The 72,089-nt window shown below is 42.5% G+C and overlaps 1 protein-coding gene and 3 pseudogenes across 1 annotated transcript; 2 read left to right on the top strand and 2 right to left on the bottom strand.

The window, feature by feature from the left end:
* The first annotated feature begins 12,656 nt into the window (after positions 1 to 12,656).
* Positions 12,657 to 13,874, top strand: LOC140729923 (T-cell-specific guanine nucleotide triphosphate-binding protein 2-like). The gene has a single exon (XM_073050090.1). It carries the CDS (start codon positions 12,657 to 12,659, stop codon positions 13,872 to 13,874), a length of 1,218 nt encoding a protein of 405 aa, XP_072906191.1.
* Positions 13,875 to 25,714: 11,840 nt separating this feature from the next.
* Positions 25,715 to 30,960, bottom strand: LOC140729922 (interferon-gamma-inducible GTPase 10-like; annotated as a pseudogene).
* Positions 30,961 to 46,989: 16,029 nt separating this feature from the next.
* Positions 46,990 to 48,207, top strand: LOC140729921 (T-cell-specific guanine nucleotide triphosphate-binding protein 2-like; annotated as a pseudogene).
* An 8,526-nt stretch (positions 48,208 to 56,733) lies between these two features.
* On the bottom strand, positions 56,734 to 58,082 carry LOC140729931 (interferon-inducible GTPase 5-like; annotated as a pseudogene).
* Positions 58,083 to 72,089: the final 14,007 nt, after the last annotated feature.

Here is a 72,089-nt window from a genome sequence, read left to right as displayed (position 1 = left end):
CAAAAGTGACACAGCAGGAAACTCCTCCCAGATAAATTGTTTATATCTGCACCAGTTTCAGAACACTTGACCGAGTCATCTCAAAATTTGTCCAAGGCTTCAAACTGCCATGTTATATCTGACCGAGCCCGTGCACCATCTCATTCAGATGGATCTACTCTTAAGGACTGCTTAACCAAGGCCTTGAGCTTTCTGATAGCCCCATCGGTATGTTCCCTTGTTGGACCTACACTTGTTCCCTCCCACATCTTCTTCTGCTCCCCCAGTGGCCCGGACTTCTTTCGATGTTGCAATGATGACCTAGATTCACAGTTCAGTGACGGATCTTGCACAGTCTTCATTCCCAATTCAAAAAACAATGTTGTGATTTCCTGAGAGATCGGGGAACCCCATCTAGAAACTGGGATGTCGCCATATCAAAACCCAAATTCTCGAAAGTAAGCCTATGTAGTGGTTTTGGAAAAAAAAATTCTCCCAAGGGGGTTCACGGACTTTAGAAAGGGGACCCATGAGCATCTCTCTCCCTGTATAGCATCTCCACTGTGCAGCTCTCCCAGTGCCAGAAGCTCTCCTGTCTGGTCTGTTCATTTCCCTCTTTATTCTGACCTCTGAGTTAATTTTACTTTGCACAGTGTAGCAGCGGCCTGCCTCCTTCTGTTGGGCGGAGCCCCGAGCTGAGATCTGTTTCAAATTAGACGAGGCAGTGCGTGAATGGTCATTCCCAAGTCTGGGAACATGCTGTGTAACGAAGGAATTGCCGTTTGTTGGAATACACCTGAGACTAACGGTTAGGTGGTCGGTCTGTGTGGATGAATTTGAGGGTATTTCAGTTGCAGTGTGACAGCGCCCATCACGCAGTGGTGTGTTTTGGAGTAATTCAACCGTTATTCGGACAGAGTGTAGAATTAGTTTCGTTTTGGATTAAGATCACTGTGCAACAATTCAACACATGCCACCTTCTGTTTGTACTAGACTTTGACCAACTTTCTGACAAGCGCTAAATGTTGTCTGATATTTTCAAGCTGACGAGCTATCTGCGACCGATTCTGTGGACCTCTAATTGCCCTGTGTCCTCCACTACAGACCCCTGTCAAAGGCTGGAGATCCATCACTCCCCATTCTTCCCAGTTTGGGAGATCTTTGCAGCTTCTGTCCTTCTTCCCCGACATTCCTCACCCCTTGGATTGGTGAAATCATGAACGTTCGTCTCGCCGTGCCACCCATCTGGCATGGTCTGCGCTGCCAGTAAATGTGTTGAGGCTACTGGGGCACACGATCAGGTGACTCGTCTGGGTGTTGCGTTTGAGAGGAGGGGGCTACGTGAGTCACAGCGCCCAGCAATCGGGGGCGTGACATGAGATAATTTCTCTCTTATCACTCATTTGCAGTATTGTGTTCAGTTTCGGTCGCCTCATTATCGGATGAATGTGTAAGGTTTTGAGAGGGTGTGGGATAAATATACCAGGATGCCCCCTGGACATGACCTGACAGAAAAGTTTGAGCAAGATAGGGTTGTGTTTCTCTGGAGCAAGGGAGGATAAGAGGAGATTTGACAGAGTTGCGTAACATGAAAAATTATATGGAAGGAGCGGACAGTTGACATTGTTTGCCCGGTGTAGCAATGGCTAATCGGAGAAGGAATAGTTTTAAAGTCATTGGAGAAAAGTATTGGCTTGGGGGAGGGGTATGTACATTGACTTTTACACAGAGTGATGGGTACATGGGACGCACTTCCGGGGTGCTGGCTGAGACAGATATTTTAGGGACACGTAAGATACTCTAGATGAGGATATGGATGATGACAATATAGTGCGCCATCTCGGGGAAGGGTTAGATTCGTCTTAGTTTCGGTGTTACTTAGGCTAAGGTATCGGCGCGGCAACGTGAGTCAAGAGTCTGCAATGTTTTTTGTTCTATGTTTACCAGAGGGTGCCCAGAATTAATTTCGTTCTGGATTGGGAGCGCTAAGTGACATTCTAAGCCATTCCATAAACAAGCGTGATACAGCAGGGAAATACAACTCTATACAGGTAAAATGTTTATATTTTTACGAGTTTCCGAGCACGTTACTGAGTATTTCCAATCTTTGTCTGGGTTTGAAACTGACGAGATTTCTGCGAACAGCCCTAAAGACTGTTAAAGATTGTTGCAACAGTGAAACTGAACATTACCCAGTTAAGTTGTACATATTGGCGATAGTTGCGTGGCGATTGACTGAATATTCTCAAATTTGGTCCTAGGAGTCGAACTGACTGATCACTACCTCGAACAACCCCGTAGACCTCCACCCCCCCCTCCCCACCCCCACCACAACCCCCGGTAGTAGCAATGCAATCAAAGAGATAGAGATTAAAAAGCGAACAGATTAATGGAGTGGGCAACGTAGTAGGAAGGCTTTGACGAGCAGATGCCTAGATCGAACTTGTCCCAGACAGGTGAGGACGGGTTAGCTCCTTTAATTAATCTAATTAGTTTAGGAGTAGGTAATGGAGGCCACAGTTAGGGCAGTCCAGTGCTCCGTTTGCAGTATGTGGAAAGTCAGGGCGAGCACAATTGTCCCTGATGACTGCACCTGCATAAGGTGCATCCAGCTGCAGCTCCTGACAAACTGAGTCAGGGAATTGGAGCTGGAGCTGGATGAACTTCGGATCATTCGCGAGGCAGAGGTAGAAATAGACAGGAGTTTCTGGGAGACAGTCACCCCTAACAGTCAGGAGACAGGTAGCTGGGTGACTGTCAGGAGAGGGAAGGGGAATAGACAGGAAAAGCAGAGCACCCCTGTTGCCGTTCCCATTAACAATAAGTATATCATTCTGGATACTGTTGGTGGGGACGGCCGACCAGGGACACGTTGCAGTGGTCACGTCTCTGGCACCGAGACTGGACTCTCAGCTCAGGAAGGAAGGAGGGAAAGGAGGAGAGCAGTAGTGATAGGGGATTCGATAGTTAGGGGGACAGATAAGTGGTCTAGTGGAAGAGATCAAGAATCATGGATGGTCTGTTGCCTCCCTGGTACAGGGAGATATCTCAGATCGAGTTCTCAGTATCCTCAAGAGGAAGAGTGAGCAGCCAGATATCGTGGTCCATGTAGGAACCAATGATGTGGATAGGAAGAAGGAGGAGGTCCTGCAAAGAGAGTTTAGGGAGTTAGGTAAAAAATTGAGGGATAGGACCTCCAGTGTTGCAATCTCAGGATTGTTACCTGTGCCACGTGCTAGTGAGGCTAAAAATAGGCAGATAATGCACCTAAATACGTGGCTAAGGAGATGGTGCAGGAGGGAGGGCTTCATGTTTCTGGACAATTAGGCCTTGCTCCAGGGAAGGTGGGAACTGTTCCGAAGGGACGGATTGCACCTGAACTGGAGGGAAACTAACAACCTTGCGGCAAGGTTGGCTCGTGCTGCTCCGGGAGGTTTAAACTAGATTTGCAGAGGGAGGGGAACCAGAGTGTTAGAGCAGATAGTGAGGTGGAGGAGGATAAATGTAATCTGAAAACCGCAAATATAGTGCATAAAGAGGCTTTGAGGAAAGAGAAGTAGAATAAAGTATAAAGTAGTAAGGTAGAAGGGCTAAAGTGTGTGTACTTCAATGCAAGAAACATCAGGAACAAAGGAGATGAACTGAGAGTTTGGATACATATATGGAATTATGATGTAGTGGCCATTTCCGAGACTTGGCTGGCACCAGGACAGGAAAGGATTATCAATATTCCTGGATTTCAGTGTTTTAGAGAGGGGGGCGGAAGGGGAAGAGGGGTGGCATTACTGGTCAGGGATATTATTACAGCTACAGAAAGGTTGGGTAATGTAGCAGGATCCTCTTTTTAGTCAGTATGGATAGAAGTCAGGAACAGGAAACGAGCAGTTACTCTATTGGGAGTATTCTATAGGCCCCCTGGTAGCAGCGGAGATACTGAGGAGCAGATTGGGAGGCAGATTTTGAAAAGGTGCAAAAATAACAGGGTTGTTATCATGGGTGACTTTAACTTCCCTAATATTGATTGGCACCTGATTAGTTCCAATGGTTTAGATGGGGCAGAGTTTGTTAAGAGTGTCCAGGACGGATTCCTGTCACAATATGTTGACAGGCCGACTAGGGGGCATGCCATACTGGATCCAGCATTAGGTAACAAACCGGGTCAGGCCACAGATCTCTCAGTGGGAGAGCATCTGGGGGACAGTGACCACCACTCGCTGGCCTTTATCATTATCATAGAAAAGGATAGAATCAGAGAGGACAGGAAAAAATTTTAATTGGCGAAGGGCAAATTATGAGGCTATAAGGCTAGAAATTGCGGGTGTGAACTGGGATGATGTTTTTGCAGGGAAATGTACTATGGAAATGTGTTCAAAGTTTAGGGATCTCTTGCAGGATGTTAGGGATAAGTTTGTCCGCGTAAGGAAGATTAAGAATGGTAGGGTGAAGGAACCATGGGTGACAAGTGAAGTGGAAAATCTAGTCAGGTGGAAGAAAGCGGGATACATGAGGTTTAGGAAGCAAGGATCAGATGGGTCTATTGAGAAATATAGGGTAGCAAGAAAGGAGCTTAAGAAAGGGCTGAGGAGAGCAAGAAGGGGGCATAAGAAGGCCCTGGCGAGTAGGGCAAAAGAAAATCCCAAGGCATTCTTCAATTGTGTGAAGAACAAAAGGATGACAGGAGTGAAGGTAGGACTGATTAGAGATAAAGGTGGGAAGATGTGCCTGGAGGCTGTGGAAGTGTGCAAGGTCCTCAATGAATACTTCTTTTCGGTATTCACCACTGAGAGGGAACTTGATGACTGTGAGGACAATATGAGTGAGGTTGAAGTTGAGATTGAGGTGAGGTTGAGGTGTTGGTGTTGTTAAAATACTTTAGGACGGATAATTCCCCAAGCTGCTCCATGAGGCAAGGGAAGAGATTGCTGAGCCTCTGGCTCGGATCAGTATGTCCTCGTTGTCCGTGGGAATGGTACCAGTGCATTAGAGAGAGGCGAATGTTGTCCCCTTGTTCAAAAAAGGTAGTAGGGATAGTCCGGCTAATTATAAACCTGTGAGCCTTATGTCTGTGGTGGAAGAGCTGTTGGAAAAGATTCTTAGAGATAGGATCTATGGGCATTTAGAGAAACATGGTCTGATCATGGACAGTCAGCATGGCTTTGTGAAGGGCAGATCGTGCCTAACAAGTCTGATAGAGTTCTTTGAGGAGGTGACCAGGCATATAGATGAGGGTAGTGCAGTGGATGTGATCTACATGGATTTTAGTAAGGCATTTGACAAGGTTTCACACTGTAGGCTTATTCAGATAGTCAGAAGGCATGGGATCCAGGGATGATGGCCAGATGGATTCAGAGTTGGCTTGCCTGCAGAAGGTAGAGGGTCGTGATGGAGGGAGTACATTCGGATTGGATGGTTGTGACTAGTGGTGTCCCACAAGGATTTGTACAGGGACCCCTACTTTTCATGATTTTTTTAACGACGTGGATGTGGGGGTTGAAGGGTGTGTTGGCAAGTTTGCAGATGACACAAAGGTTTGTGGTGTTGTAGATAGTGTAGAGCATTGTGAATGATTGCAGAGAGACACTGATATGATGCAGGAATGCACTGAGAAGTGCAGATGGAGTTCAACCCGGAGAAGTGTGAGGTGGTACACTTGAAAGGATAAACTCAAGGCAGAGTACAAAGTAAATGGCAGGATACTTGGTAGTGTGGAGGAGCAAATGGATCTGGGGTACATGTCCACAGATTCCTGAAAGTTGCTTCACAGGTAGATAGGGTAGTTAAGAAAGCTTATGGGGTGTTAGCTTTCATAGGTCGAGGGATAGAGTTTAAGAGTCGTGACGTAATGATGCAGCTCTATAAAACTCTGGTTAAGCCACAATCGGAGTACTGTGTCCAGTTCTGGTTGCCTCACTATAGGAAGGATGTGTAAGCATTGGAGATGGTACAGAGGAGTTTTACCAGGTTGCTGCCTGGTTTAGACAGTATGCATTATGATCAGAGATTAAGGGAGCTAGGGTTTTAATCTCTGGAGAGAAAGAAGATGAGAGGAGACATGATAGAGTTGTACAAGTTATTAAGAGACATAAATAGAGTGGACAGCCAACACCTCTTCCCCAGGGCACCACTGCTCAATACAAGAGGACATGGCTTTAGGGTGAGGGGTGGGAAGTTCAAGGGGGCTATCAGAGGAAGGTTTTTTACTCAGTGAGTGGCTGGTGTGTGGAATGCACTGCCTGAATCAGTGGTGGAGGCAGATACACTAGTGAAGTTTAAGAGACTACTAGACAGGTATATGGAGAAATTTAAGGTGGGGGGATATATGCGAGGCAGAGTTTAAGGGTGGGCACAACATTGTGGGCTAAAGAGCCTGTACTCTGCTGTAATGTTCTATGTTCTATAAAATGCTGGAAGGACTCAGAAAATTAGGCTGCATCTACGGAGGGAAATGAGCAGTTGACTTTTCGGGGAAAGGCCCTTCATCAGCAGTGGAAAGGACTGAGGCAGAAGCCAACATAACATGTTGGAGGAGGGTGAGGAGTACAAGTTGGCAGCTGATAGTTGAGTCCAGCTGAAGGAAAGGTGGTTGGGAGGGAAAGGTGATAAGACGTAATCATGTTAGAAGCATGGGGCTGATAGATTGAAAGGGGAAGGTATCTGTTAGGAGAGGATGGTGAATCATTTAATAAAGGGAAAGACGTGGTGAACATGAGGAGCGCGATGATCTGGTTGTGAGGGTGGGAAACGGAGTGAGAAGGATTAAGAGGATTTTGACATTGAGTGAGATAAAGGGGGAGGACACAGTGACTGAGGTGAACTTAGAGAAATCGATGTCCATGACAGCAGCTCGGGGACTAATAAGATGGAATGTGACTTTGCTCCATCAACCAGCATTTGGCTCAACATGGTAGTAGAGGAAGCAATGGATAGGTATAGTAGCGTGGAAGTGGAACTTGGAATTGAAATGCTATGCCACTGCGAGATCTTATCTTGTTTGTTGCAGCAGACAAGAGTGTAGGTGTTCTCAGAGCAAATCCCAGTCAGTGTCACTAACAGCCCATCACCTCATGTGACTAATAGTGTGTTGCCGGGGATCCTGCTGTGCTCTTTCTTGCTCTTTGGTGATCTAGACGGTAATGTGGTAACCAGTTCAGCAGATTTGCGGATGACACCAAGATTGGGAGCATAGCGGACGTGCAGGAAAGATATCAAAGTTTGCAGTGAGATCTCAACCAGCTGGAAAAAATTGGGCAGGAAGTTGAAAGATGGAAGCTGAAGCAGACAAGTGTGAGGTGTTAATACTGGGAGGACAAACTAGAGTAGGAATGGAACGTCAATGGCATCCATAATACTTTGAAAGTGGCATCACACGTAGATAGTCCGAAAGAGAACTTTTCACACATTGGTCTCCATTCATCAAAGTAATGAGTACAGAGATTAGGATGTTGTTTTGACATTGAAGTTTAGAAGCCTAATTTAGAGTATTTTGTCCAGTTTCTGGCCATCTTCCTACAGGAAGGATATCAATAAGATCAAAAGAGTGCAGAGAAATTTTACAAGGATTTTGATGGGATTTCAGGACCTGTTTGCAGACAAAATTGAAACGGTTCGGAGTTTATTGCCTGGAGCACAGCAGATTTAGGGATGAATCAACAGGCTGGGTGAGACTAGAATTAGAGGTCATTGGTTCAGATGAAATGCGATATACTTCAAGGGAATCTGAGGAGAAAATTCTTCACTCACAGTGGGGAGAGTGTGGAAAGAACTGCCAAAGGAAGAGTAGAATCCGGGATCAAGTGGTAATACTTAACAGAAGTTTGAATAAGTACACGGATAGGAGGGGCTTGGCTGCATATGATCCGGTTGTGGGGACTAAGCAGGTTGTGTCATCATAGACCAGATGAGCTGAAGGGTCTATGATCACAGTACGTGTTCAATTGGAAATTTAACAGGGAAATGTAAAGTCTGATGTAGCAGTATTTCAGTGGAATAAGGAAAATTACAGCTGTATAAGGGAGGAGCCAGCCAAAGTAAATTGGAAGGAGCTGCTGGCAGGGATCTCAGCAGAGTCAGCAATCGTGTGCATTTCTGGAAAAAAATGAGGAAGGTGCAGGACATGTGCATTCAAAAAATGAAGAAATACTCTAATGGTAAAATAGTACAAGCATTGCTGACAAGCGAAGTCAAAGCTATTGTAAAAACAAAAGAAAGGGCACACAACAAATCAAAAACTAAGCAGTGGATCAGCTGTTCTCTCTCTGCTGGTTCCATCTTTGTGTGCTCGAGTCTTCCTGTCACCAGGTTTGGATATGGCTCAAGTGCGGAATGAGAGACACTGAAGCAGGTCAGTAAATTCTACCACAATGAAAGAATAATTAGCTGACATGTGCATATTCACAAGTGCAGTTGCTGTATCCACTGTGCTGCTGAATCCGTGGTTCTGACAAGTACAAAGTCAGCATGGTTTCCTTCAGGGAAAATCCTTCCTGAGTATCCTGTTAGAATTCTTTGAGGAGATGACAAGTAGGATAGATAACGGGGATGTAGTTGTATATTTGGACATTCGGAAGTCCTTTGATAAGGTGCCACACATGAGGCTGCTTACCAAGTTAAGAGGCCATTATATTACAGGAAAGTTACTAACTTGGTTAGAGCATTAGCTGATTGGTAGGAGACAGTGTGTGGGAATAAAAGGATCCTTTACTGGTTGGCTGCCAGTGACTACTGGTGTTAGGCAGGGGTCGGTGTTGGGACAACTTCTTTTTATGCTGTATATACATTATTTAGACGATGGAATAGATGGCTTTGTTGCCAAGTTTGCAGATGATATGAAGATTGGTGAAGGGGCAGGTAGTGTTGAGAAAACAGATAGGATGCAGGCGGATTTATACAAATTAGAAGAATGGGCAAGAAAGTGGCAAATTAAATATAATGTTCAGAAATGCATGGTCACTCACATTGGTTAGCAGAAATAAATGTGCAGACTGCCTTCTAAGCAGGGAGAAAATCCAGGGAACTGATATGCGGAGGGACTTAGGAGTCTTTGAGCAGATCACCCTAAGGATTAGCTTGCAGGTTGAGTCAGTGGTGATTAAATGTTAATACTCAAAAGCAAAAGAGAGGGCATACAAGGAAGCCAGAGCTAGTGGGAAGAAGAGGATTGGGGAGCTTTTAAAAACTTGCAGAAGGAAACTAAGATAGTCATTCAGAAGGAAAAGATGAATTGCGAGAGGACGCTGGCGACTAATATCAAAGCAGATTCAGAAAGCATTTTTATGTATATAAAGGGTAAAAGAGAGTTGACGATAGATATAGGACCAATACTAAGTGATGTTGGTGATATTGTAATGAAAGAAGCAGAGATGGTGTGGGAAGTGAATGCGTATTCTGTATCAGTCTTCACAGTGGAAGAAGTCTGCAGTATACCGGACATTCAAGAGTATCAGGGAAGTGGGGTTTGTGCAGTAAAAATTACGACTGAGAAGGTGCTCAGAAAGCTTAATGGTCTGAGGTTGGATAAATCTCCTAGACCTGATGGAATGCACCTTTGGGTTCTGAAGGAAGTAGCTGGAGAGATTGTGGAGGTGTCAACGATGTTCTTTGAAGAATCAATAGATTCTGGCATTGTACCAGATGACTTGGAAATTGCAATTTTCTTCTATTTAAGAAAGGTGAGAGGCAGCAGCAACTATAGACCTGATGGCCTGACATCAGTGGTCGGGAATTGATTGTTAGGGATGAGATTATGGCATACCTGGAGGCACATGACAAAATAGGACAAAGTCAGCATGGTTTCCTGAAAGGAAGATCCTTCCTGACAAATCTACTGCAATTCTTTGAGGAAATGACAAGCAGGGTAGACAATGGAGATGCAGTAGACGTGGTGTACTTGGTTTTTCAGAAGGCCTTTGACAAGATGCCGCAGATGAGGCTGCTTAGCAAGATAAAAGCCCATGGAATTACAATGGAGTTACTAGCATGGGTGGAGCATTGGCTGGTAGACAGAAAACAGAGAGCAGGAATACAAGGTTCCTATTTTGTCTGTCTGCCGGTTACCAGTGAAGTTCCAAAGGGGTGGATGTTGGGACCATTACTTTTTACTATCTATGTCAATGATTTGGACTATGGTGATAAGGGATTTGCAGCTAAATTTGCAGATGATACAAAGATAGGTGGAGGAGTGTGCAGTGTTGATGAAACAGCGAACCTGTAGCTACTCTTAGATAGTTTAGGGGAATGGACAAAGAAATGGCAAATGAAATACAATGTTGGAAAGTGTATGGTCAAGCACTTTGGGGGAAGAAATAAATGGGCAGACTATTATTTAGATGAATTATTTAGAGAATTCAAAATGCAGAGATGCAAAGAGACTTGGGAGTCCTTGTGCAAGATACCCTAAAGTTTAACCTGTAGGTTGAGTCGGTTGTGAAGAAGGTGAATGCAACGTTGACATTCATTTCTAGAAGTATAGAATATAAAAGCAGGGATGTGATGTTAAGGCTCTATATGGCACTCGTGAGACCACACTTGGAGTATTGTGTGCAGTTTTGGGCTCTTTATTTTAGAAAGGATATACTGACACTGGAGAGGGTTCAGAGAAGTTTCATGAGTATGATTTCAGGAATAAGAGGGTAATCATATGAGGAACCTCTCGCAGCTCTTGCGCTGTATTCCCTGGAATCGAAGAGAATGAGTAGGGATATCTTAGAAACATTCCAAATGTTAAAAGGCCTGAACAGATTAGATATGGCAAAGTTATTTCCCATGGTAGGGGAATATAGGACAAGAGGGCACGACTTCAAGATTAAAGGACGTCCTTTTAGAACTGAGATGCAGAGAAATTACTTTAGTCGGAAGGTAGTAAATCTGTGGAATTTGTTGTCACGAGCAACTGTGGAGGCCAAGTTATTGGGTCTTTTTAAGGCAGAGATAGATAGGTTCTTGATTAGTCAGGGCATCAAAGGGTATGGGGTTAATGCAGGGGAGTGGGGATGAAGTGGATCAGCCCATGATTGAATGGTGGAGCAGACTTGATGGGCCGAATGGCCTACTTCTGCTACTAAGTCATATGGACTAATTTCAAAGGTCTAGAATACAAGAGCAAGTATGTGACGCACTAGTGAAGCCTCACCTTGAGTAATGTGAACAGTTTTGGGCCCCTCATCTTAGAAAAGATGTGCTGACATTGGAATGGATCCAGAGGAAGTTCACAAGGATGAAAGTTCACAGGAATGAAAGGGTTATCATCCGAGTAGCAGTCGGCTAAAGGAATTACTCCGCATCTCTGTTTTGAAAGTGTACCCCTCTATACTGAGGCTGTCCTCTTGAAATGATTGCTAACATTGCATTTGTCTTCCTCACCACAGACTCAATCTGCATGTTAACCTTTAGGCAATCCTACACAAGGACTCCCAAGTGCCTTTGTGACTCAGTTCTTTCATTTTCTCTGCATTTTTCCTCTAACAAAGTGCATGACCAAACACTTCCCAACATTGTATCCCATCTGTGACTTCCTTGTTCATTCTCCTAATCCGTTTAAGTCCTTCTGTAGATGCTCTACTTCCTGAAAACTAACTGCCACTCTGCCCATCTTCATATTGTCTGCAAACTTACCAACAAAACAATCAATTCTATCATCTACATCATTGACATATAATGTGAAAAGTATCAGTGCCAACACAGACTCCTGTGGAACACTACAGGCCACCGGCAGCCAGACAGAAAAGGCTCCCTTTATTCCCACTCTTAGCCACCTGCCATTCAATGCTAGAATCTTTCTTGTAATATCATGGACACATAGCTTGTTGAGCAGCCTCATGTGTAGAACCTTGTCAAAGACCTTCTGAAAATCCAGGTACACAACATCAACCGATTTTCCTTTGTCGATCCTGCTTGTTATTTCTTCAAAGAATTCCAACAGATTCGTCTGACAAGATATTTCCTCGAGAAAATCATGCTGACTATGGCCTATTTTATCATGTGCGTCCAAGTACCCTGAGACCCCATGCTTAATAATCAAATCAAACATCTTCCCAACCACTGAGATTGTCATGGTCTGGCCTGTGAAGTCCGCATTCCAGTTCCAGTACCATCTTGTCCTTCTTCCTCTCTTCCGACCTTCTTACTCTGACTTCTCCTCTTGAAGGGACTCGGCCCGAAACATCAACTGTTTTATATTTTAGATAGATGCTGACTGGCCTGCTAATTTGCCCCAAAATTTTGTACGTGTTGCTTTAAATTTCTATGCCACTGCCCTGTCTACCTGTGACACTATTTTCAGGGAACTGTTGATACTGTATTTTCCCTGCACTTCGTGTATTTCTGAAATTATTCACTTTGCAAACGTCCGTTAAATTCCATCTGTGGCTCCTTGGCCAAACTTCCCAAGTGATCTGGATCTTGTCGTAATCTCAGACAACCTTCTCCAAAGTCTGCTATACCAACAACATTGTTATCATGGCACTTATATTCTTATGCAAATCATTAATACAATAACAAGAAGCAGGAGACCTTATAAACACCAGTGATTGCCGCCCTCTAATTAGAATAGCAACCGCCTTCTTACATATACCATCAAGCTGATTTTATATTCATATGGCTCGTTCGCAATGGATCTTTTGAGATCTCCTGACGACAACCTTCTCCAACATAATAAACATGTTTTCCTCTTTCAGTGAGCAATGGCTGGTGTTCTATCCAACCTGTATTACAGCGCCAAGGACGTGAAGGATCTGGCGGCTGCCTATCAAAGAAAGGGAGAGAAGGGTTTTCAATTGGCCATCAAGAGAAAATTCAAGCAGTTTGAAAATGTACAGATCCGGATTGCGGTGATGGGTGAGTCAGGGTCGGGCAAATCGACCCTGATCAATGCCCTGCTTGAGTTGGATGAGAATAAGAAAGGGGCTGCCGGAACTGGCAGCACAGAGACCACCAAAGAAATAACAGCTTACACCCACCCCACCCTTCCTAACGTTCAGTACTATGACTTCCCCGGGTTGAACACACCAAGCTTTCGGAGGAAAAAATTCATGAAGAAAACCACCTTTTCCCAGTATGATTTGGGCATCATTGTCACTGCTGCTCGGTTCACGGAGAATGACAAGTTACTGGCTGAAGCACTGAAGAAGGCGGGCAAACCTTTCTACCTGGTGCGCTCTAAGATCGACGACACTATCAGAGCAGAAAGCCGCAAGAACGGTTACAACCAGATGGATATGTTCCAGAAAGTGAGGGCATATTGCGTCTCCTCACTGCAGGCAGCAGGGATAGAGAAACCTACCGTTTATCTCTATTCCGCATTTGACCTTGAGCAGTTTGATTTTCCTAAATTAAGGGAGGTTGTGGTATCCAATCTCTTGGAGACACAGAAGACTCTATTCATCACAGCACTCCCCAACACATCTGAAGCTGCTATAGAGTGGAAGCGTGTGTCTCTGCGGCCTTTCATCCAGATGTTGTCAGCCGTATCGGGGGGTATCGGTGCGGTTCCCATTCCGGGTTTGTCTCTTGCCTGTGATCTGGCGCTCATTGTCTCTGGTATCCTGTTCATACGGAAGAACCTTGGTCTGGATGAAGCATCCCTCCGCAATCTGGCCGAGAGAGTGGGGATCAGTGTAGCGGATCTGCAGAGAGGTAGCAATGATGTCTGGGTGTTCGGGGAGATCACACGTGAGCAGGTAGTGCTGTTGATGCAGAGAAGCATCGTGGCAATGACGCTGACAATCGCTGACCCCTTGCTCAAATTTGTCCCCATTTTGGGCTCTATCTTTGGGGCAACATCGTCCTTTGCGGTGACACTCATGATGCTGAACAGTTCACTGGATACAATGGTGGAGACAGCTAAAATTGTCCTGCAAAATGCCAAGACAGCCACTTCCTCTAAAGGCATTGGTAATTGAGGACTTTTATCAGTGTGCCCCTCTTCCTCTTTCACAGTGGGATTGTCACACCATCCTGATACCTATCACCCGAAGTCAAGTTTTATGGCAACCCATCCCCATTTGATCAAGAGGTTCTGCCGATACTGGAAATCATGTGCAACACACAGCAGGAATTCAGCAGGTCAGGCAGCATCAATGGAGGGGAATAAATAATTCATCAGGACTCCTGTTAATCCTCACTCTGCTTGAGTCCAAGTGTTTCCTTTTACCCCTATAAGGAGGGCTATCCCTGTTACCATCATTTCCGGGAGCTGTTTCTCCATAGTCACTGCCTGACCCAATGAACCACCCACCTCTTGCAAGTTTATTTCAGATTACCAGCATCTGCAGCATTTTGCATCAGAATGCCTCACAATTTAATGAGTTTCAGTCATCCTGGTGTAGATGTTTAAAGTCACAAATACAAGAAATTCTGCACATGCTGAAAATCCAAAGCAACACAGACAAAATGCTGGAGGAACTCAACACGTCAGGCAGCATCTACGGAAAAGAATAAACAGTTGAAGTTTCGGGCAATGACTCTTCATCAGAAGTGGAGGGACCGGTGGTCCACCTACCAATGTCCAGTTCCAGTGACAGCAGGTTGGCAATGATTATATCCTTCCCCCTATTCAGTGCTGGGCCCAGTGAGGTATGGATTTGTGTCACTGTTCCCAGCTTCAATGTCGAATCGTTCAGCTCAATGAATTTAATTTCCTCAGCATTGCTGGAATTTAAACTCAATCTCCTGTGTTATTGAGTGCAAGTATCGATGCAGTAGCTAACTCTGACAAGCAGTGTGCACACACCCTTCATCATAGTCCAGCTTAATGTTTGTTTTCTTCCTCTGTAATATTTCAATGTACTTTTGAATTGTGATTAAAAGATTTGACAGAAGCACGCAACTGCCTCTCGGTCAGTGGTCATTCTTTGTGAACAGCGAAGAATTCCATTAACCTTCACAAATCCCGGTCTCCAGTGCAACCAGGTGACTCAGCGTATCGGGACAGAGGGCAGGGTTACAACACATATGTTTTACTGCACAGCAGGTGGTAGGATTACTGGCCCAAAATACAATACATAGTCATAGAATCATAGATGCAAAGAGTAGCACTGCATAAAGACAGTCTCTTCGGTCCATCTAGTTCTTCCTGAAATCTTTAACACCCAATCAACATCAGTGCACCCCCATACTGGGCTCAAACATGAGCTGCTGTGAAACACCATCTTGTAGACATTCTACAAATTCACCCTCTTGAGATCCAGAACCAACCTGATTTTCCTAACCTACTCCTCTTACGATCATAACATTGTACTTGTTGCATGCATTTCCTATTTCCCATTCTAATTTGTAGACAAGATCTTTACTACTATTTGGGGATTTGTACCAAACTCGCATCAGTGTCTTTTTATGCTTGTAGTTCCTTTGCACTACTGTTACGAATATGTTATGGCACCATCAACAATGAATATAGAATTGAAACAGGTTTTTTATAACAAATAAAACATTTTTTTAAAACACAGCTCAATAACAAATGAAAAGTAAACAAATGACTAAATTAACCGGAAGTTAACTGCTATATGACAAATTGAAAAGTTCTTAAAGCGATAATGTGAACACAGTTCTTAAATCAATAATGCAAAAAGTCCAAGCGATTTATACAGTCAGTTAGGAGAGACTTTCCCTGAAGCAACAAATTCTACGACGTGACGTTACTGCTGATCCCAGCCAAAATATGCCTTCCCCGAAGGATTTACAACGAAGGAATTAAAAATGGCTTAAATGAACTGACCTTTTCCTTTGACAAATAATTCACTGCTCCAGTCCTTTCTCCTCTTACAGCAGCGATTATCGTGGGTGCAGATTACCACCTTCTGAATAAAGATTCCATAAGGTTGAACCTGTATTACCACCGACGTCACCAACTTTACTCGATCCTTTGGCCTTCCGAACTTCAATCATTCTTCACTCTCCGACTGGACTTTAACTAGCAGCGATTTTCAGAACTGCCGGCACAACGATTCTTACAGTAGAAATTAAAACTGCACTTTAAAATGAAACTGCGTCATGAAACGAATACGCAGCAGAACGGAGTCACTGACGAATTAAGCAACAAACTGACCTGCGTCACACCAAGGCTGTCCCGTTTTATACCTGTTGAAACAGGACAACACATGACCTCAATCTGGCGGGAAGCAACATCACCCCACCATCTCAAGACCATTATATCATGCTCTCCAGATACTCCATTATGTCATGATCATAAGACAGTCACAAGATACCCACGGGGAATGTAACACCTCCCTCTAAAAAAAAGAAATTTTGGTCTGTCATGAGCAAATTTTTAACAATTAATTATTAACAAAAAAAACACAAATGTTTAATAATTACAACATACGCAATATACACAGTATTATCACACAGCTCCTTACAAATCACTTTACAGTATTGTTACAAATGTTAAAATATCACTCCATAAAAAATACATTGTGCATTTAACATCTCGATAGACATACAGCAAACACATTATCTGAGAGCGCCCTCATCTTTGTGGTGGCGTGTTGGGGAGGAAGCATTAAGAAGAGGGACGCCTCACGTCTTAATAAGCTGGTAAGGAAGGCGGGCTCTGTCGTGGGCAAAGTACTGGAGAGTTTAACATCGGTAGCTGAGCGAAGGGCGCTGAGTAGGCTACGGTCAATTATGGAAAACCCTGAACATCCTCTACATAGCACCATCCAGAAACAGAGAAGCAGTTTCAGCGACAGGTTACTATCGATGCAATGCTCCTCAGACAGGATGAAGAGGTCAATACTCCCCAATGCCATTAGGCTTTACAATTCAACTGCCAGGACTTAAGAACTTTTTTTTAAAAGCTATTATTAATGCTTTTTGAGTTAGTGATTTAGATGCATATCATATTATTACTGAGTTAAGTATTGTATGTAATTAGTTTTTGCTACAACAAGTGTATGGGACATTGGAAAAAAGGTTGAATTTCCCCATGGGGATGAATAAAGTATCTATCTATCTATCTATCTATCTATCTATCTATCTATCTATCTATCTATCTATCTATCTATCTATCTATCTATCTATCTATCTATCTATCTATCTATCTATCTATCATTATCTTTGCCTTTAATATGAGTTATCAGAATATTATACTCCTGTAAAATCAAACTCCAATTTAATAACCTTCTATTTTTGTTTACATCTTACAAACACTAACGGATTATGATCGGTGTAAACTATGAGTGGCTTTTGAGTTGTACCAATATACACATCAAAGTGTTCTAAGGCCAAAACAAGAGATAATAATTATTTTTCTGTAGTCGAATAGTTTCTTTGATGCTCACTAATTTTTTTAGAAATGTAAGCGACTAGATGATTGACCTCGTCACAATCATTCTTTTTCAGTAATACTGCTCCTGCAGCCTCATCACTCGCATCTACAACTAACGAAAAAGGCTTTTCAAAGTCAGGTGCCCTGAGCACAGGTTGATGACATCTCATAATTTTCAGTTTCTCAAATCCCCCTGACAAAGCGCTGTCCACACAAACGTTTCATTTTTCTTCAAGAGGTTAGTTAATGGAAGGGTAATATTAGCAAAATTCTTACAAAATTTCCGGTAATATCCTACCATGCCCAAGAATCTTCTGAGAGTTTTTTTCCCAGTTCGTGTAGGGACCTCTAAAATTGCCCGGACTTTTGCCTGAACAGGAGGTTCCTTACCTTGATCCACAACATAACCAAGGTAAGTCACAGTGGCATGACCAAATTCAATTTTAGCTAAGTTAAAAGTTAAGCTAGCTTTTGAAAGCTTTTCAAATAGTTTCTCCACCGCAGTAGTGTGTGAGTCCCAAGTATCATTCCCTGTAACTAAATCATCAACGTAGGCATCTGTATCTTTTAACCCATAAATCAGAGAATTAACCATCACCTGAAGCGTACCTGGGGCATCCTTCAATCCAAATGGAAGAACATTATATTCATATAACCCAGATGGGGTTACAAATGCGGAAATCTCTCTACCTCTACCGTCAATGGAACACACCAATACCCTTACAATAAATCAGTCGTTGAAAGGAACTTTGCTTTTCCAACTTTATCTACACGATCATCCACTCTAGGAATTGGATACGCATCTGTTTTCGTTACAGCGTTCACCTTCCTGTAGTCAGTACAAAACTGAATACTACCGTCTGACTTGGGCACCATATCACAAGGTGAACTTCAATTTGAGTTAGGAAGTCTAACAATATTATTGTCTAACATATACTTAATTTCATTCTCAGCAAGATCACATTTTTCCATGTTATTCCTATATGGATGTTGCTTTCTGGGTTTGGCATTCCAACATCTACATCATGTGAAGCTACTGTGGTTCTTCTAGGAACGTCTGGAAATAAATCCTTATATTTAAAAAATAATTGTTTCATCTGCTGCTTCTGCTCTGGCTGTAAATGGGCTAATTTATCATCAATATTTTCCAGAATTGTTGAATTTGGTAATCTGGTAGGAACAATGTTGGGTTTAGAATGAGTTTCAGATGAATCATCCACTAAGTTCCTAGTGAAATCAGACTCATTATGATTGACCACGACAGCCATAGTAGTAGACTGTTTCTCATAATATGGTTTTATCATTTTTATATGCCAAAGTTGTGTTGGCCTTCTGCAATCTGGAGTTTTTAATCGCATAATCCACATCATTAACTTTAGACTTAATTTCATAAGGACCATGAAATTTAGCTTGTAAAGGATTTGTTTGCACTGGGAGAAGAACCAATACCTTATCTCCAGGCTTAAATGACCTCATCCTAGCTTCTTTAACATACTAGTTTTTCATTTTCTCCTGAGCAAATTCTAAGTTTTCCCTGGACAAGCTACAAGCTTTATGTAATCTGTCCTTAAATTTTAAAACATAATCCAGCAAATTAGTGTGTAACTCCTTTTTAATCCATTGTTCTATTAATAAGGCTATAGGTCCTCTAACTCTGTGCCCGAATACAAGTTCAAATGGACTAAAACCTAATGATTCCTGTACTGACTCCCTTACTGCAAATAGAAGTAAGTGTATGACGTCATCCCAATAATTTTCATCTTCCACACAATATGTCCTAATCAGAGTCTTGAGGGTACAATGAAACCTCTCCAAGGCACCTTGCAATTCTGGATCGTATGCAGGCGAGGTAATCTGCATAGCTCCTAGTTTGTAAACTATCTGTTGAAAAAATCCAGACATAAAATTACTGCCTTGATCAGATTGTATTTCCTTTGGCATCCCAAAATAAGTAAAACATTTTATAAGAGCCTTTGTTACAGTTCTAGCCGTTATATTCCTGAGTGATAATGCCTCTGGAAACCTAGACGTAGAGCACATGATGGTCAACAAGTATTGATGGCCAGTTTCTGTTTTTGGTAATGGACCTACACAATCTACAATAATTTTGGAAAATGGTTCGCCGAATGCAAGAATAGCTTGCAGTGGGGCCACCGGAGTAACTTGATTAGGTTTACCCACAATTTGGCAAGTATGAAACATTCTGCAAAAAGCCGCCACATCTTTTCTTAAACCAGGCCAGTAAAAATGTTCAGAAATCTTGTTCACAGTTTTCTTCACCCCTTGATGTTGACCCAAGGGCACACAATGAGTCAAGGTTAAAACCCCATTTCGATAAACTTTAGGAACAACTACCTGGTGAATAACCTTACATTCATCACTTGCAGGAATTGTAGGCAGTCTCCACTTCCTCATTAATACTCCTTTCTCAAAATAATATCCTACTAGCACCTTATCAATTTTACTATCTGGAAGAACTTGTTCCTTTAATTTGATCATCTCAGGGTCTCTACTCTGCTCTGCTGCTATCTCTTTCCGAGACAGAGACAAATCTTCAAGGTTAGACTTACTCCAAGAATCTTGTTCAAACAATGGAGGGAAGAAAGTTTCTGACACATCCTCAAAATTTGAATCCTGAGTTGAACAGTCATGGGTAACAACCTCATCCTGCACATCAAACTTTTTAGCCATAGCTGGAGTTACAACACAGAAGGAATCTGTGTTAGAATTCATCCATGGTTCCTCTGACCAAATGCACTTCAGGAAACACTTGTCCATCTGCTAAGTCATTTCCTAACAATAAAGCAACATCATTTACAGGTAAGCTAAGTTGTAGTCCTACTTTAAAAAGTCCTGTAACTAACCCTGACCTTAAATTTACTCTATGTATATGTACAGGCATAAGGGCTCTCCCAGCACCTTGTATATAGTTTACCTCACCAGTGTCAGACTCATCATTAAACTTTAACACACTGTTTAATATCAGTGATTGAGAAGCTTCAGAATCTCTAAGAATTTTTTTGGCACTGAAGTGGATCCCTCTTTCAAGGAGACAAATCCTTCAGTTATAAAATGATCATATCCCCTCTTAACTTGGTCAGACTCTAACAAAACTTCATTTATGTTTATCGAACCATGTAGATTTACAGGTGTTTCAATATGTTGCACACAAGCATCTGGGACTGCTTCCTTCTCCTCCTTCTTCAATCGGAAACAGTTAGCTATTATGTAACTAGGTTTTTTACAGTAATTACAAATCGGGCCAATCTGTCTTTCCTTCACAGGTTTTCCTTCATCCTTACCTTTCTCATTAACTTCTGATTTAATTTCTGATTTACCTTGACTGCCTGTGCTATTTTTCCTTTTAAAAGTCCCACCCTGAGGAAATTTCTTCCTGTGGATTGAAGCATACTCAGCAGCTAATTTAGCACACCCCTGCAATGTAGCAGGGTCCCTTTCATTTAAGTATGTCCTTACTTCAACAGGGATGCTTCTTTTATATTCCTCCATTAAAATTAACACTTTCAGTTTATTATAGTACGCATTTACATTTTTAGAGGAAACCCATCTTTCAAAACACACAGCTTTATCGTAGGCAAATTCCACTTAAGTTTTTTTCCACATATTTCTTCAAATTTCTGAATCTTTCTCTATATGCTTCCAGAACCAGCTCATACACCTTTAATATATGCTGCTTCACAATATTATAGTCCAGTGCTTGCTCAGCAGTTAAAGCTGTATAAACGTGCTGTGCCTTGCTTTTAATTACATGTTGTAATATCACTGGTCATTTCTCCTTCGACCAGTCTGAAATCAGAGCAACAGTTTCAAAATGATGAATATATCTCTCCACTTCTGTTTCATTGATGGAGGAGCTAATATAACTTCTCGACTAGCAATAAATTGTTTCCTCAATCCAGAGGACTGATTTACAGACTTTAACTCCGCCATCACAAGTTCAAATTCCCTCTGTTTATTTTCAGATTCTAACCGACATAGTCCCAAGTTAGCTTCCAATTGCTTTTTACTATTTTCAGCATCTAATCGACTTAGTTCCAAGTTAGCTTTCAATTGCTTCTGTTTTAATCCAGCTTCTATTCTAAGATTTTCTAACGCAACCTGTTCCAGGTGTAACTGGAACGCTGTTTTACTTACAGGGAAACTATCTAGAACCGTTTCATCAAAAACATCTGGATCTACGTAGTGTTCCATGATTTTCCTCTGAATTACAGGCTTTGATGTAACATCCAAAATACCTTTAAGTACCAACCTGCTAGCAATCTCAGATACATCATCCTTTATTGCCTTCGCTAATAACTCCTGGTCTGGCGATGCCAGAAGGTCATCAATATTCAATGCTGCAGAATACCACTCACAAACCAATCAAACAAAAGAATCGGGTATTTCCCTTGCCAAATCAAATTGATAATTAAACAAGCATTTAAACTCAAAAACAGAACACATCCCTCGAGACCCCAATTGTTAGGAATTGTGATGGTTCGCCAACAATAAATATATAATTGAGACTTACTTTTTATAAACAAAGAAACATTTATTTAAAACAGAGCTCAATAACAAATGAAAAGTAAAAAAATGACTAAATTAACCGGACGTTAACTGCTATATGGCAACTCGAAAAGTTCCTAAAGCAATAATGCGAGCACAGTTCTTAAAGCGATAATCCGAAAAGTCCAAGTGATTTATACAGTCAGTTAGGAGAGACTTTCCCTGAAGTAACGAATTCTTCCACGACGTGATGTTACTGCTGATCCCAGCCAAAATATGCCTTCCCCGAAGGATTTACAACAAAGGAATTAATAACGGCTTAAATGAACTGACCTTTTCCTTTCGGCAAATAACTCACTGCCCCAGTCCTTTCTCCTCTTACAGCAGGGACTATCGTGGGTGCAGATTGCCACCTTCTGAATAAAGATTCCATAAGGTCGATCCTGTATTACCACCGACGACACCAAATTTACTTGATCCTTTGGCCTCCCGTACTTCAATAATTCTTCACTCTCCGACTGGACTTTAACTGGCAGTGATTTTCAGAACTGCCGGCACAACGATTCTTACAGGAAAAATTAAAACTGCACTTAAAAATGAAACTGCGTCATGAAACGAATACGCAGCAGAACGGAGTCACTGATGAATTAAGCAACGAACTGACCTGCGTCACACCAAGGCTGTCCCGTTTTATACCTGTTGAAACAGCTCAACACATGACCTCAAACTGGCGGGAAATTACATCACCGCACCATCACAAGACCGTTATATCATGCTCTCCAGATACTCCATTACATCATGATTGTAAGACAGTCATAAGATACCCAAGGTGTATGTAATACTACCAACAGTGATTCAACTCCTTATGACCATTTGTCACCTCTTTCTTATTACATGATTTCGTTTTTTACACCATCCCCTCTTGCCTCTTGTCTGTCCATTCAATACAATGTGTATCCTTGGACATAAAGCTCTCAGCTATATTTTTCATTCAGTCATGATTCCGTGATACCCACAACATCACATATGCCAATCTGTAATTCTGCTGCAAGTTCATCTAACTGATTCTGCATTTTGCACCAATTCAATATAACATGTTCAGTCCTCTATTCACCCTTCAAGAAAAAATCTGCAAATGCTGGAAATCCAAGCAACCCGCATAAAGTGCTGGAGGAATTTCCTCCGGCATTTTGAATGCGTTGCTCCTTTCACCCTTTTCAATTATGTCCGCCTTTGGTATTGCAACTCAGCATGTCGACTGCAATTTTGCCCCATTATCAGACTCATTTTGTTGGGAGAGTCATTACACATTGCCTCTGTTTGTGAACCAACTACCTCATCCTCAGCAATATCACTCTAGTTCCCACAGAACCCCCCACACCAATAAATTCTAGCAAACCCGCCTATAAGGATAATGGTCCCACTAGTGTTCAGTTTTAACCAGCTGCTTTTGTACAGGATGTACCTTCTCCAGAAGAACCATAAATCTGAACCCCTGGCACGTGTAACAGTTCCTTAGCCATACGTTCAGTGCCAAATCGTGCTCTAATTATTCTCGTGGCACGTGGTACAGGTGTTACACTACCGGTCACTACCGGTCTCTGATCCTCACTGAGGTGACTTAGATCTACAGGTAGGTCCCACTGTTCACTGGCACTACCTGTGGGTTTCATGCTGGTGTGGCTCACTGTAGCTGGTGTTGCAACTTTCTCAGAAACGGGGGCAGGCCGAACTGTCATAATAGTTTGTACTGTGCCAATTAAAGTGTGCCCTGGAAGAACAATGTCATGGCCAGTTGGGTTAGAATCATCAATTGTGATGACTGGGAGTACACCCTTCCTGACTCTGACTAGTGTGTCATAAAACTCAAGACCATCTGGCCACTGCGGGTTCAGGTCTGGCTGAAATAACATGGTCATGTCACCTTTAAAAGGCTGTGCAGCTACACGACAGTTAACTTGAATACTACTGTGTTTTGAAACTGCAACCTCTTTCTTCATTTTCACTGCATACTCATCTTCTTGCTCTGCACTAATGGCCTGGATAAAAGCTCTCACCTTGTTTCCTTTGAGGCCTGGGAAAGCTTTCCTCACAGTGCTATACTGTTTAGTCTTCTCTGTCTTAGTCAGGATGTGCTCAATAACATTGAAGCCAATGATGACATGAGACAGGTGCCAGCCTTCATTACAAGCACTGGAATGATCAGTTCTCCTGCTTGGTCAGTTTCAGAGGCTAGCCGGAAAATCGCTTCAATCCATCCCAAGTACGGCATTTCAGTTCAGTTTGCGGCAGTCAATGTCAAGTCATCACATGAGTCAAGGATCTCCGAGACATCACTCAGCCTTGTGGTTGGCAAGTATTCATCTTTCCATCTTTCATCGATTATTGACACCTGAGAGCCTGTGTCACATAAAAACAGAAAAATACAACTGCTGATGCTGTGAAACAAAGAATACATACACAACGCTGGAAGAACTCAGCAGGTCAGGCAGCATCCGTGAGAAAAGATTAGCAAACATTTCGGGCCGAGACCCTTCATCAGGATAGTGATGAACACTATCTGCCAACTAGCGAGGTGACTTTGTGGGGGTGGCCAACCCGAGCTGGGGGGGGCGGAGTGTTAACGTTTCTCTCTTCACAGGATGACCATTGTTTCCGTTTGCCAGGTAAGTCTATACTGCCACAATTTGCACGTTTCTGGGAATCTTTGCTAGTCACGGTTAACACCCATCCCTTGGTGGTAACCATTCCCTGTTTAACGGAGCCTCTCTCGACGGTCTGATTCCTCTAATTTTGCAGCCGGCTTGAAAATGTTCTTCACTTCCACATCGGTAGCAGTGCAAGCAGCGTCCATTTGCTCCTGCCTGCTGGCAGACAAAAGATCTCCGTGGAGCATGGACAGAGCGGCTGGTGTACTGACTAGGTCCATACTGAAGCTGCATTGGAGCAGGTGCTTGTGGCTGACTGTAGCTGTTGTAATACTGCTGTGGTAAAGCAGGTGGCTGAGGGTCTCTATCCGGCCTGACAGCAGGTGGGGCACAGGGCTGTTGCTGAAACCTCGTCTGTTGTAGTGTCTCTTTAATCTGAGCTACCTCCGCACTGAGACCTTTTAAAGAAGCTACACCTGTCTTAAGCTCTTGTATCTCTGTTAACAGTTCAGGGGAAACCTGTGTTTTGTCTTCCTTCACCCAGCACTTAGCAGGTGGCCGATCCTCTGACTGCACTACGCTTACACTTGTTGCTGACCGTGGAGTGTTAGACTTCTTTTTGTTTCTTCTTTCGACTCATTAGCACAGGCGATGTTTAACCTCTCTACCAGAAGCTCATCTGAGGTCTCAGTATCGAGGAGGAGAGGCTGCATGTCTATCCTGATACTGTCATTCTGGAGACCAGTAAGTATTGTGTGTAAGCACATGTGCTGGACTAAAGCTGGATCGGACCTATGCCCTGATTCTGACTCTTGGGAAGCAAACAGCACTTTCTGCCTCAAATCTAGAACACGCATGAGAAAACTCTGAAGGATTTCTTTGCTGTTCTGTGCTTCAGAAGCTAGCTGCTTGTAAAGCTCTGTGGCGCTCTGTTCTTGGAAGTAGGAGCAGGGGATGCGTCGGAGTGTGGGGAGAGTCAGGTCGGGTCTTCCTTCCAAATAGCTGCGTAACTGTGAGCCTGGAGAAATAGCTCTAACTACCGCATCTACTATTTCCATCTCAGGATAACCTCAATTCAGTCCATTCTCAATCTGCTGACAAAACCTGGAGAATGTCAGTTTATCCTTTTGGCCTGGTTCGCCTATTTGGCCAGAGATTTTGAAATCTTTGCGCCAGCATTGGCTTGGCTGCTGCGGCTCAGCACTGACTTGTGGGCTCACGGTAGTTCGAGACTGGTACTGAGACTCATGAACAGTAGCATTAACAGGGGTGAGCTGCTCAATTTCCCCTTCTTTATGTCGCTTCACAGTTCTTTGTACCTCTACTTCTCTCCGTAGCCCTGCCCTTTCCACACTTCCGCAGATGGTGCTGCTCCATCATCTGTACTCTTGGTCAAGTCTGCATTTTTCTCTTTCAGCCGCAACAATTCCAACCTGCTGTCATCGTCTAACTCTGCCACTTCTTCTCTTTCAAGAAATTTCATTACATGAGTCACTAGTGATATGCGGGACTTCCCTTCAACAGCTGTTCTTTGCTCGCCTGATATGTCAAGAAAATCACAAACTTTGAGCAAATTGTCTCTAGTCAGGGTACGTAACCCTCCTACTACTACTTCCTGTAGCTCTTCTCAGGCTGGCATGTTGACAGGACAGGAGAAACTTACTGTGCAGGAGTTGGCTCTGAACTGGACGGCCTTTAACGTCCCTGATCATCTCTGACTGGCCTCGGATGATGTGTACTCCACCACCAGCTTCCAGCTCTCCTCGAACAGCAGCGCCTTTCCTCATTACAGCATGCCTGAGTTGTATTGTGGGGATAATTTAGCTGCTGCAGAATTCGGCCACCAGGTTGTGGACACCGGACATCTGAAGCGCCATCTCAGTGGTGCCTCCATAATGTTACGCCCCTGAAAAACGGGGAGAGATAAGAACGATAAAGACGTGAGGTGGTTTCCTCATTGAGAATTTACTCAAGTGAAGAAAGTACCGTGATGTCCCCTGGGTATGTGGGTGGAGACAGAAACAATTGACCTCAGCGTAGCAGATCAATGCTACTCTGCAGATCACTGATAATACTATTAGGGCCTAACTTTACACAATAAAGAATGAAAGAAACAATTAAATGAATTAAATACCTGTTAGTATTTTAGCCCTTTTTAACATGTGTTTTCACTGTTTTTAAAACAGTTTTTGAACTTAACAGATCTTTAGTGTCTTATCCTTTAACTTGTCACACAGGCAGCAATTTAGGGTTTAATACTCTGGTGGGTCTGTTCTTCAGCTTTCTACATAGCTCCCTAAAATCTCTCTTCATTGTCTCCACACTCTTTCTACCTAGATTTTTGGTGCCAATGTGTATCAAGACTTCTGGCTGCTCACCGTTCCCCTTGCGAATGCCAAAAACCCAATCCAAGACATACCCGACTGACCCTGTCACCTGTGATGCAATATTCCATCTTGGTGTCTCTATCAGTCCCACACTATCCTGCCTCTGTTCCTTGAACTTTTTTAATTTCCTATTACCACTGTAGTCCTCTTCACCTCTCTGTTCTTCTGAACCACAGGCACCAGACTCAGAGCCAGAGACCCGTTTACTGTGGCATCCCGCCCACCACCATGGTCGTCTCTTCAACTTATTATGAAGGAAATTAGCCAGCGGTGTACTCTGCATTGGCTGTCCATTTCCCTTCCTTCTCCTGACAGTCACCCATTTACCTGTGTCCTGCAGCTTCGGGGTGACTAACTCCCAGCGACTCCTGTCTATCACCTTTTCATTCGTCCATACGAGCTGAAGATTATCGAGTTATAGCTCCAATTCCTTAATACATTCTCTGAGAAGCTGCAGCTCGGTGCACCTAGAGCTTATCTGGGAGACTGGATGTCTCCCTGAATTCCCATGTTTCACGCACAGTAGAAAACAGTGCCACTGGAGACATTCTCACTGCACCACCAATCCCTAAATGATGATGAATGAAGAATTAAGAAGAAAGATAGAAACTTTTCAGATACTTACCTCGACAAAGCCACTTCAACCATTGACTGACTCACAGCAATGGCTGCTCCAAGAAAGACTGCACTGCTTCCACTTGGGTGACTTTTATTCGTCCTTTCTAATTCAATTCAATTCAATTCAATTCAATTCATGTTTAATTGTATTTTAACCATACAGTATATGATACACAAGAATACAGCCAAATGGGACAGCATTCAAACCAGGTGACCTGTTCTGTACATAAAATTATGATTCAACCTTTGAGAAGATTGTGCTGCCAGCCTAAATTAAGATGTCTGTAATGCCACGGACTTCATCAGCAAGTGTGCTGAGGACTGAAGACAATCCATTGTTCCCTAACTGGAATGTATGGGTGCATTGGGAGATCCACTCATGACTGAATCTAGGACGACAGCATTCAAACCAGGTGACCTGTTCTGCACATAAAATTTTGATACAACTTTTGAAAAAGTATCAGTGATGCCAAGAGACAATCCACCCATTTGTGTGTCAGGACTTGCATGTTACAATGAGCTCCAGAATGAAGCCTAGCTGTTTCAGCGATAGCAGCACACATTTTATCAATGAGTTTAACACATCTCTTCATGTTTCGAACAGAAGGGAATGGGTGTGTAACTAACAGTCTCCACTACAACATAAGGATGCACTTCTGGAGACTGATGTCTGCTTAAGCATCAGTCAGAGATGGTCCTTAGATCCAATGCAGATCAACTGGCAGGCTATTATCAGATATTTTTAGCAGGACCCTGTTCTATCTATGGTTCACTATCATCACGGGATGTAAATAAACAAGGTAATGTACCTTAAAGACTACCACCAACTGCTCTGAGATCTGCCATCACAAAGTGCTTCCAGGGGTCACTCACAGCCCCCATCCTCATCACATCCTACAGAGGTTGTATTGAAAGCATCCTGAACAGCTGCATCACTGCCTGGTTCGGAAATTGCACCATCTCAGATCGCAAGACCCTGCAGCTGATAGTGAGGTCAGCTGAGAAGATCATCGGGATCTCTCTTCCCGCCATCACGGACATTTACACTACACGCTGCATCTGCAAAGGAAACGGCATTATGAAGGACCCCATGCACACCCCATACAATCTCTTCTCCCTCCTGCTGTCTGGGAAAAGGCTGCGAAGCATTCGGGCTCTCACGGTCAGACTATGTAACAGTTTCTTCCATCTAGCAAACTACTGTTTGTTGACTACAGCTCTGCAATACTTGAATTCTAAGCAGGTCACCAATCTGTAAGTTCTGGGACTGGATCCTTGACATCCTAGTGGACAAACGGTGACCAGTAATGAGGAGCAGCAACACTGCAGATACACTGAGTCACCTGGTTGCACTGGAGACCGGGATTCGTGAAGGTTAATGGAATTCATCGCTGTTCACAAAGAATGAACACCGACTGAGGGGCCGTTGCTTGCTTCTGTCAGATCTTTTAATCACAATTCAAAAGTACATCGAAATATTACAGACGAAGAAAACAAACATTAAGCTGGACTATAATGAAGGGTGTGTGCACACTACTTGTCAGATTTAGCTACTGCATCGATACTTGGACTCAATAACAGAGAAGACTGAGTTTAAGTTCCAGCAGGGCTGAGGAAATTAAATTCATTTTGCTGAACGATTCGACATTGAATCTGGGAACAGTGGCACGAATCCATACCTTACTGGACCCGGCACTGAATAGGGGTAGGATGTAGTCGTTGCCAACCTGTGGTCACTGAAACTGTTCGTTGCTAGGTGGAGCATCAGACCCTCCAGTTCTCATGAAGCGTCACTGTCCGAAACGTCGACTGTTTATTCTTTTCCGTAGATGCTGCCTGACGTGTTGAGTTCCTCCAGGATTTTGTGTGTGTTACTTTGGATGTTCAGCATATGCAGATTTTCTTGTGTTTGTGACTTTAAACATCTACAACAGGATGACTGAATCTCATTAAATTGTGAGGCATTCTGTTGCAAAATGCTGCAGATGCAGGAAATCTGAAATACACTCGAAAGAATTGGATGGTTCATTGGGTCAGGCACTGACTATGGAGAAACAGCTCCCGGAAAGGATGGTAACGGGGATCGCCCTCCTTATAGGTGTAACAGGAAACACTTGCACTCAAGCATTGTTAGGATTAACAGGAGCCCTGATGAATTATTTATTCCCTTCCATTAATGCTGCCTGATCTGCTGAGTTCCTGCTGTGTGTTGCTCATGATTTCCAGTATCTGCAGAATCCCTTTTCCAGATGGGGATGGGTGCCAGAAAGACATTGACTTTGGGTGATAGGTATCAGGATGGTGTGTCAATCCCTACGGGATAGAGTAAGAGGGGCACACTGATATCAGTCCTCAATTACCGATGCCTTCAGGGGAACCGGCTACCTTGGCATTTTGAAGGGAAATTTTAGCTGTCTCCACCATTGTATCCAGCGAATTATTCAGCATCATGAGAGTCACCCCAAAGGACGATGTTGCCCCAAAGATAGAGCCCAAAATGGGGACAAAGTCAAGGATGGGCTCGGCGATTGTCAGCGCCATGACAACTGTGCTTCTCTGCATCAGCAGCACTACCTGGTGACGTGTGATCTCCCTGAATACCCAGCCATGCTCGGTACCTCTCCGCAGATCCGTTACACTGATCCCCATTCTCTGGGCCAGTTTGCTGAGAGATGACTCATCCAGACCAGGGTTCTTCCGTATGAACAGGATATCGGAGATAATGAGTGTCAGGTCACAGGCAAGAGACAAACCCGGAATGGGAATTGCACCGATAGCCCCCGATATGGCGGACAGCATCTGGATGAAACGCTGCAGAGCCTGATGTTTTCTCTCTATAGCAGCTTCAGGTGTGTTGGGGAGTGCTGTGATGAATAGATTCTTCTCTGTCTCCGAGAGATTGGATAACACAACCTCCCTTAGTTCATCAAAATCAAACTGGTCAAAGTTAAAGACGGAATAGAGAAAAATGAAAGTATTTTGTACCACTGCTGACTCTAGTGAGGAGATGCAATATTCCCTCACTTTCCGGAACATGCCCTGTTGGTTTTAACCCTTCTTGCGGCTTTCTCCCCTGACAGTCTCGTCAATGTTAGATAGCACCAGATAGAATGGTTTCCCACCTTCTTCACAGCCCCAGCAAATAGCTTGTCATTCTCCGTGAACCGAACAGCATGACAATGATGCCCAAATCATACTGGGAAAAGTTGGTTTTCTTCATGAACTTTTTCCCCAGAGACATTGGTGTGTTCGACCCGGGGAAATCATAGTACTGAATGTTAGGAAGTGTGGGGTGGGCGTAAGGTGTTATTTCCATAGTGGTCTCTTTACCGAAGGTTGGGCAGCCCTTTTCTCATTCTCATCCAACCCAAACAGGGCATTGATCAGGGTCAAGGTGCCCGACACCGACTCGCCCATCACCGCAATCAGGTTCATTTTCAAACAGCTTGGATTTTCTCTCGATGGCTAATTGAAAATCCTTCTGTAATTCACATTGACAAGCATCCAGCAGATCCCTCACATTCTTGCTGCTGCAATACAGGTTGGATAGAACACCAGACATTTCCCACTGAAAGAGGAAAACATGTTTATTGTGTTGGAGAAGGAAGTCGTTAGGTAATCACAAGAAATCCTGTTTGAACGAGCCAAGTGAATTTAAATCAGCTTGTGGCTTTTGTGAGAGGGTGGTAATAGTGGTTTGTTTTTCTATTTGGAGGGTGCAAATCAGAGGTGATTAACAGGTCTCCTGTATTTTATCATTTATATTAATGACTTGCATGAGAATACTAGTTCCATGTTTAATCAATTTATGGAAAATAACAATGTTGGTGGTACAGCGGACTGTGGAGAAGGTTGACTGAGATTACAGCAAGATCCAGATCACCTGGGAAGTTTGGGCAAAGTGTGGCAGTTTGAATTTACCTCAGACGTGTGCAAAGTCAGTAATTTCAGAAACGTAAGTTGTGCAGGCCAAATACAGTATCGGTATAACAGGTAGACAGGGCAGTGACGCAGAGATTTGAAACAACACACACAAAATACTGGAGGAAATCAGAATGCCAAGCAGTATCTATAACAGTCAAGGTTTCAGGCCAAATCTCTTCATCTCAACTGGAAAGAAAGATGAAACATCAGACTAAGAAACTAAGAAGGTAGGGGAGAGAGGAAGAAGTACATGGTATTAGGTGATAAGTGAAACCAGAAGAGGGGCAGGGGATGACGTAAAGACAGACAGACATACCTTATCAATGGCGAGGTAAATTGGGTTTTGTTACAGCTGCACCAACCAAGAATAGTGAAGAAATATAGCAATAAAAAACCATAAATAATTAAATAATAATGTTAATCATGCCGTGGAAATAAGTCCAGGACCAGCCTATTGACTCAGGGTGTCTGACACTCCGAGGGAGGAGTTGTAAAGTTTGATGGCCACAGGCAGGAATGACTTCCTATGATGCTCAGTATTACATCGCAGTGGGATGAGTCTCTTGCTGAATGTACTCCTGTGCCTAGCCAGTACATTATGGAGTGGATGGGAGTCATTGTCCAAGATGGCATGCAACTTGGACAGCATCCTCTTTTCAGACTCCACCGTCAGAGAGTCCAGTTCCACCCCCACAACATCACTGGCCTTACGAATGAGTTTGTTGATTCTGTTGGTGTCTGCTACCCTCAGCTTGCTGCCCCAGCACACAACAGCAAACATGATAGCACTGGCCACCACAGCCTCGTAGAACATCCTGAGCATCGTCCAGCAGGTGTTAAAGGACCTCAGTCTCCTCAAGAAATAGAAACAGCTCTGATCCTTCTTGTAGACAGCCTCAGTGTTCTTTGACCAGTCCAGTTTATTGTCAATTCGTATCCTCAGGTATATGTAATCCTCCACCATGTCCACACTGACCCCTTGGATGGAAACAGGGGTCACCAGTGCCTTAGCCCTCCTCAGGTCCACCACTAGCTCCTTAATCTTTTTCACATTAAGCTGCAGATGATTCTGCTTGTACCATGTGACAAAGTTTCCCACCGTAGCCCTGTACTCAGCCTCATCTCCCTTGCTGATGCATCCAACTATGGCAGAGTCATCAGAAAACTTCTGAAGATGGCAGTAGTTGAAGTCCGAGGTGTAGATGGTGATGAGAAAGGGAGACAGAACAGTCCCCTGTGGAGCCCCAGTGCTGCTGACCACTCTGTCTGACACACAGTGTTGCAAGTGCACGTACTGTGGTCTGCCAGTCAGGTAATCAATAATCCATGACACCAGGGAAGCATCCACCTGCATCACTGTCAGCTTCTCACCCAGCAGAGCAGGGCAGATGGTGTTGAATGCACTGGAGAAGTCAAAAAACATGACCCTCACAGTGCTCGCCGGCTTGTCCACATGGGCGTAGACACAGTTCAGCAGGTAGACAATGGCATCCTCAACTCCTAGTCGGGGCTGATAGGCAAACTGGAGGGGGTCTAAATGTGGCCTAACCATAGGCCGGGGCTGCTCTAGAACAAGTCTCTCCAGGGTCCTGGATAGTTGATTAGTGAAAAAGATAAAGGGGTGGTGTAGAGAGAATATGATAGGAGGGAACAGAAGACCATTGAAGAAAGAGAAGGAGAATGAGACCAAAGGAGGTGATGGGCCGGGAAGGAGATAAGGAGAGAAAGAAATGGGAATGGAGAGTATTGAAGAGACGGTAGAGAAACAATTACTGGAAGTTGAGGGAATCAATGTTCATGCCATCAGGTTGGAGGCTACCCAGATGGAATATAAGGTATTGCTCCTCCGACCTGAGTGTGACTTCATCGCAGCAGAAGAGGGGGCTACAGGCTGATATGTTGGAATGGGAATGGGAAGTAGATTTGGAATGGGTACTTTCAATTCTGCTTTCAATTTCATCCATCTTTGAGGATATATGAAAACATACAGATGAAAGACCAGTCATTGCAGTGTACATGGATTTCAGTAAGGCATTTGACAAAGTTCACCATGTGAGGCTTATTCAGAAAGTAAGGAGGCCTGGGATCAAAGCAGAGATTGCTTTGTGGATCCAGTACTGGCTTGCCCACAGAAGGTAAAGGGTGGTTATAGATGGTTCACATTCTGCCTGAAGTTTTGGTGACCAGCGGTGTGCCTCAGGGATCTGTTCTGGGACTTCTTCTCTTTGTGATTTTCAGAAATGACCTGGATGAGGAAGTGGAGGGACGGGTTAGTAGGTTTGCTGATAACACAAAGGTTGGGGGTGTTGTGGATAGTTTGGAGGGTTGTCATACGGTACAGCACAACATCAATAGTCTGCAAAACTGGGCTGAGATGTGACAAGTGCAGTTCAACTCAGATAAGTGTGAAGTGGTTCATTTTTGTAGGTCAAATTTGAAGACAGAATATAGTATCAATGGTAAGATTCTTGGCAGAGTGGAGGATCAGAGAGATCTTGGAGTCCATATCCATATGACACTCAAAGTTCCTGCGCAGGTTGACAGTGTTGTTAAGAAGGTGTATAGTGTGTTGGCATACATCAACCGTGGGATGGAGTTCAAAAGCCATGAGGTAATGTTACAGTTATATAAGACCTTGGTCAGACCCCACTTGGAATACTGCATTCATTTCTGTTCACTTTACTACAGGAAGGATGTGGATACTATAAAAAGAGTGCAGAGGAGATTTACAAGGATGTTGCCTGGATTGGAGAGTGTGGTTTCTGAGAATAACTTGAGAGAATTTGGCCTTTTCTCCTTGGACTGACAGAGGATAAGAAGATGAGAAGCATTGATGGTGTGGATAGCCAGAGGCTTTTTACGAGGGCTGAAATGACTAAAATGAGGGGGCATAGTTTTAAGGTGGTTTGACATAGGTACCAAGGGGAGATCAGCGGTAATTTTTTTACACAGAGAGTGGTGGATACTTGGAATGCACTGCCAGCAACAGTAGTAGAGGCAGATACAATAGGGTCTTTTAAGGGACTCTTATATAGGTACATACAGCTTAGAAAAATAGAGGGAAATGCGGTAGTGTAATTCTAGGCAGTTACTGGGGTAGATTACATGATTGGCACAACTTTGTGGGCCAACGTGCCTGTAATGTGCTGTAGACTTCTATGTTCTATGTTCTATTTCAATAAAACTTACCATTTCAACACAAGCTTGGTACTCTCAAAATTTCACTGTTGAATTCCTCCCACTTACCATGTACACCTTTACCAGAAATGAGACTGTCCCAATGCACATTTGCCAGATCAATTCTGATACCATCAAAATTGATGGTATCTGGACTTTCTCCAATTTAGAATCTCAATCCAAGGACAAGACCTATCCTTTTCCATATTTACTTGAAACTGATGCCACTGGGATCAGTAGATGCAAAGTGTTTCCCCAACACAAATTTCTGTCACTTGCCCTGTCTCATTCACTAATAGCAGATCCATTATTGAGTCTAAGGGACATTGGGAATTTTCTGTACTGATTAAGGAAATTTTCTTGAACACATTTGAGAAACTCCATCCAATCTAGTCATTTGTCAGTATGGGAGTCCCAGTCAATATGTGGAAATTTAAAATCACTTACTGTGACAATCTTCTGTTTTTTGCTATAGTTTGCAATCTCTTTACACATTTGTTCTTCTAAACCCCCGGTCTGCTAAGTGGTCTGTAATATAGCCCTATTAATGTGGTCATTCCTTTTTTAATTACTCAGTTCCACCAATTACGCCTCACTAGATGAGTTCTCCATTCTGTTCTGACAGAGCACTTTTGTGACATTTTCTCTGCTTAGTAATGCCACACCTCCTCCATTACTCACTCCCAGTCTGTCATGTCTAAAGTAATGGAACCCCAGAATATTGAGCTGCCAGTCCTCCTCCTGCAACTGTCTCACTAATGACTACAATGTCACAATTACAGTTGGTGATCCATGCCCTGAGCTCATCTGTCTTTCTTACGATACAGCTAACATAAGATGCTCTATATCACAGACACAAGCCACTCAGCCAATCTAATCTGAGCAGAACTATTGTTCTCTGAATGTCATCGATCTGAAAGCAGACAATAGACATCCACACCTCCCCCTCTGTAAAATTACCCAAACTTCCCTTAAGTGTTGACTTCCAAGTTGCTTCCACTATTTCCACTGACAGTGAGTTCTACACTCTCATCACCCTTAACATTTCACTTTTCACAAGTTTCATAAATATAATTCCTTTAATCATGTTCAATGATTTCTCTCTTGCCTGGGTTATCTGGGTTGAACTCCACCTGCCACATCTCAGCCCAGTTCTGCATCCTACTGATGCCCCACTGTAACCTTTGACAACCCACTAGACTATCCACATCACCCCCAAACTTTGTGTAACCAGACAGAAGCAAATTGCACAGCATCCACACAAACCGGGGTTTGGGGTGGGATAGCTGTCTCACTCTCAAGGGTTTAGCAGGACCAGAGTGTGCCTTCCCTAGACTTACGCAACCAAGGAAACCAGCAGGGTTTCAATAGTTCAGTCTTCCCCAATCAGAAGCTCTGGGTGAACCATGAAATCTGAAATTTGAAGACGGCCCTTTTTGTGTTTTTTTTTACTTTATTTTCTTTATTAACCTTTTAGTTAAGATTCATAAATATAATTCCTTTAATCATATGCAGTGTGCTGTCTGTTTTTTCTTGGAACTGAGCTGTAACAGGGTAACAAATTACACAGCATCCACACAAAACGGGGTTTGGGGTGGGAGAACGTTCTCAGTCTCACAGGTTTGGCAGGACCAGAATGTGTCTTCCCAAGACTTACACAGCCAAGGTAGCCAGTGAGGCTTCACACCATATAATTTTGTATCAAATCTCTTATCATCATCCTGTGCTCCGGAATAAAGGTCTAACCTGCTCAAACCTTTCCTGTATCTCAGGTGCTGAAGATTCAGCCATATCCTTGTAAACTTGCTGTCTATTCTTTCAATTTTATTTACAACTTTTCGGTAGTTAGGCAATCGTAGTTGCACACAATACTCCAAATATAGCCTCACCCATTTTTTCACTACTTCAACGTAACATCGTAAATGTTGTACTCAGATTTATGAAGACCAATGTGCCAGAATCTCTTTTTACGGCCCTATCTAACTGTACCTGTGATACCATATTCAATTAATTATGAATCTGTATTACCAGATTCCTCTGATCTACCATACTATTCAATGCCCTAGCATTCTCTGTGCAAGTTCTACCTTGGTCCATCTTCCCAAAGTCTTCCTCACACTTGTCTGCATTAAATTCCATCTGCTATTTTCAAACTATTTATGCAGATAGTCAGGATCTCACTGCTTCAATGGGCTTCCTCATTGTCCACTTTCACCCCAAACTTGGAGTTATCTAAAAGTCTGCTGATGCAGTTTTCAAGATTACCAGCCAGATATTTGATATGGATGATAAATAATATAGAACTGAGCACTGATCCTTGCTCTACACCACTAGCTACAGGCACCTCATAGAGAGCTCACTGGTATCTGCCATGAAAAAAGTGTATAATTACCTGATCCTGAAAGCAAAGTGACTGAATCTTTCTGACCAGACTCTCATGAGAGGCCTTTTTGAAGCTCTTACTAAAGTCCATTTAGACAACATGCTTTCCTGTTAGCCTCTTTGAAAAAAATCTATAAGCTTTGTTACATGTGACCTACCACGCGAAATGGAATCTAGACCATCTCCAAACAGTCCTTGTCTATCATGTGCCTGTCAGCTGAAGGGGAAATGCACAGCCAATGCAGAATATACCTCTGGCTGATAACCTCAATAATAATTATACAACTTTAGATACTATTGAAGGGGACAACCTAATGGGTGGAACAACAGTGACCAGGTCTCAATGAAATAGATAGACAAGGAGAGGAGGTCCTAAAGAGAGGTTTTAGAGAGCTAGGTTGGAAGCTGAGAAACAGGACCTCCAGGATAGTAATCTATGGGTTGCAAACTATGCCATGTGCTAGGGAGGGTAAGAATAGGATGAATTAGCTGCTGCAAGAATGGCTGAGGAACTGGTGCAGTAAGCAGGGGTTCTGATTTATGAATTATTGAGATCTCTTCAGGGAGAGGTATGATCTTTATAAAAGGGACAGGTTACACCTGAACCCAGGGGTTCAATATCCTTGCGGGCAATTGGCTGGAGTTGTTATGGTGGGTTTAAATTAATTTGGCAGGGGAATGGGAATTGGAGTGATAGTGTTGAAGAAGAGGTCATTGGTTTACAAATAGAGGCAATGCATAGTGAGACTCCTCGCAAGCAGTGGCTGATGATGGCACAAAATTGCAGTCAACAGGATGGGTTGCTACCTAAATGGCGGATAAAATCGAAAATGGTGACTGCAGGACAAAAGGTGTTATAATTGAATACATGCAGTATATTTTGAATAAGATTGATGAACTTGCAACACAATTATAAGTCTGATGAATCAGGTATCACTGAATCATTAATGTGGTCGTCCATTTCATATTCTTCAGTTGCATCCATATGAGCTCAGTAGATTAGTTCTGTCTGTCCTGTCTGAGCCATTCCTCCCTCTTTCATACTTCGCCCTCTATTTCATCCCTGCAGCATCAAGCTGCCAATCAAACTGCTCAAAGGAATCTCTGATCTGTTCTTGTACTGTACTGCTCCTCATATTAAGTTCTTAATCTGACTCAGGTAACAGCAGATAACCCAGAATGAAATCAGTTCCTTTGTTAATGTGATTGCAAATTGGATAACGGGGAAGTTCATGCAACTGGCAAAAGTGTTCCATGTGCTGCTTCCAGCTCCAGGACCACTGGTGACACTAGACTGCTGGCACTGAGCAAGATTAAACTGGTTCAGAGGAACAGATCACAGGGGTCAAGAACAGAACAGGGAAGGGAGGGGTCCACAATGAATGGCTCACTTTACAGCATTGATCTTGATGCAGAAGGAGAGATCCATTGCAAAGATCGCAGCACAGAGAGAAGAGTCCACAGGCAGGTGTGCAGATGCCAGAACTAGGAAGATTATATAGTTTAATACTTGGCCAAAGAGTTGATGTAGGATGGAGGGCAGAAGCAGTATAGCAGAAAGGGAGAATAACAGTGCTGCAGTTGACGAAGCTGGTTTGCAAGCAGAGGCAAAGTATAGTCAGGAGAGGTTGTTGATAGGGCAAAATTGCCATCAATTGTGTTAATTGCAACATAAAAGGAGGAAAAAAACAAAAAGGGTGTTGTATTTGAATGCATGCTTTGGATGGAACAAAGTAGATGAACTTACAGCACAGTTACAGATAGACGGGTATGATGTTGTAGTAGCACTGAATCATGGCAGAAAGAAGATTATAGCTGGGAGCTTAATGTCCAAACATACACATTATATCGAAAGCACAGGCAGGAAGGCAAAGGGAACAATGGTACTCTATTGGTAAAAAATGAAATCAGTTCATTAGTCAGAAGTTAATGGCAAATTGGATTCTATCCAACAAACTTTAACTGAGCATGAGAACCGAATTCAGGAAAATACCGCAAAGCTGGTGACACTTGAAGAGGATGTTGAAGGTACAATTAAACTCGACAAAGATCTATCCTTATCCAATGAAATAATGATGAAAAGGATTATCAGTCTAGAAAGTAGAAACAGGAGAAATAATTGCGAATTCCGGGTCTTGAAGAATCAATTTAAGACGCTGACACTACGAAGTTCTTTGCAAACTTTCTGAAACAGTTACTCCCTATTTTATTCACTTCTGAGCCAAAGCTCGATCAAGCATATCGCTCGCTGACTTCAAAGCCATTGTCGTCGGCAGCGAGACCCAGGTCAGTCATTCTAAGTTTTCATGAATTTCGTACTAAGGACATTTTAATTTGCCATACCTGTTGACTAGGAATGATCGATTTCCATGGTTACAAGGTGAGATTTCTGGAAGACTATTCACCTGAACTTATGGCTGATCATATGAAATGTAATGAAGTAATGTCGGAACTTTATGGTACAGGATTTAAACCATCACTTCGGTGTTCTGCCTGTCTGAGTATTGTTTTGAAGAACAGATTGCAAAGAACAAAGTCAGTTGATGACACAAAAGAGTTTCTCAACATTGAAGTCTAAAATTTATATTTCATATTTGATCAATTTTTTCTTCCGTTAATATGAATTTGAATAAGGTTTCAATTTTGGCTGCTCATATACTGTTTTTTAGTATAGTTTTCTTTGAATTTGTTTAAATTGACCCTTTTACAGTTTTTGAATACTGAATTATTTTACTCTTTATGTTGTGTCTTGGTAGGGACATAATTGACCTTGAAGTCCGCATTTTTTGTAAACAGGATTTTTTGGTGAGGGAACTGAGTTGTTAGCTAATTGGTCAGCCATCTGGCTTTTGGAGGGAGAGGGGTTAGGGCCTATTTATTTCTGGTAGCTGTGTTGAGTTGATTATATGATTGCCTGTTTGACTACCTTACCTTACAATTTACTTTCTAGTTTTAATAACTTATGGCCAGATTTTTTATTACATGATGATTTGTATTTAAAATGGTTCAAAGTATTAAATTATTTAGTTTGAATGTGAAAGGGCTGAATCATCCCATTAAATGGAACTAAGTGTTTGCTTATATTAAAAAATTAAAAGCACCCATTATTTTCTTACAAGAAATGCACATATACAGCTGTGATAGTTTACATTTTTTTACTCGGTGGAAGGGTATTTCAATTCCATTCCTCGTTTAATGCAAAATCACGTGGAGTTTCAATTTCTGTAGGTAATACAATTTCCTTTGTTCAGCATAAAGTTGTTTCGGATCTTAATAGTTGATTTGTTATTGTATCAGGGAGTTCAGACAGTAAATTGATTGTTATTGCTAATGTATATGCCCCCAATGTTGACGATCCAGGATTTTTGAACGCCTATTTTCATTTTTGCCAGATTTGAGTAATTACTCTCTTGTAATGCGAGGAGAATTTAACTGCTAATTAGATCCAGTATTAGACTGGTCATCTGTCAAACCGGCCAAACTTAATAAATCAGCTTTGTTTATCCATTCCTTTTTAAATAAATGTGGTATCGTTGATACTTGGCGTTTTCTTCATCTGACGGACAGGGAGTATTCTTTATTCTCTCATGTCCATCATTCTTTTACCAGGATTGATTATTTTTTTATTGATAGTCGAATGATTCCATTGATTTGATCACTTGATTATAAAGAGATTGCTATTTCTGACCACCCTCCTGTACTTCTATCTCTAAATCTTCCTGGTCCTATTCCTATGAGTAGATTCTGACATTTTAATTTAGCTCTGTTATCCAATGAGGACTTTTTAAAATTCATGAAGAATCGAATTACTCTTTTTGTTTTGAAGAAAATACGTTGGAAGGGACGTCTAGTCTTATTATATGGGATACTTTTAAAGCATATATCCAGGGTCAAATTATTTCTTATATTGCAAACATTATTTAAAAATCTATCAAAGAGAGAAACAAATTAGCTAATCATTTAAAACAACTGGATCATAAAATTGCTTCGGTACCTGATCCTGAAACATATAAGAGACGTATTGAAATCAAAACTAAATATGATCTCCTTTTAACGTATCCAATTAAAAGCCAGTTTTTAAAAGATAGAAGTCAATTTTATATTATGAAGATAAAACTGATAAGCTACTGGCTAATCAATTGAAGCCATTTATAGCCAAGTGGCAAATTAAAGAAATACGTAAAGATATGACAACTGACCACTTTGAAATTAATGACACTTTTAGGGAATTTTATTCCAAATTGTATAGTTCTGACTCTGTTAATGATAATATTGCAATGAATAATTTTTTACATAAATGAAGTATTCCTAATCTTTCGATAGATGATCATAGGCAATTGGATCAACCCATTTCCCAGGAAGAAATTGCACTGGCTATTCGAAAATTGAATTATGGGAAATCCCCAGGACCTGATGGATTCTCTGGAGAGTTTTATAAAGCTTTTTTCTCCATACGTATAGCACACTTACATTCTACCCTTTCAGATTACTTCAAGGTAGGAAGATTACTGCAGTCTTTTTATAAAGGTTCCATTTTGCTTATTCTCAAAAAGAATAAGAATCTTACAGAATGCTTCTCATATAGACCTATCTCTTTACTCAATTTTGATAATAAAATTTTATCTAAAGTGTTGGCTTGCAGACTTGAAAATATTATATCTTCTACAGTTTTGGATGATCAGACAGGATTTATTAAAAAATCGATATTCCCATTTTAATATACGGTGTTTGTTAAATGTTATGCATTCTCCATCTAAGGAAATATCGGAATGTGTGATATCTTTGGATGCGGAGAAAGCCTTTGACAGAGATGAATGGAATTACCTTTTTACATCCCTAGAAAAATTTAATTCTGGACCTAATTTTATTCATTGAATTAAATTACCTTTTTTTCCCTCCGCTCGTGTTCTTACTAATCTTCAGAATTCTAAACCCTTTAAACTTCAATGTGGAACTAGACAAGGTTGTTCTTTGAGCCCTCTGCTTTTTGATTTGGCATTAGAACCTTTAGCAATTGCTTTTCGAGAGTCTAAAGAGATTATTGGTATTTCAAGGAGAGGTACTATCCATAAAATGTCACTCTGTGCTGATGACTTATTGCTTTTTTATATCTAATGTTAGAATTTCTTTACCATTTGTGTTCTGTTTACTGTCTAATTTTAGTCAGTTCTCAGGATATAAATTAAATTTACATAAGAGTGAACTGTTTCCTTCAATCAATTTAATACCAACTGATATTAACCTTCCATTTAAAATATTAAGAAAACAATTAACGTATTTAGGAGTAACAATTACTAAAAATTATAAAGATTTATTTAAGGAAAATGTTTTAACTATAATAAATTATTTTAAAAAACACTTTCTAATTGGTCGCCTCTCTCTTAATCACTGATTGGCTGAATTAATTCTATTGAAATAAATATCTTACCTAAATGTATCTACTTTTTTCAAGCTGTGCCTATTTTTATTCCTAAATCTTTTTTTGACTCTTTGGTTTCAATTCTTTCTTCATATATATGGAAGAATAAAAAACTTCGAATAAATAAAGCTCACCGTCAAAAAACAAAAGAGAATGGAGGTTTTGCCTTACCCAATTTTGGATTATATTATTGGGCAGTTAATATACGAAAAATTACGTTCTGGGTATATTACATTAACCACGAGAATTGCCCTATGTGGGTTTCTTTGGAAGTCAATTCTGTTATGAAATTTTCCATTATTTCTTTAATTGGATCCTTGCTTCCTTTATCTTTAAATAAACTAACTGACAATGTGGTGGTCAAATATACTTTGAGGATTTGTTTACAGGTTAGAAAACATTTTGGTTTATTGAGATCTCCCTCTCGAGTACCATCTTTTCTAATAGTTTTTTAAACAATCTTTAATTGACCTATCTTTTAAAGAATGGGATAGATTGGGTATTAAACGATTTTAGGATTTGTTTGATGGAGGGAATCTCTCTACTTTTGTGCAATTTTCAACAAAATTTAACCTTTCCAATACTCACTTTTTTTATACTTTCAGGTTAGAGAATTTTTACGATCCCAACTACATACATTTCCAACAAGTCCATATAAGAATATAATAGATACAATTTTTAATCTGAAACCCTTTGACAATGATTCAACATCTTACATTTATGGTCTGCTGTTGGGACTGTAAACGGCCTCTTTAGATAAAATTAAATGAGACTGGGAAAAGGATTTACAGATTTTCATATCTGAAGAGAGCTGGAAGATTATTTTAAAATTGATTAATTCTTCATCATTATGTGCTCATTGTTCTTTATTACAATTTAAAGTGGTACATCGAGTTCAGATGTCTAAAGACAAGCTCTCTCGTTTCTACGCACATAATTCCCCCTACTGTGATAGATGTACTAATGGAGTGGCCACACTAATTCATATGTTTTGGACAAGTATGAGCCTTGAAAAATTTTGGAAAGGTTTATTTCAAACTTTTTCTGTACTTTTCAATCCCTTGACTGCCATGTTTGGTATTATTGAGGATAGTATTACAAAACTGAAGCCAATCTAATTTGTGGGTATTGGCCTTTATGTCTCTTAAGAACAGGAGGGCGATCTTGCTCAAGTAGAAGGAGGATGCCCCGCCCACTCATGTTCAATGGCTATATGAAGTTATGTTGTGCCTTGATCTAGAGAAGATTCGTTGTTCGATTTCTGATTTTAAACATGATTTTCTAATGTTACGAGAACCCATTCTGTGTTATTTTCATAACTTTTGAACTGTTATTAAAGTATGGATCTGTGCCATTATTATTATAATATTATAGGGTAAGGTAGTTTTTTCTCTTTTTGTTTCACCAACCAGCTCACTTTGGTAGTGGGGATAGATTTTTTTTAATAAAATAGTATTATCTTATTTTATTTCATTTCACAATTCAGTTTCTTTTTCTACATGATTGATTTGGAATATGGGATACTGTGATCATATTACTGTGATTTAAATGCAATGTAATTTGGGTTACTTGTATCCTATGAATTTTGTGTTTCTATTCATGCAATTTATAAAATCAATAAAAATATTGAAAGAGATGGAAGCTGTATACAAATCCCCACACAGTGGTAAGGATGAGATCTACAAATTACAATGGGAGATGGAAAATACATGACAAAAGGGGAATATCAAAATAGCCATGGTGTACTTCAATAAGCAGGTGGATTGGGAAATCAGGTGGGCTTGGATTACAAGGGAGGGAATTTCCAGAGTGCCTATGAGATGGCTTTTTAGAGCAGCACGTGGTTGAGTCCACTAGAGGATCAGATAATCTGGATTGGGTGTTGTGCGATGAGCCAGAATTGATTAGAGACCCAAAGGTAAAATAACCCTCAGGGGCAAGTGATCATAATATGATCAAATTCACCCAGAAATAGCTAAAGTCAGATGCATTAGTATTACAGTGGAGTAAAGCAAATTACAGAGACAGGAGAGAGCTAATGACCAGAATTGATTGGGAAAGAACACGGGCAGGCATGATGGCAAAGCAGCAGTGACTGAAATTTCATATATCTCAAAGAGGAAGAAATAAAGGGAAGATGACAGAACTGTGGCTAACAAAAGAAGTCAAACCCAAACATAAAAGCCAAAGAGAGGGCAGATAATAGAGCAAAAACTGGTGGGAAGTCGTAGAGGATTGGGAAGCTTTTAAAAATCAATAGACAACAACTAAAAAGTCATTAAGAAGGTAAAGATGCTCCTCTTCATCTTTCTGCTCTTCTGAGCCACAGCGTCAGACTCAGTGAAAGAGACCTGGTCACTGTTGCTCCGCCCATTAGATTGTCCCCTTCAAAAGTATCTAAATTTATATAATTATTATTGAGGAGACCAGCCACAGGTATATTCTGCATTGGCAGTGCATTTCCCCTCCTCCTGACAGGCATTAGGTAGACAGAGACTGTTTAGAGATAGTCTAGATCCCTTTTTGCGTGGTAGGTCATATCTAACAAAGTTTATAGATTCTTTTCAAACAGGCTACCAAGAAAGTTGATGAATGATGTGGTCTAAATGGGCTTTAGTAAGACCTTCAACAAGGCCTCTCATGGGAGTTTGGTCAGAAAGATTCAGTCACTTGGCATTCAGGATACCAGCAAACTTAATAACCCACCCTTCTACTTCATCATCAAGGTCATTTATAAAAAACGCAAAGAGGAGTGGTCCCAGAACAGATCTTTGCTGAACACCACTGGTCACCAACTTCCATGCAGAATACCAGCAATCTACAAACACCCTTTGCCTCCTGTGGGCAAGCCAATTCTGGATCCACAAAGCAAGGTGTCCTTGGATCGCATCCCTCCTTAATTTCTGAATAAGCATCGCGTGGGGAACCTTGTCAAATACCTTACTAAAATCTACATGCACTACTCCCATTGCTCTAACTGCATCTATGTGCTTTGTTACATCCTCAAAGATGGATGAAATTGAAAACAGAATTGAAAGAACCCATTTCAAATCTACTTCCTATTCCCATTCCGACATATCAGTCCATGGCCGCCTCCAATGCAGTGATGAGGCCACATTCACATTGAAAAAAAAACAACACTTTATATTCCATCTGGGTAGCCTCCAACCTGAGGACATAAACATCGATTTCTCGAACTTCCGGTAATTAGATAGATAGATAGATAGATAGATAGATAGATAGATAGATAGATAGATAGATAGATAGATAGATAGATAGATAGATAGATAGATAGATAGATAGATAGATAGATAGATAGATACTTTATTCATCCCCATGGGGAAATTCAACCTTTTTTTCCAATGTCCCATACACTTGTTGTAGCAAAAACTAATTACATACAATACTTAACTCAGTAAGAACTAACTAAAAAGCATTAATAATAGCTTAAAAAAAGTTCTTAAATCCTGGCAGTTGAATTGTAAAGCCTAATGGCATTGGGGAGTATTGACCTCTTCATCCTGTCTGAGGAGCATTGCATCGATAGTAACCTGTCGCTGAAACTGCTTCTCTGTCTCTGGATGGTGCTATGTAGAGGATGTTCAGGGTTTTCCATAATTGACCGTAGCCTACTCAGCGCCCTTCGCTCAGCCACCGATGTTAAACTCTCCAGTACTTTGCCCACGACAGAGCCCGCCTTCCTTACCAGCTTATTAAGACGTGAGGCGTCCCTCTTCTTAATGCTTCCTCCCCAACACGCCACCACAAAGAAGAGGGCGCTCTCCACAACTGACCTATAGAACATCTTCAGCATCTCACTGCAGACATTGAATGACGCCAACCTTCTAAGGAAGTACAGTCGACTCTGTGCCTTCCTGCACAAGGCATCTGTGTTGGCAGTCCAGTCTAGCTTCTCGTCTAACTGTCTAATTGCCCCACCCCCCTTCACTAACCCCAATTCCTTTTCCCTCCCTCACTTAACTGCCCACCACCTCCCTCTGGCCCTTAATTTCCTTCATCAATCAAATTCAAAGCTCTTTACTACACCGCTCCTCATCTCCCAGTTTCAACTATCACCTTCCACCTACCATCTTGTCCTTCTTCTGACATTCTTACTCTGACTTCTCCTCTTGAAGGGACTCAGCCCAAACGTCAACTGTTTTGTATTTTATATAGATGCTGCCTGCTTTGTTAATTTGCTCCAGAATTTTGTATGTGTTGCTTCTAATTTCTACGTCACTTCCCTGTCTACCTGTGACACCATTTTCAGGGAACTGTCGATATTGTATTTTCCTGGCAATTCTTGCGTTTCTGAAATCACTCACTTTGCCCACGTCCATTAAACTCCATCTGCTACTCCTTGGCCAAACTTAGCAAGTGATCTGGATCTTGTCGTAATCTTAGACAACCTTCTCCACTGCCTGCTGTACCAACAACATTGTTATCTTCCACAAATTGACTAATCATGGCACTTATATTCTCATGCACATCATTAATATAATTACAAGGATCAAGAGACCTCTTAATCATAAGTGGTTGCCGCCCTCTAATTTGAAAAGCAATCATCCTCTTACATATACTACAAAGCTCATTTTATATTCATTTGGCTCGTTCGCAATGGATCCCTTGAGATCTCCTGACGACTTCCTTCTCCAACATAATAAACATGTTTTCCTCTTTCAGTGGGAAATGGCTGGTGTTCTGTCCAACCTGTATTGCAGCACCAAGGATGCGAAAGATCTAGTGGCTGCCTATCAAAGTGAAGGACAGAAGGGTTTTCAATTGGCCATCGAGAGAAAATCCAAGCAGTTCGAAAATGTACAGATCCGGATAGCGGTTATGGGTGAATGTGGGTCAGGCAAATCGACCCTGATCAATGCCCTGCTTGGATTGGATAAGAATGAGCAAGGAGTAGCCCCAACCAGCAGTAAAGAGACCACAATGGAAATAACACCTTACACCCACCCCACCTTTCCCAATGTTCTGTACTATGATTTCAATGGGTTGAATACACAAATGTTTCCATTGAAAAAATTTATGAAGGAAACCAACTTTTCCCAGTATGATTTGGGCATCATTGTGACGACTGTTCGGTTCACGGAGAATGACAAGTTATTGGCTGAAGCACTGAAGAAGGCAGGCAAACCTTTCTACCTGGTGCGCTCTAAGATTGACGTGACTGTCAGGGCAGAAAGCCGTAAGAAGGATTACAATCAGGAGGATATGTTCCGGACCTTTAGGGAATATTGCGTCTCATCACTGCAGGCAGCAGGGATAGAGGATCTTACCGTTTGTCTCTATTCCGCATTTGACCTTGATCAGTTTGATTTTGCTGAATTAAAGGAGGCTGTGGTATCCAATCTCTAGGAGACAGAGAAGAATCTATTCACCACAGCACTCCTCAACACATCTGAAGCTGCTATAGAAAGAAAACGTGAGGCTCTGCGGAGTTTCATCCAGATGCTGTCCGCCATATCGGGGGGTATTGGTGTGGTTCCCATTCCGGGTTTGTCTCTTGCCTGTGACCTGGGGTTCATTATCTCCGGTATCCTGTTCATACGGAAGAACCTTGGTCTGGATGAGGCATCACTCAGCAAACTGGCCCAGAGAGTGGGGACAAGTGTAACACATCTGCAGAGAGGTAGCGAGCACGGCTGGGTGTTCGGGGAGATCACATGTCACCAGGTAGTGCTGCTGATGCAGAGAAGCACAGTTGTCATGCCGCTGACAATCGCCGAGCCCTTCCTTGACTTTGTCCCCATCTTGGGCTCTATCTTTGGGGCAACATCATCCTTTGGGGTGACTCTCATGATGCTGAAGAATTCGCTGGATACAATGGCGGAGACGGCTAAAATTGTCCTGCAAAATGCCAAGGCAGCCGCTTCCTCTAAAGGCATTGGTAATTGAGGGCTGTTATCAGTGTGCCCCTCTTCCTCTTTCACAGTCGGATTGTCACACCATCCTGATATCTAGCACACAAAGTCAAGGGCTTTCTGGCACCCCATCCTCATCTGGAAAAGAGATTCTGCAGATACTGGGAATCATGAGCAACATACAGCAGGAACTCAGCAGGTCAGGCAGCATCAATGGAGGGGAATAGACAATTCTTCACGACTCCTGTTAATCCTCACACTGCTTGAGTCCAAGTGTATCCCGTTACCCCTATAAGGAGGGCTATCCCTGTTACCATCATTTCCGGGAGCTGTTTCTCCATTGTCACAGCCTGACCCAATGAACCATCCACCTCTTCAAAGTTTATTTCAGATTTCCAGCATTAGGCAGCACCTATGGAAAAGAATAAATAGTTGACGCTTCAGGCTGTGACATTTCATCAGAACTGGAGGGTCTGGTGTTCCACCTACCAACGAGTTCCAGCGACAGCAGGTTGGCAATGATTATATCCTTCCCCTTATTCAGTGCTGGGTCCAGTAAGGTATGGATTCATGTCACTGTTCCCAGCTTCATTGTCGAAACTTTCAGCATAATAAATTTAATTTCGTCAGCCCTGCTGGAATTTAAACTCAATCTCCTGTGTTATTTAGTCCAAGTATCGATGCAGTAGCTAAATCTGACAAGTAGTGTGCACACGCCCTTCAAAATAGTCCAGCTTAATGTTTGTTTTCTTCTTCTGTAATATTTCGATGTACTTTTGAATTGTGATTAAAAGATCTGACAGAAGCCAGCAACTGCCTCTCCGTCAGTGCTCATTCTTTGTGAACAGCGATGAATTCCATTAACCTTCACGATTCCCAGTCTCCAGTGCAACCAGGTGACTCAGTGTATTGGGGAGAGGGCAGGGTAACAACACAAAGGTTTTACTGCACAGCAGGTGGCAGGATTACTGACCCGTAATACAATACATTGTCATAGAGTCATACATGTAAAGAGCAGCACAGTATAAAAGCGGGCTCTTCAGCCTATCTAGTCCGTGCCAAAATCTTTAACACCCAATCAAAAATAGGGGACTCCCTATTGGTCTCAACCATGAGGTGCTATGAAACATCATCTTGTAGACATTCTACAAATTCACCTTCTTGAGATCCAGCACCACCCTGATTTTCCTAACCTACCCCTCTTACTATCATAATATTGTATTCTAGCATGCATTCCCTATTTCCCATTGTAATTTGTAAACCAGATCCTTACTACTGTTTGGGATTTGTATAGAACTCGCATCAGGGTCTTTTTCTGCTTGCAGTTCCTTGGCTCTACCCACAGTGACTCAACTCATTTTGAATATTTGTCAGCTCTTTCTTATTATATGATTTAGTTTTTTACACCATCCCCTCTTGCCTCTTGTCTGTCCGTTCGATACAATGTGTATCATTGGACATTAAGCTCTTAGCTATATTTTTCTTTATGTCATGATTGAGTGATACCCACAACATCATATATGCCAATCCATAACTGTGCTATAAGTTCATCTAACTTATTCTGTATTCTGTGCCAATTCAATGTAACATGTTCAGCCCTCTATTCACCAAGAAAAAAATCTGGAAGTCCAAGCAACCCACATAAAGTGCTGGAGAAATTCCTCCGGCATTTTGAATGTGTTGCTCCATTCACTCTTTATAATTATGTCCACTCATTGCAACTCATCATATCGACTGCAATTTTGCCCAATCATCAGCCTCATTTTGCAAGGAGAGTCAGTACATATTTCCTCTGTTTGTGAACCAACGACCTGATCCTCAGCAATTTCATTCTAGTTCCCACAGCACCCACCCCCGCACCCCAATAAACTCTAGAAAACCTGCCCGTAAGAATATTGGTCCCACTTTTGTACAGGTTGTACCTCCTGCAGAAGAACCATATTTCTGAACCGCTGGCACCTGTACCAGTTCCTCAGCCACACGTCCACTGCCAAATCATGTTCTAATAATTCTCGTGGCATGTAGTACAGGGAGCAATTCAGGGTTTACTACCCTGGTGGGCCTGTTCCTCAGCTTTCTACATAGCTCGCTAAAATCTCTCATCAGAGTCTCTACACCTTTTCTACCTACGTTATTGGTGCGAATATGTAGCAAGACTTCTGGCTGCTCACCATCCCCATTGAGGATGCTAAGAACCCGATCCGAGACATCCCCGACTGACTCTGGCACCTGGGAGGCAACATTCCATCTTGGCGTCTCTATCGCAACCGCAACATGTTGTCTCTGTTCCTTGAACTATGGAATTTCCTATTACCACTGTAGGCCTCTTCACCTCTCTGCTCTTATGAGCCACAGGCACCAGACTCAGAGCCAGAAAGCCGGTTACTGTGTTCCCACCCACACCCCCAACCGCATGGTAAGTCATCTATTGAACTTATTATTGAGTTATTAAAATAGCCACAGGTGTACTCTGCATTGGCTGCCAATTTACCTTCCTTCTCCTGACAGTCACCCATTTACCTGTGTCCTGCAGCTTAGGGGTGACTACGTTCCAGCGGCTCCTGTCTATCACCTGCTCGTTCTTCCATATGAGCCAAAGGTTTTCGGGTTGTAGCTCCAATTCCTTAATACATTCTCCGAGAAGCTGCAACTTGGTGCTCCTGGTATAGATGTGTTTATCTGGGAGACTGGATATCTCCCTGAATTCCCGCGTCTCACACACAGTAGAAAACAGTGCCCCTGGAGCCATTCTCACTGCACCACCAATCCCTAAACGACGATGAATGAAGAATTAAGAAGAAAGATAGAAACTTAACAGATACTTACCTCGCAAAAGCCACTTCAAACATTGACCAACTCACAGCTATGGCTGCTCCAAGACTGACTGCACTGCTTCCACGTGTTATTTTTATTTGCCCTTCCTAATTCAATTCAATTCAAATCAATTCATGTTTAACTGTATTTTAACCATACAGTGTATGATACCCAAGAATACAGCCAAACGGGACAGTATTACTATGGGGTCAAGGTGTAAAGACACATACCCAACAGTCACACTGTAAGATCACAATCACGTAATAAAAGTCCTGAGGCCGAAGCCCACCTCCCCCTGCAATGTTGTATCTTGACACATACAAGTCCATAATCCCAACGTTGTAAAAATACAACAACACAGAATATGTATGTATTATGTAATGGCTTCTTTGTAATGTTTCACTGCTAAGGCTAATGTAATGGCCTCTCTGTAATGTTAACTGCTGAGGTAATGGTTTCTCTGTAGCGGAAATGTTTGGGTTATGGCAGGAGATAATTATGCATGTTAGCCAATCAGGATTCTGTTGCCCTGTCTGGTGATCCTGGAAGCTGTTGATTTCACGGACTTTAGCGAGAGGGCGAGAGAGGGCTGAAGAGAGAAGACGCGAATGGAGAGATTCGGTAGGTCGCCAGATGGAGTGGACTCCCAGCGGGGGTCCGAAGGTCGGCGACACTCAGAGGAGATCGACTGGTCGAAGGCAGACTACTGAGTGAGCTCCAACGATTGCGCACAGACTGTTTAATAAGATTGGAGCACTTTTTCTTTCATATTTTGTTTCTCTACTAACCACATAGTCAAAGTAAGCGTTTTAAAGCTTAATAATTTAATCGCATATTGTGTACTGTTTGTTATTTCGGGGTACTGATTTGTAACAGGGGACACATCACGCAGCATCCGCCCAAACGAGGTTTCTTAAGTTTGGCCTGGCGGGGTGGGGGGAGGGGTGGTTACCAACCTCGAGATTAAGCCGCTAGGTGAAGCAAGTGTTACATATGTATATATCTATAAATAGAATATATATAGTCCAGAACCCCCAGCCCACTGAAATCATCTGTTAACTGGCCTCCAACACCCATTAGTTAACACTGTGGCTTTGAGGCCCAGTCCTAGCTGCAACGCCTGACTCCCACTCCCAGTCCTCACATCCCAAATAGTGAAACACAACCAGACAAATATATATGTATATAGTACAGAATGAAGGAGCTGCACCCCGAGCTGCTGCCCGAGTCGATGGAGGCTTACAGTTGAATAGCAAACGCCGTCACTGTCACTTTTCTTGTGATCTCAAGATCCCTTTGAATATTGTTTATCTGGGACACTGCAAGTTTGATTTGCTGATGATTAGATGGGAGAAGGGGCAGCTGGACGGGTTGTACCAAGGACTAGGCCTGAAACCACAGTGTCACCAGTTCACAGCTGCCCTGACCTAGGCTATGATTGCCATCCCCCTGCCAAATTAGTTTAAGCTGTCCAAAGTAGCACCAGCAAATCTCCAGGCCAGGATATTAGTGCATACAAGACAATAGTTTGTTGAAAGCAATGTCATGGGTAAACAGCATAGCCAAGAGATTATTTAACCTGCAAGCAACATCATTCCATCCATTTACCATTGGCTTGCTTATGGAGACAGCCAGGATGTGCATGAGAACTGAAACAAAATCGTCAGGATCCAGTACAGAAAGTCACACAATATTGGTCTAAGGAATTATATGAGCTTCTTCACGGAGCTAGTTGAGCTCAGAATCGGAAGAGTGGTTCATGCTGAAAAGATTGTGCTGCCAGCCTAAATTAAGATGTCTGTAATGCCACGGACTTCATCAGCAATCATGCTGAGGACTGAAGACAATCCAGGTGTTCCCGAACTGGAATCTATGGGTGGACTGGGAGATCCACTCATGACTGAATCTAGGACGACAGCATTCAAACCAGGTGACCTGTTCTGCACATAAAATTTTGATACAACTTTTGAAAAAGTATCATTGATGCCAAGAGACAATCTACCCATTTGTGTGTCAGGACTTGCATGTTGCATGCCATCCAAAGTAGCACCAGCAAATCTCCAGGCCAGGATATTGGTACATACAAGACAATAGTTTGTTGAAAGTAATGTCATGGGTAAACATCCATAGTGAAAATGGTTGGGACCAGGGTACTGGAAGTTATTGAAGAGGTGGAGTGCACGGGATATATCCCGGATGTAGGTGGGGAGGGACTGAACTATGGGTGACAAAATAGTGTCCAGGTAGGCAGATATAAGTTTGGTGGGGCAGGAGCAGGCTGAAACAATGGGTCTACCGGGACAGTCAGGCTTGTGAATCTTGGGGAGGAGGTAAAACCGAGCAGTGCGGGGTGCGGGAATTATGAGTTTTTTGGCTGAGGATGGAAGGTCTCCGAAGTTGATAAGGGTGATGATGGTATGGGAGACAATGGTTTGATGTTTTTTGGTGGGGTCCTGTTCCAGGGGTAAGTATGAGGAGGTGTCAGAGAGCTGCCATTTGATCTCAGTGAGGTAGAGGTCTGTCCACCAGACTACTACAGCACCAGCTTTGTCTGCAGGTTTGATGGTGAGGTTAGAATTACTGCAGAGAGTGGAGGGCTGTGCGTTCAGTGGGAGTGAGTTTGGAACAGGAGAGTGGAGTGGTGAGGTTGAGACAGTTAATGTCTCGGCGACAGTTGGAGATTAACAGATTGAGTGCAGGAGAAGGGGATGTCCAGGAGGAGGAGGATGTTTGAAGATGGGAAAAGGGGTCATCAATAGGGGGAGGGGAATCCTTGTTAAAGTAATAGGCTCAGAGACATAAGCGATGGAAAAAGATTTCAGGATCGTGGCGGGCACGGAACTCACTGAGGCGTGGACAGAGGGGGACAAAAGTGAGGCCCTTGTTAAGAAAATAACATTCTGCCGCAGAGAGCAGAAGGTCAGAGGGGATGATGAAGGCACGGCAAGGGTTGGGGTTGGGGTCAGAGGAGGTTAAAGAGTGGGAGGTCTTAGGAGGGAAAGGGTGGTTCGGATGTTCAGGGAGAGTGGGATGAGGGGAGGATGATGGATCAGAGGAATGGAGGGGTGATGAGGAGTGGAAAGAAGGATGGGAGGCGCGGGGAGGATAGGGGATAATAGAGAAATAGGACGAGCGGTAGGACCCAGTGGCTGAAATAATGGTGACGATCTTGAGAGGGTCGGAGCTGGGGGTGGCGGAGTCTGTTGCCTGCAGGGCACCAGAACTGAGATCTGAGTCAGAAGCGAGTGAGTCCATGGCCCACCGGGAGCTGGTGCCCATGTCCAGGAGGTCGTGGTTCCAGTCGGGGTCAGAGTCAGATGCGGATGGGTCTTCGGCAGGGTATTAAAGATTTCAGCAAGGACTAGATGGGCTGAAGAGCCTGTTTTATGTTCCGCTACTCTCTGCATCTATGACTCTATGACTGTGTATTGTATTTCGGGCCAGTAATCCTGCCACCTGCTGTGCAGTATAAAATCTGTGTTAGATAGATAGATAGATAGATAGATAGATAGATAGATAGATAGATACTTTATTCATCCCCATGGGGAAATTCAACATTTTTTCCAATGTCCCATACACTTGTTGTAGCAAAAAACTAATTACATACAATACTTAACTCAGTAATAATATGATATGCATCTAAATCACTAACTCAAAAAGCATTAATAATAGCTTTAAAAAAAAAAGTTCTTAAGTCCTGGCAGTTGAATTGTAAAGCCTAATGGCATTGGGGAGTATTGACCTCTTCATCCTGTCTGAGGAGGATTGCATCGATAGTAACCTGTCGCTGAAACTGCTTCTCTGTCTCTGGATGGTGCTATGTAGAGGATGTTCAGGGTTTTCCATAATTGACCGTAGCCTACTCAGCGCCCTTCGCTCAGCTACCGATGTTAAACTCTCCAGCACTTTGCCCACGACAGAGCCCGCCTTCCTTACCAGCTTATTAAGACGTGAGGCGTCCTTCTTCTTAATGCTTCCTCCCCAACACGCCACCACAAAGAAGAGGGCGCTCTCAACAACTGACCTATAGAACATCTTCAGCATCTCACTGCAGACATTGAATGACGCCAACCTTCTAAGGAAGTACAGTCGACTCTGTGCCTTCCTGCACAAGGCATCAGTGTTGGCAGTCCAGTCTAGCTTCTCGTCTAACTGTACTCCCAGATACTTGTAGGTCTTAACCTGCTCCACACATTCTCCATTAATGATCACTGGCTCCATATGAGGCCTAGATCTCCTAAAGTCCACCACCATCTCCTTGGTCTTGGTGATATTGAGACGCAGGTAGTTTGAGTTGCACCATATCACAAAGTCCTGTATCAGTTTCCTATACTCCTCCTCCTGTCCATTCCTGACACCCCCCACTATGGCCGTGTCATCAGCGAACTTCTGCACATGGCAGGACTCCGAGTTATATTGGAAGTCTGATGTGTACAGGGTGAACAGGACCGGAGAGAGTACGGTTCCCTGTGGCGCTCCTGTGCTGCTGACCACCGTGTCAGACCTACAGTCTCCCAACCGCACATACTGAGGTCTATCTGTCTAGTAGTCCACTATCCAATCCACCATGTGAGAGTCTACTCCCATCTCCGTTAGTTTGTGCTTTAAGATCTTGGGCTGGATGGTGTTAAAGGCACTAGAGAAGTCAAGGAATGTAATCCTCACAGCACAACTGACCCCATCTAGGTGAGAGAGTGATTTGTGCTGCAAATACGTGATAGCATCATCCACTCCCACCTTCCCCTTATACGCAAACTGAAGCGGATCCCGGGCGTGCCTGGTTTGTGGCCTCAGATTCTGTATTATCAGCCGCTCCATGGTCTTCATCACGTGTTGTTACCCTGCCCTCTCTCCCGATACGCTGATTCACCTGGTTGCACTGGAGAACAGGATTCATGAAGGTTAATGGAATTCATCGCTGTTCACAAAGAATGAACACTGACCAAGAGGCTGTTGCTTGCTTCTGTCAGATCGTTTATTCACAATTCAAAAGTACATCGAAATATTACAGAAGAAGAAAACAAACATTAAGCTGGACTATGATGAAGGGTGTGTGCACACTGCTTGTCAGATTTAACTACTGCATCGATACTTGGACTCAATAACACAGGAGATTGAGTTTAAATTCCAGCAGGGCTGAGGAAATTAAATTCATTGAGCTGAATGATTCGACATTGAAGCTGGGAACAATGACATGAATCCATACCTCATTGGACCCGGCACTGAATAGGGGTAGGATGTAATCATTGCCACTCTGTTGTCACTGGAACTGTTCGTTGGTAGGTGGACCACCAGACCCTCCAGTTCTGATGAACCATCACTGCCTAAAACGTTGACTATTTATTCTTTTCCATAGATGCTGACTGGTGTGTTGAGTTCCTCCAGCATTTTGTGTGCATTGCTTTGGATTTTCAGTATGTGCAGAATTTCTCGTGTTTGTGACATTAAACATCTACACCAGGATGACTGAATCTAAATTAAATTGTGAGGCATTCTGATGCAAAATGCTGCAGATGCTGGAAATCTGAAATAAACCTGGAAGAGGTGGGTGGTTCATTGGGTCAGGCAGTGACTATGGAGAAACAGCTCCTGTAAATGATGGTAACAGGGATAGCCCTCCTATTGGGGTAACAGGAAACACTTACAGTCAAGCATTGTTAGGATTAACAGGAGTCCTGATGAATTTTTTATTCCACTCTATTGATGCTGCCTGACCTGCTGAATTCCTACTGTGTGTTGTTCATGATTTCCAGTACCATCAGCATCTCTTTTCCAGATGGGGATGGGGTGACAGAAAGACCTTGATTTTGGGTGATAGATTTCGGGATGGTGTGACATTCCTCAGGGATAGAGTACGAGGGGCACACTGATAACAGCCTTCAGTTACCAATGCCTTCAGAGGAAGCAGCTGCCTTGGCATTTTTAAGGACAATTTTAGCTGTCTCCACCATTGCATCCAGTGAACTGTTCAGCATCATGAGAGTCACCCCAAAGGATGATGTTGCCCCAAAGATAGAGCCCAAAATGGGGACAATGTCAAGGAAGGGCTCGGCGATTGTCAGCGCCATTGCCACTGTGCTTCTCTGCATCAACAGCACTACCTGGTCACGTATGATCTCCCCGAACACCCATTTGTGCTCGGTACCTCTCCACAGATCTGTTACACTGGTCCTCACGCTCTGGGCCAGTTTGCTGAGTGATGCCTCATCCAGACCAAGGTTCTTCTGTATGAACAGGATACCAGTGGTAATGAGTGCCAGTTCACAGGCAAGGGATAAACCTGGAATGAGAACTACACCGATAGCCCGCGAAATTTCAGACAGCATCTGGATGAAACGCCGCAGAGCCTGACGTTTACTCTCTATAGCAGCTTCAGATGTGTTGGGGAGTGCTGTGATGAATAGATTCTTCTGTGTCTCCGAAAGATTGGATACCACAGCCTCCCTTAATTTAGCAAAATCAAACTGATCTAGGTTAAAAGCAAAATAGAGATAAACCGTAGGTTTCTCTATCCCTGATGCCTGTAGTGAGGAGACGCAATATGCCCTCACACTCCGGAACATATCCTTCTGGTTGTAATCCTTCTTGCGCCTTTCTGCCCTGATAGTCTCGTCAATCTTAGAGCGCACCAGTTAGAAAGGTTTGCCCGCCTTCTTCAGTGCTTCAGCCAATAACTTGTCATTCTCCATGAACCGAAAATCAGTGACAATGATGCCCAAATCATACTGGGAAAAGTTGGCTTCCTTCATGAACTGTTTCACTGGAAACATTGGTGTGTTCAACCCAGGGAAGTCATAGTACTGAACGTTAGGAAGGGTGGGGTGGGCATAAGTTCCACCACTTGGTGGTCTCTTTAGTTCCAGTTGGGGCAGCCCCTTTCTCATTCTCATTCAACTCAAGCAGGGCATTGATCAGGGTCGATTTGCCCGACCCAGAGTCACCCATCACCGCAATCCGGATCCATACATTTTTGAACTGCTTGGATTTTCTCTCAATGGCCAATTGAAGACCCGTCTCTCCTTCACATTGATAGGCAGACACCAGATCCTGCACATCCTTGGTGCTGTAATACAGGTTGGAAAGAACACCAGCCATTTCCCACTGAAAGAGGAAAACATGTTTATTATGTTGGAGAATGAAGTCATCGGGGAATCGCAAGTCCGGTTTGAACGAGCCAAATTAATTTAAATCAGCTTGTGACACGCGTGAGAGGATGGCAATGGTGGTTTGTTTTTCTATTCGGAGGATGGAAACTACAGGTGATTAACAGGTCTCCTGCATTTTTTAATTTATATTAACAACTTGCTTGAGAATATTAGTTCCATGTTTTGTCAATTTGTGGAAGATAACAAAGTTGGTGGTACAGCAGATGGTGGAGAAGGTTGTCTGAGATTACAGCAAGATCCGGATCACTTGCGCAGTTTGGACAAAGTGTGGCAGTTGGAATTTATCTCAGACGTGTGCAAAGTCGGTAATTTCAGAAACGTAAGTTGTGCAGGTCAAATACAGCATCGGTATCATAGGTAGACAGGGCAGTGATGCAGTGTCAGAAGTCGGTCTAGAAGAATAATATGTTCGCTAAACACAGGAGAAGTGAAGATAATCAGAAAAAAAGAGCGCAAACTTTTTTAGTGTTTGCTAACAGCTTTACAAATAGAAGGGTTACAACCTCTTAACTCACTTCAGCTGACTGGTAAAGTAGCAGAGAACTGGAAAACATTCAAACAGCATTTCGAAATTTATTTATCGACGATCAAAGCAGAAAATAAAACAGTAAAAAAGAAAGCTGCCATTATATTCAACGTAATAGATCATGACACAATTCAGGTATATAACCATTTGAAGCATTTTGTATACCAAAGCGTAATGTGACATATGAAAGATATAAATTCTTTACATGTAAGCAGAAAACTGGTAAAACAATTGATCAATTTCTTACCGAGTTGAGAAACTGCAGTAAAACATGCAAGTTTGCAGAGCTGACGGACTCTTTCATTAAAGACAAAAGTGTTTGCAGCATTCTGGATAATGCTCTGAGAGAAAGACTCTTAAGAGAACCAGACGATAATTTGGAAAAAGCTTTGATTCTCTGCAAAGCTTCGGAAACTGTAAAGTCACAGGCTAAAGAGCTTTTTATTGAGAACTGCTGCATACACACTGTGAATAACCGTGAACATATTATACTAAATAATGAAATGGCAATGAAACCAACAGAGAGCAAGAGGTCATCTGAAAGAAAAATAAACTATGTGTTCACTGTGGGAGGGAGTACCAATCTAAAAAATGTCCAGTGTGTGGGAAAATGTGCAATCACCGTGGTAGAGTAATCATTTTTCACACTGTTGCACAAGTAGAAAGAATATAAAAGAAGTAAATGCAGTGCTTGAAAATGAACTTTAGGATTTTTATATTGATGAGCTTCGTGAAAATAAACAAAGTAAGAATGTCTGGACTATTCCATTGCAAGTGAACCAAAACAATATTGTGTTTAAACTTGATACTGGAGCACAAGTAAAATATTCTTGTGGAATCTGAGTTTAAAGCATTAAAGCCAAGACCAAAGTTACATCAGAGAAATAGACATCAGACAGAGCGCGGAAGGTTTAAAAAGGGAAGCAATATTCAATGGTTTTTTTGATTCACAGCAAGGATGCAGCGAAGTATGTCACCGTTTTTTGGGAGAAATTTCAGATCTATTTTTTTTAACTACTTGGGACAGGAAAAGCATGACTGCACAGTCGCGTGACCTCAGCATGGAAGGCTTAAAAAGAAAACTGCCATATCCAGCAGGCAGTGGAGAGAGAGGGTGCAGAGAGATAGGGCTTTGGCTCAACGGGCTTAGATGGAAACGGGAAGAGGCTTCCTGCGACCGTTGAGTCTTATGGTAAAGGGGTAAGTTACAGGTTTATTTATTCAGTAATAACAGTAGCATTAGAGGTATGCATCTAGGATTAGTGTTGTGCTTGAAGTGCCAGATGTGGGGACCCTGGGAGACTCCCAGCCTCCCCAAGGATTACATCTGCACCAGGTGCATTGAGATGAGGCTCCTTAAAGACTGTGTTAAGGATCTGGAGATGCAACTTGATGACCTTCATCTAATTAGGGAAAATGGGGAGGTGATTGATAATACCTATACAGAGATAAGTGGATAGCACCTCTGTGACAGCCTCCCTCAGAAATTAATATATCATTTTAGAAACTGTTGGAGAAGTTGACCTGACAGAGGAAGACAACAGTGAACGGGACTCTGGCACTCTGCCCAGTGCCGTGATCAAGAAAGCAAGGAGAAATGCAGTAGTTATAGGGGATTCCATAGTGAGGGGAACAGACAAGAGATTCTGCGAGCATCTCCCTGGTGCCAGGGTACAGGATGTCTCAGCTCAGGTCCAGAGATTCTGAGAAGAGAGGGCGAGCAGCCTGAGGTCCTGGTACATGTTGGTACCAATAGCACAGACAGAAAAAGAGAGGAGGTCCTGAAGGAAGATTACTGGGAGCTAAGAGGAAAATTGAAAGGACGGACCTCCAGAGTAATAATCTCAGGATTACTGCTTGAGCCACGCACTAATGAAGGTAAGAATAGCAGAATTACACAGATGAATGTGTGGCTAAGTAACTGATGCAGAGGGCACGTCTTCAAATTCTTGGATCATTGGGATCTATTTTGGGGGAGGTTTCACTTATACAAAAATGATGGGTTACACCTGAACTCAAAGGGTACCAATATCCTGGTGGGATTGTTTAATATATCTACTAGGAGGGTTTAAACTAAGTTGGCAAAGGGGAGGGAAATCAGGGTGTTAGGGTTGCGAAAGAGCAAAATAGAAATAAGTTAAAGATACTGTGCAGCAAAGATGGCAAGAAAGACAGGCAGGTGAATAGACAGAATAATTTGCTCTGTGGTAGAAATATAGCAAAATCAGTAACAGATACTGATTTAAATGCACTGTACTTAAATGCACGCAGCATTAGAAATAAAGTGGAAGACCTTGTTGTACAGCTACAGGTTAAAAGATATGACATTGTGGCCATCACCGAGTCATGGCTAAATGATGGATATGACTGGGAGCTGAATGTCCAAGTGAATCACAGTGTATAGGAAAGTTAGGAAGGTAAGTAAAGAGGGTGGCGTGGCCCTGATGGTAAGCAACAATATCAAGTCACTGAAAGATGGGACATAGGATCAGAAGAGGTAGAATCCTTATGAGTCAAATTAAGAAATGGCAAGGTTAAAAAGGCACCAATAGAAGTTATATACAAGCCTCCAAACAGCAGCCGAGATGTGGACTACAAGTTACAGCTGGAAATAGAAAAAGCGTGTCAGAAGGATAATGACAAGATAATTATGAGGGATTCTAATAGGAAACTGGATTGGGAAATTCAGGAAGGTACTGGATCTCAGGAGAGGGAGTTTGTAGAATGCCTATGGGATGGCTTTTTGGAGCAGCTTGTCCACAAGCCCACCGGGGGATCGGCTGTTTTGTATTGGGTGTTGTGTAATGATCCTAAGGTGATTAGGGAGCTATAAGTAATGGAACCCCTTGGAAGTCGTGATCATAATATGATTGAGTTCAGTTTCAAATTTGAAAATGAGAAGCTGATATCAGGTATATCGATATTTCAGTGGAACAAAGAAAATTACAGTGGTATGAGAGAGGAACTGGCCCAAGTTGATTGGAAAAGTAAGCTAGATGGAGGGATGGTAGAGCAGAATTGGATGAAATTCCTACAAGAAATAAGGAAAATGCAGGAAAAAGTTATTCCAAGAAAAAAGAAATTCACGAATGGAAAAGTGGCACAAATGTGATTAATGAGAGAGGTTAGGACTAAAATAAAAGCAAAAGAGACGGCGTACAAGGAAGCAAAAATTAGTGGGAAAACAGAGGACTGGATGGCTTTTAAAAACTTACAGAAGGAAGCTAAGACAGTCATTAGGAAAGAAAAGATGAATTATGAAAGGAAGTTGGCAATTAACATAAAAAAGGAAAGTTGGCAATTAACATAAAAAGGATACTAAGGTTTTTTTTCAATATTTGAAGAGTAAAAGATTGACAGGGATAGACATAGAACCGATGAAAATGATGCTGGAGAAATTACAATGGGTAACAAAAAGATGGCAAAGGAACTAAATGAGTATTTTGCATCAGTCTTCAAAGTGGAAGACATTAGCAACATACCTGATTGTGAGAGGTCTGAGAATAGAATTAGGTACAGTCAAGGTTACCAGAGAGAAAGTGCTTCGGAAGCTAAATGGACTAAGGATAGATAAGTCTCCCAGACCAGATGAGGTGCACCCATAAGTTCTGAAGGAGGTGGCTTTGGACATTGCGGAGGCATTGGAAGTGATGTTCCAGAAATCAATATACTCTGGCATGGTTCTGGAGGACTGGAAGGTTGCAAATGTAGTTCCACAGTTTAAGAAAGGGGGGAGGCAGCAAAAAGAAAATTACAGACCTATTAGTCTGACATTGGTTATTGTTGGAAAGTTATTGGAGTCGATCCTCAAGGACAAGGTTATGAAATACCTCGAGGTGCATGACAAGATAGGCCCAAGCCAGCATGGTTTCATGAAGGGAAGATCCTGCCTCACCAAGCTATTGGAATTTTTTGAGGTATTCTCAAATAAGATTGACAAGGGAGAGGCTATGGATGGTGTGTATTTGGATTTTCAAAAGGCCTTCGATAAGGTGCCACGTAAGAGGCTGCTTAATAAGATGAGAGCCCGTGGAATTACAGGAAAGATATTGGAATGGGTGGAGCATTGGTTGATAGGCAGAAAGCAAAGGGTGCGAATAAAAGAATCCTATTCTGGTTGGTTGCCATTTACTAGTGGTATTCTGCAGGGTCGGTGTTGGGGCCGCTTCTTTCTACACTGTATATCGATGATTTAGATTATGGATTAAATGGTTTTGTGGCTAAGTTTGCGAATGACACCAAGATAGGTGGAGGAGCAGGAAGTGTTGAAGAAATGGAAAGGTTGCAGAGAGACTTGGTCAGTTTAGGAGAGTGGACAAAGAAATGGCAGATAATATACAATGTTGAGAAATGTACGGTTGCACATTTTGGAAGAAGAAATAATTGGGCAGATTATTATTTAGATGGGGAGAAAATTCAAAAATTAGAAGTGCAAAGGGACTTGCGGGTCCTCATGCAGGATACCTTACAGGTTAACCACCAGGTTGGATCAGCAGTAAGGAAAGTGAATGCTATGTTGCCATTCATTTCAAGAGGAATAGTGTATAAGAGTAAGGAGGTGTTGATGAGGCTCTATGGGGCACTGGTGGGACTTCATTTGGAATACTGTGTGCAGTTTTGGGCCCCCTATCTTAGAAGGAATGGACTGATGTTGGAGAGAGTTCAGAGAAGATTTACGAGGATGATTCCTGCAATGCAGGGGCTAACATATGAGGAGCATTTGTCGGCTCTTGGACTGCATTCATTAGAGTATAGAAGAATGAGAGGGGATCTCTTAGAAACATTCCGAATATTGAAAAGTTTGGACAGAGTAGATGTGGAAAGGCTGTTTCCCCTGGTGGGTGAGTCCAGGACAAGAGGCCACAGACTTAGAATTAGAGGGTACCAATTTAAAACAGAGATGAGGAGAATTTTTTTAACCAGAGGGTCATGGATTTATGGAATTCGTTGCCACATACAGCTGTGGATGCCCTATCATTGAGGGTGTTTAAGGAAGAGATTGATAGGTATCTAATTAGTCAGAGTATCAAGGGATATGGGGAAAAAGCCAGAAATTGGAACTAGATTGGAGAATAGTTTAGCTCATGGTGGAGTGGCAGAGCAAAATCGATGGGCCGAATGGCCTACTTCGGCTCGTTTGTCTTGTGATCTTGTGATTATAAAAGTGAGTGGGTATTCAAGTGCAGACATTCCAGTTAAAGGAACATGTGTGGCAAAAGTATCACACACAAAAATATTGTGCACTCGCTTTCATTTGTGGTCGTGCCAAAAAATGTAGAGTCAGTAATGGGTTTATCTGCCTGTGAGAGACTGAATTTGGTGAAAAGAGTATTAGTCCTGGACAGTGACACAGAGTCAGAATACAATGGCTTGATGAAAGTGCAAGAGAGGACAGAATTGGATTCTAATGCGGCAAAAGTAAACAAAGTCATAAAGAATGATCCCAGACTCATACCTTTGTTTCCAAACTTGCTGGTACAGTATCATACTGATCTGAAGCCAAAGAGTGACAAGAATAAGGATCAAATTAAAGAAGTGAAAGCACGTGAAGGAATTGAGAAGTTTCATTGAAATGATGAAGTCTCAGTATAAACAAGTAATTACAGTTAATGAATGAATTAAATAAAGAAAAGTAGATTCGTATTTCATTACCAGTGAAACTGGAAGGAATTAAGAATGCTGTAGTACTTGAAGAAGTAAAACCCAGATCATACATGGTCCAAACAGAAGAAGGAGCAGTGTTAAGAAGAAATTGCAAAGACCTCAAGAAAGAACTTCAGAGTTACAATTAACTGATGCAGACTAGACAAAACATGAAAATAACAATGAAACGCAAGAACTGAGTGAACCACTTAGAAGGTCTACTCGTGTTCATAAACCCCCAGAGAGATTGATAGAGACAAATTAAATTATGCAATTGCTCTGGTCAATGTTGCTAATTGTTTTTCTTTTTAAGGAAAGGAAGACTTGGTGATATCTCGTGTCACGTGTAAGAATGTGATTGGACAGAGTTCAGAGCATGCACAGAAATGAAAGAATTATATAGAAGCGTGGCAGTGCTCAACGTGGTTGTTGTTTGCTGTTAAACAGAAGTTATATTCTTCCAGAATAAGTTCCTTTATGATTAACCCATGGTATGTATAAAGAACACAACAGCCTCACTAGATGAGTTCTCCATTCTGTTCTGACAGAGCACTTTCGTGACATTTTCTCTTCTTAGTAACATCACACGTCCTCCTTTACTCCTTCCCAATCTGTCATGTCTAAAGCAATGGAACCCCAGAAGGTTGAGCTGTTAGCCCTGCTCCTCCTGCAACCATCTCACTAATGACTACAATATCAGAATTCCAGTTGTTGATCCATGCCCTGAGTTCATCTGTCTCTCTTGCAATACCTGTGCTAGAAGATACTCTATATCACAGATGCAATGCCATCGATCTGAAAGCAGATAACGGACCTCTACACCTCCCCCATATGTGTACTTATCCAAACTTAAATGTTGACTTTGAAATTGCATCCAATATTTCCACTGACAGCAAGTTCCACACTCTCATCTCCCTTAACATTTCACTTTTCACTCTTAACACAGAACCTCTAGTACCAATCTCACCCAAACTCTGTGAAAAAGCCTGCTTGCATTTACCTTACCTAGACACCTGTAATGTTTTGGTTCACATCTTTACTGTTATACTGTAGGTATTTCATTTAGCTCTTCTGTACGAGCATCTGTTCTGCTTTCAGCCTGTTTGGGTTATTGTTGAAGATAAGCAATGATGCGGAATGTGTGTCATCCAGTTAGGATGGTGGAACTGGGGGGAAGCTTTTTGGTGATGGAGACTAAGGTTGGTCTTGGAGCTTTTGTTTAACGGGAGATGAAGAGAGAAAATGCTGGGGAGAACCGGTCGTAGGATACGACCCAGTGGGAGACCCCTTTGTTGGAGATGGATTACCAGCAATGTTTGGAAGGTGATGTGTGTTTTCACGCAGGCCAAGGCCACAGCACGAGAGTGACAGAAAACTTCAAGATGAGCTCCAACCTGTGCACATTTGACTGTTTAATTAGAATGGGCTCTTTTTGTTTTTTTCTTTCTTTTCTTTACTAACCCTTTAATTAAGTAAGCTTCAGAAATATAATTCCTTTAATCCTGTACAGTTATTTCTGGGTTGTCTGCATATCTGGGTTGAACTCCACCTGCTACATCTCAGCCCAGTTCTGCATTCTATCAATGCCCTGCTGTAAACTTTGACAACCCTCCAGGCTATCCACATCACCCTCAACCTTTGTGTCACCAGAGGAAAGCAAATTGCACAGCATCCACACAACCTGGCGTAAGGGGGTTTCTTCTTTGTGAGGGTTTTTTTCTTTCTTTTCTTTGTTACTGCGTATGTTAATCAAAATGGCTTCTTTGTTTTGTTAAAAGTATGACTGCTTCTTTGTTGTGAGAGAGTGCTGGAAGCTTCTTTGGGTTAAAATTTACTGATAACGAGAGTTGTATTCATTTGTTAACCAATTGGGATTAATGTTGTTCTTTCTTCTGAGCTTGTAAGCTATTATTGGCGGGCATTTTGGGGAATCGGCACGGGTGGGAGAGAGAGAGAGGACGTGATGCTGTAAGTTGGGTGAGGATCAGACCCCAAGCTGGGGTCCAAGGCCAGGAGGTACCATGAGGAGAGGAGACGAGGATAGCTGTGCTTGGTTGACCACTTCGGGTGGACCTGAGCTGCGAATCGAGGAGTTCAAAGGGGATCGAATAGTGGCCAGAAGACTTTGGAAATTGAGCTCCAACGGTTGTGCATGAAGTGGTTTGGACTTTGATAAGTTTGGCACCTTTTCTTTATTTTCTTTTCCTTCCTATATACTGTATCATTATTAATCACTTAGTTATAGTAATCTTTATAAATTGTAATCATTTAGTCTTATATGATGTACTGTCTGATCTTTGGCGAGGCGGGGACATCACACAGCATCCACACCAGCTGATTACCCAGTTTGGCGAGGCCGAAGGCTGCTCCCCCTAGATGAGAACGAGCTGAGCGAGCCTCAGGTGACCCATGGGGTTACATTGGGTACGGGGTGGAAGATCCATCTCAATTGCATGGGTTTGGCAGGACCAGAGTGGGTCTTACCTAGATTTACGCAGCCGAGGAAGCCAGTGGGGCTTCACACCATATAATTTTGTAACAAATCTCTTATCATCATCTTGTGCTGCAGGGAATAATGTTCTAACCTGCTGAAACTTTTCCAGTAACTCAGCTCCTCAAGACTCAGCTATATCCTTGTAAACTTGCTCTCTATTCTTTCAATTTTATTTACCTCTTTTCTGTAGTTAGACAATCGTAGTTGCACACAATACTCCAAATATAGTTTCACCCATTTTTTCAACATAACATCCTAACTGCTGTACTCAGATTTATGAACATCAATGTGCCAGACGCTCTCTTTACGACCCTATCTAACTGTACCTGTGATACCATATTCAATGAATTATGGATCTGTGTTACCAGACTCCTCTGATCTACCACACTATTCAATGACCTAGCGCTCTCTGTGCTAGTCCTACCCTGGTTCACCTTCCCAAAGTGCAACACCTCACACTTGTCTGCATTAAATTCCATCTGCCATTTTCAACCTATTTATCCAGATAGTCAGGATCTCACTGCTTCAATAGGCTTCCTCATTGTTCACTTTCACCCCCATCTTGGAGTCATCCAAAAGTTTGCTGATGCACTTTTCCACATTACCACCCAGATATTTGATATGGATGATAAATAATATAGAACTGAACACAGATCCTTGCTGCACACCACTAGCTACAGGCCTCTCTTAGAGAGCTCACTGGTATCTGCCACGAAACAAATGTATAATACAATCTATTACCTGATTCTGAATGCCAAGAGACTGAATCTTTCTGACCAAACTCTGATGAGAGGCTTTGTTGAAAGTCTTACTAATGTCCATTTAGACTGTATCCTTCATCAACTTTCCTGGTAGCTTCTTTGAAAAAAATCTACAAAGGTTGTTAGATGTGACCTACCATGTGAAAAGTGATGCAGACCATTTCTAAACAGCGCTTGTCTATCTCATGCCTGTCAGTTGGAGGGGAATTGCACAGCCAATGCAGAATATACCTGTGGCCGATCCCCTCAATAATAATTATATAACCATATAAGAATTACAGCACGGAAACAGGCCATCTCGGCCCTTCTATTCCGTGCTGAATGCTTACCCTCACCTAATCCCACTGACCCGCACTCAGCCCATAACCCTCCATTCCTTTTCTGTCCATATACCTATCCAATATTTTTTTTAATGACAAAATCGAACCTGCCTCTACCACTTCTACTGGAAGCTCGTTCCACACAGCTACCACTCTTTGAGTAAAGAAGTTCCCCCTCGTGTTACCCCTAAACTTTTGCCCCTTAACTCTCAAGTCATGTCCTCTTGTTTGAATCTCCCCTACTCTCAACGGAAAAAGCCTATCCATGTCAACTCTATATTTCTCATACTTTTAAATACCTCTATCAAGTCCCCCCTCTACCTTCTACACTCCAAAGAATAAAGACCTAACTTGTTCAACCTTTCTCTGTATCTTAGGTGCTGAAACCCAGGTAACATTAGATACTATTGAAGGGGACTATATAATGGGCGGAGCAACAGTGACTAGCTCTCTGGTGCTGAGCTGATGCTGTGGCTCAGAAGATTAGATTAGATTCAACTTCATTTTCATTCTGCTGAGTACAGATACAAAGCCAACGAAATGCAGTCAGCATCTAACCAAAGTGCAAAAGAATAGTGTTTGCAAAATAACTGTGAATAAAAAGTAACTGCTACAGCATACAAATATAAAAGTACTGAGACAGTACAATATGGGTGCAATCCGGCTTAGTGCTGCAATGTGAGGTTCAGCAGGGTCACAGCCTCAGGGAAGAAGCTCTTCCTGAGCCTGTTGGTGCGGGAGTGGAGGCTCCTGTAGCACCTACCGGATGGGAGGAGAGTAAAAAGTCCATGGTTCGGATGAGATGCATCCTTGATAATGCTTTTCGCCCTGCCCAGGCAGTGTTTATGGTAGATGTTCTCAATGGCGGGAAATTGAGTGCCGATAATCCATTGGGCAGTTTTCACCACCCACTGGAGTGCTTTGTGGCCCGATATGGGACAATTGCCATACCACACTGAGATGCAGTTGATGAGTATGCTCTCAATGGTACAATGTCCATCAGTATCCTGGGACAGAGGTGAGCTTTCTTGATGCTTCGCAGGAAATAAAGGCACTGTTGCGCCATTTTGATCAGGATGGCGGAGTTCAGGGACCAGCTGAGATCATCAGAAATGTGGACACCAAGGAATTTGAAACTTGATACATGCTGTACTACAGCTCCACTGCTGTAGTTTGGGACATGAGTGTGACTGCTAGCATGCCAGAAGTTCACAATGATCTCCTTGGTCTTCTGGGTGTAAAGGGCCAGGTTGTTGTCGGCACACCACGCAGCCAGGTGCTGGACCTCGTCCCTATAGGCCGTCTCATCATCCCCTCTGTTCAGGTCAACTATCAATTTCAACTATGAAACAGATGTAATAGATAGACAAGGAGAGGAGGTCCTGCAGAGAGATTTTAGAGAGCTAGGTAGATAGCAGAGAAACAGGACCTCCAGGATAATAATCTATGGGTTATAGTCTGTGCCATGTACCAGTGAGGGTAAGAACAGGAGAGTTAGCTGCTGAAACCATGGCTGAGGATCTGGTGCAGTAGGCAGGGGTTCAGATTTATGGATCATTAAATTCTCTTCAGGGAAGGTATGATCTTTATAAAAGAGACGAGTTACACCTGAACCAGGGGTTCAATATTCTCTCGGACAGGTTGGCTGGAGTTGTTTGGGTAGGTTGAAATTAATTTGGCAGCGGGGCGGGAATTGGTGTGTTGGTGCTGAACAAGAGGTAATTGGTTTACAAACAGAGGTAATGTGTAGTGAGACTCCTTGCAAGAAGAGGCTGATGATAGCACAAAATTGCAGTCAACAGGATGGGAAGTCAAAGCAAACATAAAAGCCAAAGAAAGGGCATATAATAGAGCAAAAACTGGTTGGAAGTTAGAGGATTGAGAAGCTTTCAAAACCAACAGAAGGAACTAAAAACTCATTAAGAAGGTAAAGATGGAATATGAAAGTAAGCTAGCCAAATAATTAAGGAGGATCCAAAAGTTTCTTCAGATACATAAAGTGTAAATTGGAGGTGGGAGTGGATATCAGCATGCTGGAAAATGATGAGGTAGTAATGGGGGGTGGAGGAACAAAATGGCAGATTGAACAGAACCAGAGATAAAGTTCTTGGGAAACTGAAAGATCTGAAGGTAGATAAGTCACCTGCACAATGTGGTGTACATAACAGAGTTATGAAAGCCATGGCTGGGGAGATCATGAAGGCAATGGAAATGGGTTTGTAAGAATCACTAGATTCTGGAATGGTTCCAAAAATCTGGAAAATTGGAACTGTTACCCCTCTCTTCAAGATGGGAGAGAGGCACAAAAAAAAGGTACAGGCCTGTTAGTTTGACCTCAGTGGTTGGAGTTGATTATTAAGGATAAGGTCTCAGGGTACTTGGAGAGACATGATAAAATAGGCCTTAGTCAGCATGATTTTCTCAAGGAAATAGCTTGTCAGACAAATCTGTTGGAATTCTGTGAAGAAATAACAAGCAGAATCGACAAATGTGAATCAGTTGATGTTGTGCACTTGGATTTTCAGAAGGCCTTTGACAAGGTGCCACACATGAGGCTGGTTAACAAGCTATAAATCTATGGTACTACAAGGAAGATTCTAGCATTGATTGGCAGGAGGCTAAGAATGGGAATAAAAGGAGCCTTTTCTGAGTGGCTGCTGGTGACCTGTGGTGTCCACAGGGATCTGTGACGGAACGGATAATTTTCAGATTATATGTCAATGACATTAATGATAGAATTGATTGTTTTCTTGGAAGGTTTGCAGACAATATGAAGATGGGCAGAGTGGCGGTTAGTTTTGAGGAAGTAGAGGAACTACAGAAGGACAGACGGATTAGGAGAATGGGCAAAGAAGTCTCAGAAGGGATACATTGTTGGGAAGTGTTTTGTCATGCACTTTGGCAGAGGAAATAGTTGAGTATTTGCAAAATGCAGCAAAAATACAAAAAACTGAGTCACAAAGGGACATGGGAGTCCTTCTGTAGGATTGTCTAAAGTTTAATATGCTGCTTATGGTGAGGAAGGCAAATGCAATGTTAGCAATCTTTTCAGGAGGACTAAAACATAAAAGCAGGAATGTAATGGTGAAACTTTATAATGCACTGGTGGGGTCTCACTTGGAGTATTGTGAGCAGGTTTGGGCCCCTCATCTTAGAAAGGATGTGCTGAGAGTTCAAAGCAGTTTCATGAAAATGATTCCAGGGTTGAGCATCCTGTCAAATGAAGAGAGTTTGATGGCTCTGGGCCTGAGTTCCCTAGAGTTCAGAAGAATGAGAACTGACCTCATTGAAACCCATCACATGGTAATAGGCCTTGGTAGAGAGGATGTGGAGAGTATGCTTCCGATGGTGTTAGAGTCTAAGACCAGAGTACAGAGTCTCAGAATAAAGGGGCATCATTTTAGAATGGAGATGAGGAGGAATTTCTTTCACCAGAGAGTGGTGAGTCTGTGGAATTCGTTGAAACAGGCAGCTGTGGAGGCCAAGTCTGTAGTTATATTGATAGATTCGTGATGGGTCAGGGCATAAAGGGATATGGGGAGGAGGGAGGGGATTGAGACTGAGAAGAATTTTAGATCAGCAATGATGAAATGGCAGAGCAGACTCAATGGACCAAATAGCCAGTTCTGCTCCTATATTTATGGTCAGATGGATATAGGGGTCCCTAAATACTCCATATCCAGTCATTTTCTGAACTGAGCAAACGTTAGTCATTTTGGAATATTCAAACACCTCTCTAGAATTGGTACAGCTATCAGCATTTTGCCAGGCATGGAGTGGTGTGCATTCCATGGACAGTGAACCAGAGTGGAGTCTACAGATCAGTTCCAACAACTACGACATGGGTCCACTGCAGTGTTAATGTAACTGAGCGAGCTGAATCTCGATGTTCATCTTGCGGCCTTATGAATCCATGTTGTTGATGATAAGACCAAAAGACTATAAGACATAGGAGCAGAGTTAGGCCATCTGGCCCATTGAGTCTGCTCCGCCATTCAATCATGGCTGATTTTTTTCTATTTCCTCCTCAATCCCTGTTCCCGGCCTTCTCCCCGTAACATTTGATGCCATGTATGATCAAGAACCTATCAATCTCCGCCTTAAATACACCTAATGACTTGGCCTCCACAGGTGCCTGTGGCAACAACTTCCACAAATGCAGCACCATTTGGCTAAAGAAATTTCTCCACAT

The sequence above is a fragment of the Hemitrygon akajei genome, chromosome 7 (assembly GCF_048418815.1).
Source record: "Hemitrygon akajei chromosome 7, sHemAka1.3, whole genome shotgun sequence".
In the NCBI taxonomy this organism is placed as follows: domain Eukaryota; kingdom Metazoa; phylum Chordata; class Chondrichthyes; order Myliobatiformes; family Dasyatidae; genus Hemitrygon; species Hemitrygon akajei.
Note: the sequence above shows the minus strand (reverse complement) of the source record. Positions and strands in the feature narration are given on the sequence as shown.

Excerpts from the sequence above, each read along its gene's own strand:
- LOC140729923 (XM_073050090.1), top strand. The coding sequence starts at position 12,657 with ATGGCTGGTGTTCTATCCAACCTGTATTACAGCGCCAAGGACGTGAAG.